At 41.8% G+C, this 71,388-nt stretch overlaps 1 long non-coding RNA gene across 4 annotated transcripts; it reads right to left on the bottom strand.

Moving 5' to 3' along the window:
- Nucleotides 1-25,940: 25,940 nt before the first annotated feature.
- On the bottom strand, nucleotides 25,941-53,423 carry LOC144322945 (uncharacterized). Of its 4 annotated transcripts, XR_013388526.1 has the most exons (6): nucleotides 52,612-52,784; nucleotides 49,808-49,942; nucleotides 45,095-45,220; nucleotides 37,588-37,686; nucleotides 35,243-35,310; nucleotides 25,941-27,123 (listed from the first exon to the last, which is right to left on the bottom strand). It is a non-coding gene; the product is annotated as an uncharacterized LOC144322945 (long non-coding RNA). The 4 variants fall into 4 exon arrangements; XR_013388528.1 differs by lacking the exons at nucleotides 45,095-45,220; nucleotides 52,612-52,784 and adding an exon at nucleotides 53,282-53,423; XR_013388527.1 differs by lacking the exons at nucleotides 45,095-45,220; nucleotides 52,612-52,784 and adding an exon at nucleotides 52,805-52,903.
- Between the last annotated feature and the right edge of the window lie 17,965 nt (nucleotides 53,424-71,388).

Below are 71,388 nucleotides of genomic sequence, written 5' to 3'. Positions count from 1 at the left end.
GAACATGAGAGACTCCTAACTCTGGGAAGCGAACTAGGGGTGGTGGAAGGGGAGGTGGGCAGGGGGTGGGGGTGACTGGGTGACAGGCACTGAGGAGGGCACTTGATGGGATGAGCACTGGGTGTTATTCTATATGTTGGCAAATTGAGCACCAATAAAAAATAAATTTATTAAAAAAAAAAAAGAGGCATGTAAAGCCTGAGCTGCCTACTAGACATCCAAGAGGAGATGCCAATAGGCTGTTGAATATATAAATCTGGAGTCCAGGAAGGAGGTCTCGGTAGGAGAAATAAATGTAAGTCATCAGAACATAAGTAATATTCGAAGCCATGAGACTAGATGAGGTCAGCAATGGAGGGACTGCAGAAGAGAGGAAGCCAATAGTTGGGCGTTAGATCACTCCAACATTAAGGGTTAGAAGGAAAGGAGGAACTTGCAAAGGAAACTGAGAAGCAGGTTGAATACACAGAGGATGAAGAGAGTACTGGGTCCTTGAAAACAAATGAAGAAAGTTTGTCAAGGGAAAGAAGAAGCTACCACGTGAAATGCTACTGAAAGTCAATGTTCAGATTATTATAATCTAAGCAAGACCCTTTGATATTATCCTATAGCTCTTGAATATCCCGTTCTATTTATTTGCTTTTTTTCTCTTTGTGTTCCAGTTCGAGCAATTTCTATCAGCTTACCTTAAAGTGCACTAATTTTTTCCTTAACTGTTTTGAGTTTATGGATGAGCCCATTGAAGGAATTCTTCGTCTCTATTACTGTTTTCCATTTATGTATTTACACCAATTCTTTTCCTATTGTTTCCATCGCTAAGCTGGATTTAGCCATCTTTTAATGCATGCTCTCCACCTTTTTCATTATAGCCTGTAATGTATTAATCACAATTATTTTAAATTCCCTGTTTCAGGCAGCCCAGGTGGCTCAGTGGTTTAGCGCGGCCTTCAGCCCAGGGCCTGATCCTGGAGACCCAGGATCGAGTCCCACATTGGGCTCCCTACATGGAGCCTGCTTCTCCCTCTCCCTCTGCCTGTGTCTCTGCTGTTCTCTGTCTCTCTGTGTGTCTCTTGTTAATAAATAAATAAAATCTTTTTTAAAAATTCCCTGTCTCATCATCCCAACTTCTGTGTCATATGTGAATCTGGTTCCATTAAACATTTTGACTCCTCACTATGGTGTGTGTGTGTGTGTGTGTGTGTGTGTTCTTGTTTCTTTGCCTTGCTATTTTTTGTTGAAAGCTAGACATCTAAGGCTGCCAGTTTTTATGCCCACGTAGGGACATGCATTTCTTTCTGCAAAGTGTTTAGTAAACCTAGTCAGGACTTGAGCTGAGTTTCTGATTTGTTGTTGTTACAGTTACCGTCAATGCACCACGAACTTTAAATTCCCCTGATACCACCAGTGTTTTGGTGGGTGCTGAACTGTAAGAGGTTTGTTCCTGAATGTGCCCACACAGCTTTACATCTTACCTTTTCACTGCATCTCAGTATTGTTACTGGTTAATTGCATAAGCACAGTCTTATTTAATTGTAAAATTGTTTGTTTGTTTTTTTCAGCCTGGTTTTGGAACCAGGGGAAGAATATCTCAGTTGTTCTGCTCAGTCTTCAATCTTAGGCAGATACCATGTCCCCTGGATTTCCAGGACAGGGACATTGCAGTGATCCTATCCCATCCTCAGCTTAGGGCTGGGACCAGCTCCTATTCCCACTTCTCCCCCAGGAATAGACATTTTTTGCAGCTGCCTGCCAAAGTTACAGTGGATCTCTCCAGTGCCCTAAAAGCATAGTATAGTGACTTACTGTTTTGTTTCATGTGAGATATAAGGGAGAAGAACTTTGTGCCTTTTTCAAGGGGACACCTGTTTCCCTCTACAGGTCTACACCATGATGGAGGTTTTCTTGGGATTCTCATCCTGCCCCCAATTTTTTTTTATGAGTACTTGGTGAAGTCTTTAGGGAAGAGCTCTGAAGTGAATTCCTCTTGTGCCTGTGGCCCCTGTGGCTATATATTCTCTAACCAGCCACATTCAGCCTTTAGCAATGTGTTAAAAAAAATATCTTAGCCAAATTTTACAACCAATGGGTATGCTGCATAAACAAGTGCTTGACTCTCATTACTTTCCACAGGCACTTGTCTTTCGTTAAGGTTAGTTGATGGCTCTGTGATCTTATTGCTCTGATGGGTTTTACATTGGTGTTTTTGTGGTTGTTAGAGTGAGAATGATGTTCTTTCCAGCTTCCTACATCCTACACAGAATACAAAAGTCCGGTGTCATTAGTCTTAAATTGTGTGACTTCAGGCAAGCCTTTTATTCTCTCTGGACCGCAGTTATAGGAACAGTGTGCTAAAATCTCTAATGTCCCTTCCAGCACACATATTCATGGCTTCAACAAAGGAAACAGCTTCTAGAGAAACTGCAGTTATATACTTACTTCATTATTCCCTATCACAGCTGCATCAGCTAACTGTATAGAAAGTAATAGAATATAAGAGAATTCAAACTCAAATTCCATATAATAATTTTTACCAGCAGTAGACCTAAAATCATAATATGGCCTGACTTCCTAGATCACCCCCTACTCATTAGCTCCAAGTCAACAAACCATTTTCAATTCAATGAGTAGCATAGGGATTCTGGAACTCATTTTCCCCTTAGTTAATTGTCATCTCTAATAATTATTCTCTTTCATGCTGAACTCTGTGGCTCCTTTAACACATTCTTGGATGGTCCACTAATCTCTCAAGTTCCCTTCTTCCCATGATCTTTGGCAATTCTGAAAAAGCCTAGAAGTTATTCCTGCCAGAAAGTATTTGTGTCTCCATAATTCTACTGGTCAGATTGTGGAGTACTTTATCTTGAGGGTAACTGTTGGAAAGGCATGAAGGGTGAAAGTCCCATGTACCATATCCACCAATTTCACAGCCTTTCTGAGTCTAAATCACAAGGGGAAGTCTAAAAGGTAGTCTTTTCCTTCTCAGATATTCCAATTTGAACAAAAAGAGTTTTTAAATCTACAAACTGGTCCAGGCAGAAAACAGCTTCACACAGTTCCCAAATCGTTGACTGTTGTGTGGCAATATACACATGGCATTGATGAATCCTTGGCCTGGCCTTGCCTCCAAGTCTCATACAATTGATTACTGGATTTTACAGACCAGAGTTGGCTACTACATAGAAGCCATCATCCTAGGCTCTGGAGAGTTTTGCCTCATGCCTGTCCAGCTGTTCCTTTTCTATTTATTTTTATGTCTTACTCAAGCCCCTTCTCTTTTGTAATTGATGACTTTCCAGCCTTAATGTTTAGCCAGGGGAATTAACAGATAACCCAAGGCAATGATTTCATTGCTATGGACTCAAAACACTACCATTACAGAATTTTATGGTTTCTCCTTTCTAGATTCCTTTCCAATGGAGTGTGAAATCCAATGGTTGTTAGATGGCAGGAAGCTGAACTGGGCTCAGGGCTCTGGACACAGTGACAGCTTATTGGCACAGCTTTGCTACCTAGAGAATGAGGGAGCCACACACTTTCCCTTTGGAGAGGCCTCAGTGAAGACAAGTTTTATAAAATGCCTTGACACTCAATTGGTTTGGCTTTTTCTTTCAAACAGTCCATTATGTGCTGAAACAATGTTTCCTTTCTCTTGATTTATATAACTTGTTTAAGATTTATAAATTTCCTGGACCAAAATATTGTGACCTATTTAAACTTTTTACATCTTTTCTATACTGTCTCTACCTCATGACTCCCAGGCTTCTCTTTTCCCAAATTTACATCCAACAAACTAAAGATGGTGACTCTCCCATAGTAGAAATCTCTCTACCATAGAAAGTAGACTAGTGAATCACTGAGAGACCAGTAAGTTTTATCTCAACCTAGGACTGACATAGTAAACATTTGGTTCAGTCTACTCTATAATGTCTAATGTAGAGCGACGGAATACATTCTTTCATGCGACCCTTCCACATGGTCCATAGAACATACACTCATGATACAGCCAAAGTGAATGGGAGGAAGAGGATCAGATCTCACACACATTTCCCAACAGAGGTATAGGAAGTAGGGATTCCAGAACTTGAAATGTGCAGAGCAGAGCCCTTGTAAGGGTGAGACTAGAAATACAAAGCAGAGAAAAAGGATTAAGAAGGAGCAAAAAAAAAAAAAAGGGTATTTTTAAATAACTACTATGTGACTGACAGTGGAATGCATTGACCTTCATCATTAAAAGACAGAGTGAAACTCAGAAGTCAGGCATATCGGTTCAAACCTTGGCTCTGCCTCCCATCGGCTGACAACCTGGACAAGCTACCTAACCACTTCATGTCTCAGTTTCCTTACCTTAGAGGGTTGATGTGAGGATTCAATGAGGTAATATCAGTTAAGAGCATAGAACAGTGCCTAGGAGAGTAAACAACCAACATATGCTGGCTATTATTGCCAATCATCATATTGAGTCAAATAATTTATCACAGAATCAAGAGAGAAAGTGTTTCCATCCAAGACATGAGCTGCTCATTTACTCACTTACTCAATAAATATTTATTGGACACACTTTCTATTAGAGAGTCTCTCTTCTAGGTGCTGGGGATATTGCAGTCATCAAAACAGATGAAGCCCCAGGTTATAAGCAGCTTTTGATCTAGTGCCCTGGGAAGCTGACTCCTTGGAAGGGAAACACTTATATATTCCTTTGAAATGAGAGAGTTTTGTGTGAAAGGGAGAGAGACTGAAGATCTAAGTTTGAGAATCAATGTAAAATTAAAGCATTCAGTCATTTATGAAACCATAGTTAAGTATCGCGACCAAGAACACACAGCTCGTAGGTTACTTTTTCAATTATAGCCCCTAATTTACAAAGACCCTTGGTTTACTGAGATATCTGAAAGGCCAATTTATCCAGACAAGACTGTCCTGTTGCTCTTTCTGATTCTGCCTTCTTTTTGAGTCCTTTGAGACCTGGTTCTTCTCCTTTCTTATTGATGGTGTGAGTCACCTCATATCCTTTCAGTCTTCTCCCTACCCTTTTAGGTTAACAAGAATTGGTTCTGTTACTTATGATCAAAAATATTAGCTGATAAATCTTTAACAACTCAAAAAGTATTGAGGGCTCTGCCCTCATGCCTTACAGGAGTGAGGAAGAGACCCAAGATGAAACTAGAGGCAGATGAAGTCTTTATAAGTATTAAAAAGAATGGGGGGATCCCTGGGTGGCGCAGCGGTTTGGCGCCTGCCTTTGGCCCAGGGCGCGATCCTGGAGACTCGGGATCGAATCCCACGTCGGGCTCCCTGCATGGAGCCTGCTTCTCCCTCTGCCTGTGTCTCTGCCTCTCTCTCTCTCTCTGTGACTATCATGAATAAATAAATAAAATCTTTAAAAAAAAAAAAAAAAAAAAAAAAAAAAAAAAAAAAAAAAAAAAAGAATGCTAAGCTTTACTGAAGAAAAACAGAAAACCACTAAATAATTTTAAGCATGTGTATATTATTAGTCAGGATTCTCTGGCAAAACAGAACCAACAGTAGGTAAATAAAAGATAGATAGATAGATAGATAGATAGATAGATAGATAGATAACTTATGAGGAATTGGCTTATGCAACGAAGGATGCTGAGAAGTCCCCAAATCTGACAATCTTCCCTCTGTGCAAACTAGAGACCCATAAAGCTTGTATCTAGCTCCAGTCTGAACCTAAAGGCCTCAGAACCTGGAGTGCCAATGGTCTGAGTCCTAATCCAAGAGCAAGAAAAGACTGATATCCCAGCTCAGCACTCAGGCAAAGACAGCAAATTAATTCTTACCCAGATTTCATTCTATTCAGGCTCTCCCACATTGGGGAAGGCACTCCATTTTACTCGGTCTACCAATTCAAACGCTAATCTCATCCAAAACATCCACACAGATACACCCAGAATATAATATTTTACCAAATATCTGGGTACTCTGTGTCCCTGTCAAGTTGATACATACAATGAACCATCACAGTAAGTGAAACACCAAAGATGATTTTAGCATTTCCCTTTGCAAGTACTTAGTGATGACAGCCTGATTCATAAGGAAGACCAGTCTTTGAGCTCAATCTGCAGAGCAAGCACTCTGCTTATTAAGATGTGTGTGTGTGTGTGTGTGTGTGTGCGTGTGTGTGTGTGAGAGAGAGAGAGAGAGGGAGGGAGAGAGAGAGAGAAAGAAAGATATAGCTCTGGGGATGATATTTGGAAGGAGCCAGAGGTCTCCAGAATAGACCCATGGTGGCTGTTATGAAAATGCAATTCTCAGAGTGCCTGCTGTGGGTGAGTAATTGGCACATAGCCTCAAGTGCTGTGCTCTGAATCTATTACCATGTTCAAACTAAGGCCATACTTCCCATGATTGCTCTCAGTCAATGACAGAGTATAGCAAAAACATTAATGCAGACCCATTCTCGCAAGACATAGGACATGATGGCAGTTTTGACTCACAGACTCCTTGTTAGCCTAGTAGAAACTTTCTTAGAATAGCAGATTGATAAGAAATGGGCAGAAGACATGAACAGACATTTCTCCAAAGAAGACCTACAAATGGCCAACAGACACATGAAAAAATGCTCCACATCACCTGGCATCAGGGAAACACAAATCAAAACCACAATGAGATACCACCTTACACCAGTCAGAATGGCTAAAATTAACAAGATAAGAAGCAACAAATGTTGGCAAGGGCACGGGAGAAAGAGAAACTCTCTTGCATGTTAGTGGAAATGCAAGCTGGTACAGCCACTCTGGAAAACGGTATGGAGGTTCCTCAAGAAGCTAAAAATAAAACTACCCTATGACCCAGCAATTGCACTACTACATATTTCCCCAAAAACACAAATGTAGTGATCCAAAGGGGCATCTACACTCTACTATTCACAGCAGCAGTGTCCACAATAGCCAAACTGTGGAAAGAGCTGAGATGTCCATTGAAAGATGAGTGGATAAAGAAGACGTGGTACATACATATACAATGGAAGATTACTCAGCCATCAGAAATGATGAATACTTAGCACTTACATCAACATGGACGGAACTGGAGGGCATTATGCTGAGTGAAATAAGTCAATCAGAGAAAGACAATTATCATATGGTTTCATTCATATGTGGAACATAAGAAACAGCACCGGGGTGCCTGGGTGGCTTAGTCGGTTAAGCATCTGTCTCTTTCTCTCAAATAAATAAATAATATCATTTTAAAAAGAAAGAAAAAGAAACAGTACAGAGGACCATAGGGTAAGAGAGGGAAAACTGAATGGGAAGTCATCAGAGAGGGAGAAAAACCATGAGAGACTCTAAACTATAGGAAACAAACTGACAGTTGCTGGAGGGGAGTGGGGGAAGTGATGGCATAATTTTTTTTTTTAAAGATAGAACTTATTATTTATTTATTTATTTATTTATTTATTTATTTATTTATTTATTTGCATATCTTAGATTTATTCTTTTTTTAATTTATTTTTTATTGGTGTTCAATTTACTAACATACAGAATAACCCCCAGTGCCCGTCACCCATTCACTCCCACCCCCCGCCCTCCTCCCCTTCTACCACCCCTAGTCATATGATCCTCTCATTAGATGCAGAGAAAGCATTTGACAAAATACAGCATCCATTTCTGATCAAAACTCTTCAGAGTGTAGGGATAGAGGGAACATTCCTCGACATCTTAAAAGCCATCTATGAAAAGCCCACAGCAAATATCATTCTCAATGGGGAAGCACTGGGAGCCTTTCCCCTAAGATCAGGAACAAGACAGGGATGTCTACTCTCACCACTGCTATTCAACATAGTACTGGAAGTCCTAGCCTCAGCAATCAGACAACAAAAAGACATTAAAGGCATTCAAATTGGCAAAGAAGAAGTCAAACTCTCCCTCTTCGCCGATGACATGATACTCTACATAGAAAACCCAAAAGTCTCCACCCCAAGATTGCTAGAACTCATACAGCAATTCGGTAGCATGGCAGGATACAAAATCAATGCCCAGAAATCAGTGGCATTTCTATACACTAACAATGAGACTGAAGAAAGAGAAATTAAGGAGTCAATCCCATTTACAATAGCACCCAAAAGTATAAGATACCTAGGAATAAACCTAACCAAAGAGGTAAAGGATCTATACCCTCAAAACTATAGAACACTTCTGAAAGAAATTGAGGAAGACACAAAGAGATGGAAAAATATTCCATGCTCATGGATTGGCAGAATTAATATTGTGAAAATGTCAATGTTACCCAGGGCAATATAGACGTTTAATGCAATCCCTATCAAAATACCATGGACTTTCTTCAGAGAGTTAGAACAAATTATTTTAAGATTTGTGTGGAATCAGAAAAGACCCCGAATAGCCAGGGGAATTTTAAAAAGAAAACCATATCTGGGGGCATCACAATGCCAGATTTCAGGTTGTACTACAAAGCTGTGGTCATCAAGACAGTGTGGTACTGGCACAAAGACACATAGATCAGTGGAACAGAATAGAGAACCCAGAAGTGGACCCTGAACTTTATGGGCAACTAATATTTGATAAAGGAGGAAAGACTATCCATTGGAAGAAAGACAGTCTCTTCAATAAATGGTGCTGGGAAAATTGGACATCCACATGCAGAAGAATGAAACTAGACCACTCTCTTTCACCATACACAAAGATAAACTCAAAATGGATGAAAGATCTAAATGTGAGACAAGAGTCCATCAAAATCCTAGAGAAGAACACAGGCAACACCCTTTTTGAACTCGGCCACAGTAACTTCTTGCAAGATACATCCACGAAGGCAAAAGAAACAAAAGCAAAAATGAACTATTGGGACTTCATCAAGATAAGAAGCTTTTGCACAGCAAAGGATACAGTCAACAAAACTCAAAGACAACCTACAGAATGGGAGAAGATATTTGCAAATGACATATCAGATAAAGGGCTAGTTTCCAAGATCTATAAAGAACTTCTTAAACTCAACAGCAAAGAAACAAACAATCCAATCATGAAATGGGCAAAAGACATGAACAGAAATCTCACAGAGGAAGACATAGACATGGCCAACATGCACATGAGAAAATGCTCTGCATCACTTGCCATCAGGGAAATACAAATCAAAACCACAATGAGATACCACCTCACACCAGTGAGAATGGGGCAAATTAACAAGGCAGGAAACAACAAATGTTGGAGAGGATGCGGAGAAAAGGGAACCCTCTTACACTGTTGGTGGGAATGTGAACTGGTGCAGCCACTCTGGAAAACTGCATGGAGGTTCCTCAAAAGAGTTAAAAATAGACCTGCCCTACGACCCAGCAATTGCACTGGTGGGGATTTACCCCAAAGATTCAGATGGAATGAAACGCTGGGACACCTGCCCCCCGATGTTTATAGCAGCAATGGCCACGATAGCCAAACTGTGGAAGGAGCCTCGGTGTCCAACGAAAGATGAATGGATAAAGAAGATGTGGTTTATGTATACAATGGAATATTACTCAGCCATTAGAAACGACAAATACCCACCATTTGCTTCAACGTGGATGGAACTGGAGGGTATTATGCTGAGTGAAGTCAGTCGGAGAAGGACAAACATTATATGTTCTCATTCATTTGGGGAATATAAATAAGAGTGAAAGGGAATATAAGGGAAGGGAGAAGAAATGTGTGGGAAATATCAGAAAGGGAGATGGCATAATTTGTGATGAGCATTAAGCAGGGCACATGATGTGATGAGCACTGGGTGTTATACGCAACTGATAAATCACTAAACACTACACTTAAAACTAAGTATGTACTTTATGTTGGCTCATTGAATTTAAATAAAATAAAATAAAATAAAGAACCGCAGACTCTTCCTAACCAACCTTCTTCCTTCCCTCTCCTTCAGGGGTATCAGGTCAGTATCTCTGGCTAAAGGTTCTCCCCACCTCCTTCAATTTCCTTCCCTTTGCCCCCAGTAAATTCCTTGCACATCTCACTCATGCCTTGGCATATGCTTCTCAGAGGACGTAAACTAATACAACTCAGAGACATATCAGATTACCATTTTGGAAGGAGCACTGTGGAGGCTATGAGAAAATGGATTGGAGGAGTGTCAGAGGATCTGGGAGGACTAGATTAAAGGTAATATCAATAAGCTAGGCAAGAGGGGATCCCTGGGTGGCTCAGCAGTTTAGCGCCGCCTTGGACCCAGGGCGTGATCCTAGAGACCCGAGATCGGGTCCCACATCCGGCTCCCTGCATGGAGCCTGCTTCTCCCTCTGCCTGTGTCCCTGCCTCTCTCTCTCCCTATGTCTCTCATGAATAAATGAATAAATTTTTTTTAAAAATAAAAAAAAAAACTAGGCAAGAGTTAGCAGTGACTTGTACTAAGGTGATGCCAGCCCAGGTTCACCTTAAACACAACAGATGTCAGATTTTATGAGGGATTTCAAGTTTCAGTTCCTACCTGCTTATTTCTGGAGATAGGGCTGCTTATATCCTACCAGAGTATCTCAAGATCTATCTAGAAGAAGGATAAAGTGTATTTGGAGGGCTTCTGTACCCACAGCTAAACCAGCTTAGTGAAAAGAGGCACTAGCTCATGGAATGTGGGATGGTTTCCGTCACTAGTTTTAGAATATTCTACAATTCAGGTCATGTTCAAGTTTCTAGCATTATGAGATTTTTCATAGGAATAATAGCATTGATATTTGGGCCACTATAATCAAAGAGGGGCTAGCACTTCCACTGCTAGCACTATTTTTCCAGAGCCATAACATTTACAACTTTCTGAAATATGGTACACAAAGTTAGCCACAAAAATTTTCTAAATTTCCCATAAAGACTCTATTCCTCCATTCTTAAAAAGAATGGAAATATAAATAAAATCTAGTTTAGAATGATTGAAAATCTTCATATGAAGAAGTAAGAATTTCCTAGAGGTATTCCATCAGAGAGTCACTAAAAAATGTACATTTGTTGAACTTTTAGAAAACCCAATTGTTGCTCAATTCAAGGGTTTCCTTGAGATTATAAGAAGACCTTTTTTTGTATATTTTTTTTATTGGAGTTCGATTTGCCAACATACAGTATAACACCCAGTGCTCATATACAGGCCTTTATGTTCTTTCTGGGGAAAAAATCCTTTGAGAAGCCAACACTACCTCTGATCCTTAAAGATTATGGAAATGCTGAATTGAATCTCAAAGAAAAATAGAGAGCCAATAAATGGGAAATGAAGGCAAAAATCTTGACACCCAATGTCTCACACTGATGCCATTGAGTTATTTCTTATTCCTATTGGAGAGTGGACTTTAAAAAAAAAAAAAAAGAAAATGAGTCTGCTATTTCATTCTCTCAGATTTATGTGGAGTTACCATCTAGACTGATATTGCTGTAGCTGAAGGAGCAGCACATATATTTTAAACCCCCCTTAGAGCACCCCCCCTTGGGGTGACTCAGTTGGTTAAGCATCTGACCACTGATTTCAGCTTAGTATAGTGAGATTGAGCCCGATGTCAGGATCATGCTGAGTGTGGAGTCTGCTTAAGATTCTCTCTCTCCCTCTCCCTCTCCCTCCCTCTCTCTCTCTCTCTCCCTCTGGGGGGGGGGGGGGAAACTCACTTCTCTGAATGGGAAGCCATTTGACTAAAAGTTTCAGAAGTGCCACAATGACACAACAAGGGAACACTCACACTGAGCACAGGAGCAAGGGCTCTGGAGGAAGTTGGAGGGCAGGGTGGGGGCTCTCACCTGCAGGTAAAATAGGTGTTTGTCAGTGTCTCAAATTCCTTGAGACCACCCACAGGCATGGAGGATGGTGAACAAAGCCCAAGGAATGGAGGCTATCTTCAAAAAGTGCTTCCTGGGAGATTTAGAGGACAATAAGAAAATAATTTGCTGGTTTCTACATCAGCTGACATGGCTTTTGATCATTCAGATGGGACAGTTCTGCCTGGAAGGGATCAAACTTTTTTTTCTTCCAAAGACTAACACAGATACAAATCAAAGGAGGTGTTCTTTCAATAAAGGAAATTCCAGAGGGGATGCCTAGGCTTAATTAAAATATAACCCTTTGCTTCAAGGACTCTTCTTTCCCTTGCAAAAGGAAAGGCACTCTCTGAAGAGGCATGTGCCGGGACTGGTGAGTTCGGATTCTTCAACAAGTAAGGATTTGTCTAGTTCGGGGCAGGATCTTAGGGAAGCCTTCGAGGGAATCGTGCCTGGAGTCCCGGCTGACTTAACTCATCATCACAGTCCTTCATCACAACATAATGAGTGTTATTACTTCCTCATGTGGCCTGTGGGCTTCGTTAATTAAAGAATGGAAAGGTAAGTAGTTCCAACCTTTTGCTTTTAATTAATCAAAAGATGTGTTTTTCCATCTTCAAGTTGCTGGGCAGCAAGTAAAGTATTTAGTCTGCCTTCCAATGCCCAAAAGCGTTCAGTGAACAAACTCAGCTGCTGGTTGGAGAATGTGGGGACAACACAGTAGATGACAGGCTGTCCTTTCCTTTCTATAATTTAAGCCAATCATATTGGCCAGACTACTGCCTATAACATAATAGTATCTGAAGAAATTGAAAAGTCCCATATCATCTCATCGATACAAATAAAACCTTCCTAAAGAAAAGATCCATATCTTAAACTTGGTGGGTATTTGTCACAGTACTAGGTGATCAAGGGGCACTCAACACAAGAAAATAACTGGAGCAAACATTATTGAGTGCCTATTTAATGCCAAAAACTCATGCTCTTTTTATTATACTATGCTGCCTTCCTGTTCACTTGATTTACTGAAACTTCTAGCATTTGGGTCATTCTTCCACATTAAAACATCCTCTAGTCTTTAAATAGAAATATATTACCTGGAAAGAAAACATGTCAACATTAACAAGCAACACACATTAGCAAAGGCAGTACTTCAGAGAATGAGCAGGGCACTAGCATATTTCCTTTTGGAAGAAAGTTAGGAAAAGCCTGGGACGTGGTGGCAAGTAGGTTCTATCCAGTGTGCCAGCCCTCCACAATTAATGTTGGCTGCTGCCCAGAGCTCTGCTTTGAGGAGTCTGGAGGCAAAGAGTCTAAGCTCCATAGGAAAAAGAATTGTGGTCGCTTAGTGATACCTGCTTTGCTGGAGGCTTGGTAATGAAGAGTAAAGAGCTGCAGAGTCCCGCTAAGAAAATCTGCCCTGCGAAGCCACTAAGAACGAAGTAGAGATATAAAGTGAAAATTGTCCCATCTCTTATTAGAAACCCAAATCTTTTAAGTTTACTTCTGCAAGAGAATCTCTCAACAGGGAGGGAGGGAACAGAAGACCCGAAAGCCTCTACCATTTCCTCTCTCCAGGTTCAGTTTGTCCCTAGAGATATCTCGTAGCATGGGGGCCAATGAGAAGTCAGGCCATGCTCCTGTACACTTAATACTCTGGCTCATGGGTAGCCCGTAGTCTGGCTGAAACAGTTGGTTTATTCAAAGAAGGCATCTCTGAGAGGAGCTAGATGCTAATAAGTATAGAGAACAGAGACTTCTTAAACCTTTTTAAGTCATGGAAACCTTTGGCAATTTGGTGAAGCCTGTGGAATCTCTTGTCAGAATAATGTTTTCTGGTTTGGGAGGTTTTTCAATTAATTAATTACTTTTTTGAGTATAGCTGATGCACAATGTTACATTAGTTTTAGATGTACAACAAAGCAGTTCAACATCTCTAGATGTTATGCTGTGCTCACCACAAGGGTAGCTACCATCTGTCACCTTTTATTCCCATGACTTATTCATCCCATGGGTGTAGGCTGTATCCCCTACGCCCTTTCATCCATTTCACCCACCCACCCCCACTCCCCTTCTCTCTGGCAACCATCAGTTTGTTGTCTGTATTTATAGGTCTGATTCTGCTTTTTATTTATTTGTTTACTCATTTGTTTTGCTTTTTAGATTCCATATATGAGTGAAATCATATGGTATTAGTCTTTCTCAGTCTGATTTATTTCACTCAGCGTACTACCCTCTAGGTCCATCCATGTTCAGAATAATGTTTTTAATTTTTTTTTTTAATTTATTTATTTATGATAGTCATACAGGGAGAGAGAGAGAGAGGCAGAGACACAGGCAGAGGGAGAAGCAGGCTCCATGCACCTGGAGCCCAACGTGGGATTCGATCCCGGGTCTCCAGGATCGTGCCCTGGGCCAAAGGCAGGCGCCAAACCGCTGCGCCACCCAGGGATCCCATGTTTTTAATTTTTTTAATTTATTTATGATAGTCACAGAGAGAGAGAGAGGCATAGACATAGGCAGAGGGAGAAGCAGGCTCCATGCACCGGGAGCCCGATGTGGGATTCGATCCCGGGTCTCCAGGATCGTGCCCTGGGCCAAAGGCAGGCACCAAACCGCTGCGCCACCCAGGGATCCCCAGAATAATTTTTTTAAATGTATGAAAGAAAGGATTAAAAAGGAAAGTTGTAATATTTAAATATAGTCGGCAAAATATTAAAATAAAATGTGATCTAGTAACAAATGGACTTCTTTATTAATATATTAAATAACAAGACACTACATTTAAAATACAGGCAAGTTAAAGTTAAATTTTGTTTTTTAATGACATTGCAGTGTGAAGGCTATTGGTCTTAATTTGACTTGGAACATTAAACTTTGAGGTGGCCATTATCTTACCTCCTTCCTCATATTGATAAGAAATATGAGAAAGCAACATAGATGTCTAGATCACCAGGATGAGTACACCACCCTCAGTATTTGGTGGTTGAATGACCATTAGGCAGAGAGCTACCCAGTTCTTGGCCAAGTATATAAACTGAACATCTATAGATCCTGTGCAGTCTACCAACAAATGTAATAACAATCACGACTTCAAAGTGGTGATGAGCATAAAGAATATTTAGAGATGTCTGAAATTATAATGTGATATCAAAATATTTTACTGATGGAAAAAAAAAGTCATTGATAGAGACTAACCTTTTGAAACTTGTTGCTGGTGGAGTGAATTAGTAGACCTAATTTTCATCCTTTCTGTATTCACATTTTTTCTTTGTGACCTTGCAATTACTCTTACAAAATGCAGAATGGGGCACCCTGGGTGGTTCAGTGGTTTAGCGCCACCTTCAGCCCAGGGCCTGATCTTGGGGACCCGGGATCGAGTCCCACATTGGGCTCCCTGCATGGAACCTGCTTCTCCTTCTGCCTGTGTCTGCCTCTCTTATTCTCTCATTCTCTCAATCTCTCTCTCTCTCTCTCTCTCTCTCTCTGAGTGTGTGTGTGTGTGTGTGTTTCTCATGAATCAATAAATAAAATCTTTACCAAAAAATGCAGAATGTACTTTCTCACTCTAGGCTTTGGACTCAGTCATGTGACTTACTTTGTTCAAAGCAATATAGGCAGAAGTGACTACATGCCAATTCTGAAATTCTGAGCCTAAGCCTTAAGAAGCTTCATGTGTTTTCATTACTCTTAGTGCATTCTCCAAAACCATGGGAAGGCCCAGACTATCCCAGTGTCTAATGAAAATAAAAAACACTTGGCATATAATTGCCTAGCCAATCTACAAAACTACAGTAAAATGCATAATCAACCAGTTGAGCCCACTCTAGATTAGACAACCTGCTAAACATGAGTAAGATCTAACTAAGAACAGAAGAGCTATACGAGAGGGCCTACCAATGCATGAAAAATAAATGTTTGTTGATGTATGCCATTGAGATTTTTGTGATTGTTGTTATGCAGCAATAGCTGACTGATACACTATATTCACAATCTAAGGAAAAGTGAAATTTCAGTTAGATCTTGTATGATTTAGAGTTAAACAAACATTAATGTGCAGTGTTTTCTAATTCAGGTTCACAAACCCTTCTAAAGCAGACAGGGTAAGTGCCTAAGGGGCTCAGTGGGTTAAGTGTCTGCCTTCAGCTCCGGTCATGATCCCAGGATCCTGGGATCAAGTTCCAAGTCAGGCTCCTGGCTCAGCAGGCAGATTGCTTTTCCCTCTACCCCTGCTCATGACATCTCTCTGTCTCTCTCTCTCTCCCTTCCTGTCTCTCTCTCATACTCTCTCTCAAATATGTAAATAAAATCTTTTAAATTTTAAAAATTAAATTAAAAAAATAAAGCAGACAGGGCACCAACAGCTTAACTTTCAGGTTCTGTTAAGATAACTAAGAGTCCAGAATGGTGTCAAAATAATATTATTGAAGCCTAAAGAAGATATACAAATAAGAATAAGAATAACAATACCTCTAAAAAAGATAAAATAACAGTATGACAGCAACAACAAAAAACTAATTAAAACTATGTTGTTAATATTGTAGTATATATAAATTTATTTATAAAAATTTAAAAACTATCATATATGTTTTCACATTTTTGTCAGACGTGTAAGTTAAATAAATTGAGCATTAAACAAACTACAAATAATTGTGGCTATTGCTGTCCACATTAAAAACAAAAGCAAACGCAAAAACTCTGAGCATTAAAAATCTGCTGCTACTTTTCTCTGTGTTTAAGCCCAATTATTCTCAGTCCTCCTTCTTCTGAATACTAATGGGGTGGAATTGGGGGACACCTTCCCCTTTCAAGTCAAACATTCACTTCTTTTTCTGGTCTAGGAGGAATGAGCAGGAACTATCATCCCTTTTAGTTAAATTGTCCCAAAACACAAGGATATCATCTCATTATTACATCCAGGAAAGGACTTTTACAATAAACCATGGCACAGATTATAGTCTCGGCTACCTGTTTTAAACATCGCCATGTGTGATGGTTAAATTTATGTGTCACCTTGGCTGGCCAGAGGGTGCCCAAATTAAATTAAATATTATTTCTGTGTGTGTCTGTGAGAGTGTTTCAGAAAGAGATTAGCATTTGAATCAGTAGACTCAAAAAGGCAGATTGCCCTACATAAGGTTGGGCATTACACAATACATAAGGACCTGAATAGAACAAAATGTGGGAGAAGGAAGAATTTGCCTCATTTTCCCCCTTTTTCCTGCCCCACTGATTGAGTTGGGATGTCTTGTTATATCTTTGCTATCAGACTAGGATCTACACCACAGGCTACTCTGGGTTTTAAGGCTTCAGTCTAAATTATACCACTGACTTCCTGGGTCTCCAGCTCACAGACAACAGATCATGGGATTTCTTAGCCTCCATAATTGTGTGAGCCAATTTCTCATAATATATACATATATACATATCTTACTGGTTCTATTTCTCTGGAGAGCCCTGATTAATATGCTAAGTACACAGCACCAACAAAATGGTGTAGTCAGTTCTATACTAAGATCAACTAAGATCTTTTCATTTGTCAGTTTAATTTGGTGCAAAGATCAGGCCTCAACATGAGTAAATGCTTGAACCAAAAGACATGCATGTCCTAAGTGAAATTAATAATTTTCACAAGTTAGGGGAGCTTAAATCCAAGGTTATGGGTAAATCTAACTCTTCTGGGTCCCTCTATAAGCACATTGAGAAAAAATATATAAGCACATTGAAATAACATTACTAACATAAATTTGACATCTTGCCCAAACTTCCATTGCTCTTACTCAAATAAGAACTGGGAAAAGACTAAAACATCTTCTTAAAAGTATCCATGAACTAGCAAGAAAGTAAGTTCATAGTTAGGCCAAAACAAAGTGAAAGTAGGAACCCAAAAGTTAAGGAGAGTAAAATAAATACCTTTTACCTTGAAAACATTTACCAAATCAGCTGATTTGAGCATTAGTAGTCAAACCTCATAGGGCTTAGAAGACAGGAAACAGAGGCACCTGGGTGGCTCAGTGATTGAGTGTCTGCCTTTGGCTCAGGCCATGATCCTGGGGTACCTACAGGGAGCGTGCTTCTCCCTCTGCCTGTGTCTCTGCCTCTCTCTTTGTCTCTCATGAATAAATAAATAAAATCTTTTTTAAAAAGAAGATGAAGACAGGAAACAAGTTCTAGAGCCGTTCCAAAGTAGGTCATATAAAGGGAGACCTTATTTACAAAGTGAGGACTCAAAGGCCTGTTCTCTCAGTGTAAGGATAAAATATAAACAATAAGCCACATTTCAAAAGCAATGAGGAGAAAATACCTCCTAACAATGGTGCTAAAGAGAGAGGGAAAAAAGAAAAAAAATTCTCCCTGAGAAGTCATCCCCATAAACCAGCACTTGGGTATAATTGAGCCTAAATTTATACCAACTGAATGGTCAAAAGAACCTCAAAGTAAGAATTTAGTTGACAGGGGACCAGACTCTTCGTGCCCTCAAGTATGTGACAGAAACAAATGCAAATTCGCTTTGGAAGAGCCTCAGAGAATTCCAGTTTAGAAAAATGGGCAGCTCTTAGGCGAAAAAACCCAACAAAACAAAGCACAAAAAAAGGAACTATTAGTAAGAGCCAAATGAAACCACAAATAGCAGAATCAGATCCTCAATGATTTCGGATACTGGAATCATAACAATTACAATATGAAACACGTATGTTTGATATATTTCATTTAATAGAAGAGTCTGGATAGTGAGATTAAACAGCAAATAGATTTTTAAAAGAATAAAGTAGAAGTTCTGGAGGTGAAAAATGCACTAACTGAAATTAGAAATACAATAAATGGTTTCAACAGGATATAAGACATAGCCACAGAAGGAATTAATACATTGGAAAACAGAACGGCAGAAATTGTCTAAAATTCAGCCTAAAAGAAAAGAGATAAAAAAGATGAAAAACAGATTAAAATACATAGATGTTAGAATGAGAAAACTTTTTTTAAATATTGAAAAAAAATCATAGCACTTACTGTTATTCAGACATGGGGCAAGATAAATATCCTGAGCCATTCAAGGTCTCAGAAGAATGGTCATATTAAGATTCACATTGAAGAAAAGTTACCAATGAAATATTTAAAAAGAGAAAAAAATTCAAGAGATGTTTTATAAGATATATGCAGTAAAGTTATTTTAAAATCTTAGTTAAGAATAAAAGATATTCTACAGTGAAGTTCAAAGCCTACACAAATGTTTTATTTGAATTCCAAAAATTCTAAAAGGAATTTAAAATTTGCAATGAAATAACCATCATACACTCAGAAATTTCAATATACTGGAGACCTCTTACACTGTTAGTGGGAATACAAACTGGTACAGCCACTCTGGAAATCAATATGGAGGTTTCTCAAAAAGGGAAAAATAGAACTACCCTACGATCCAGCAGTGGCATTACTAGTATTTACCCAAAGGATATAAACATACTGATTTGAAGGGACACATGTACCCACCCTGATGATTATAGCAGCATTGTCAACAATGGCCAAATTATGGAAAGAGCCCAAATGTTCACTGACTGATGAATGGATAAAGAAGATGTGGTATATATATAATATATTATTCAGCCATAAAAAGAAGGAAATCTCACCATCTGCAATGACGTGGATGAAGCTACAGTGTATGATGCTAAGCATAGTAAGTCAGAGAAAGACAAATAACATGATTTCATCCATATGTGGAACTTAAGAAACAAAACAGATGAACACGATGTGGGGGGAGAGGCAAACCATAAAACAGACTCTTAACTATAGAGAACAAACAAAAAGGGTTGCTGAAAGGGAGGCAGGAAGGGATGGGCTAAGTGGGTGATGTGTATTAAGGAGGGCACTAGTTGGGATGAGCACTGGGTGTTGTATTTAAGTGATGAATCACTAAATTCCACCCCTGAAACTAATGTTACACTATATGTTAACTAACTGGAATGTAAATAAAAACTTGAAACAAACTAGTAATAGAATTGTCTCCAAGTAATTGAACCCCATCCCCAAAGAGGACTTAATGATGAGAATGTTTATAATCATGCACAAAAGCCCAAATAGGAGGCACATTAGCGTGTCTACTTTGCCCCCAAGCTAGCTCCCCTTAGGATCACAGGATAGCTCCCACACTCTCAGTCCTGTGCAGACACAACCACATACCGCAGCAGAAGCCACCTCTGCGTCTCCTCTGGGATCTCTTTTAAAGAATAAAAAAATTTTTCCCAGAATCTTCCCAGCAGCCTCTCATCACCTTTCATTGACTAGAATTTTAGCTCTTGTTCATGTCTAAACAATCTCTATCAAAAAAAAAAAAATCACTATCAAGGAAAATGGGAAAACAATGACTTACCAGGATTACCGCAGTTGCTGAGAGATGGGGACCTGTGAAGGACCTACCTCATATGGGAAAGGTAAACAAAGAGAAACTGAAGCTCTATCAGCAAGAAGAGAGAGAAAAATAGTTGTTATGTATGCAACCAACGATGTCTGTTACAAATGGGGATAAGAATCTTTCCCACAGGACTCATACAAGAATAAAATATGAAAGTCCCTAGAAAGTGACCCAAGGAAGGCATTTCATGAATATTATTCTTCCTTCCATTTTCCCTTTATTTCTTCATTCCCTCCAGCTACAGTCTTGGCTTCTCTTTCTCTCCCCCATGTATTGGTTTAGGGTATTAAAACTGGCATATGTTAACCAACAGCCTGGGAAAAGTCCCATGGTGCTCACTCCACCCCTGTGCTGACAAACTGTAGGTTACCCTCAAAAGCCACAGGGCTAATCTCCAACTGCCTTCTGGGCATTCCAACTGAGAGAAGATTGAAATAGTGTAGAAGATCCAATTAGCAGTAGTCTGGTCCTCGTGAGCATCTACTCACGACTGTCTGGTTATCATCCTGTACAATCAATTTATGTGAAGGTTTTTGTAACTGCAGATTTTCCCTGTTTAGTCATCATGATAATTTATGCTTAAACATTTTGTAGGTTTGTTGTACAATTAAAGTGACTACACATGCAGTTAGTTTAGAGTTTCAAATTAGAGCCCTGTAATTCATATGCACACACATAATTTTATGGAGAGAACAGCATAGTTAACACTGTGAATATAATGACTTAAAATACTAAGTATATCAACTACAGCAAAGTAAAGAATCTTATTATTTCCTTTTGCCTGATGGACTTCTGTAAACTGACTTTATAGGTTTGGGAGGTTGGTTTTACCAACATAATAATAACAAATAATAGTTAACCACTTATTGAGAGATTGCCAGAAGCCCAGTGCTCTTCTGTGTGCTTTTTACATTTATTAAATTTAATTTAAATGGATTTATTTCATTGAACCGAAGAAACCGAGACACCGGGATTAAGCAATTTACTCAAGATCACAAGTAAGGCCAGAATTCAAACCAAACCAGTCTTCCTCCAAAGCCAACTCTTTCAACCATGTTCTAATGAAAACCCTATTGCCTCTTCCAATCCATGAGCATGGAATGTTTTTTCATCTCTTTGTGTCTTCCTCAATTTCTTTCCTAAGTGCTCTGTAGTTTTTAGAGTACCGATCCTTTACCCCTTTGGTTAGATTTATTCTTAGGTATCTTACAGCTTTCAATGCAATTGTGAATGGGATCGATTCCTTAATTTCTCTTTCTTCTGTCTCATTGTTAGTGTATAGAAATGCAACTGATTTCTGTGTATTGATTTTATATCCTGCCCTGTTGCTGAATTCCTATATGAGTTCCAACAATTCTAGGGTGGAGTATTTTGGGTTTTCCACTTACAGTATCATGTCATCTGCAAAGAGTGGGAGTTCGATTTCTTGTTTGCGAATTTGAGTGCCTATTATTTCTTTTTGTTGTCTGATTACTGAGGCACATGATGTGATGAGCCTGAGTGTTATGCGCAACTGATAAGTTATTTTTTAAAGATTTCATTTAACCATTCATGAGAGACACACAGAGAGAGGCAGAGACACAGGCAGAGGGAGAAGCAGCTCGCTGTGGGGAGCCTGATACGGGACTCAATCCCAGGACCCCGGGATCATGCCCTGAGCCAAAGGCAGACACAACCACCAATAAATTATTGAACACTATATCTGAAATGAATGATGTACTGTATGTTGACTAATTGAATTTAAATTTTTTAATGGAAAAAAAAGAAAGAAAACCCCATTGCTTAAGAAAGCTTGAGTTACTAATACGTGCAACACTAATGAAATAAGTGATGGTGATCTACTAAGAACATACCCAATCTTTCTTTCCCTTTTCCACTCAGCACACCTGGAGAATTATTTGATATTTATTACCTCTGTCATAACCTGCTTTCACCATCCTTCCTTCTCTTTCCTTGACTCCGGTTCACTTATCATTTTTGAATTCACACACACATACACCAAATGTTACCCCCCTTTGACCCAATAGCTCCTGCTCAAAGCTCACCTCTCATCTGTTGTACCCTTTGATCTGACCATCCTCTCTTAGCATGCATCCTAGAAGGGATGAAACCTCTGAGGTGACTGCTGGGTTAGATGTATGAAAGGAGATTCACCTTTCAAGAGATAGCTGTTAAGAAGGCATACTCACCCTACCATTTGTAACCAGAAATGAGCCAAATTAACGCTCAGCTATATTAACTTTAGGGAGCTGGAAGCATGCTATGAGAAGAAGACATACTGGATTCTATTCCCACTTCTATCACCATCTCAATGTTCCAGCATTATTTTTGCCATTTTTCCAATCTAGAATGTTTTCCTGACTCCTCTCTATTTATGCCCTTCCTCTATTTCCAAATCATATATGTATTCAATTTCTCCGGGAAAACTGAAAAGATGCAACTAAAAAGTACATTGGATTAAGGAATAGGTAATAAACAGAATTTTATGAGTCCCTTTGGAGACCTATGTCACTCCGAGTCACTGATCTATACAAGGGCAGGCAATCACAACTAACAAAGTCATTGAAATGAGCCACCTTATCACCCATCCCTACTCCCCCCACACGATGTCACTACAGCTTGCTTCACTTGCCTAACTAAAACAAGTGAGATTCTAAACAGTTCTGGATGTAGCCATAAATAGTTAAAAATTAATCATCTTAGGGGTATCTGGGTGGTTCAGTCAGGTTCAGTATCTGATTCTTGATCTTAGCTCAGGTGTTGATTTGAGGGTCGTGGGTTCAAGCCCCGTGTTGGGCTCCACACTGGGCTTAGAGCCTACTTTTTAAAAAACTGTAAAAATTAATCATCATAACACAATGTGAAAGAATGGCCTTTTTCTATACTTAAAGGAAACTACTGAACTGTGAATATAAGTAAGCAGATCTGTAGCCGTTAGTTAGAACTAAGATGCTCTGCAGAAGGAAGGACAGTTGTCAGGCAGGGAGAGGAGGCTATAAATTCCAGTGTGAGGGAAACCAGAGCAGAAACAGTAGATGATGCCAGGAAGAGAGCAGAGAAAAAAAACTCTACTTGACCTCAGCATTTAAGAGACTGAGAGAGAGAAAGGTCTAAAGGGACATTTTGAAGTAAAATAATATTAAAGTGAAATACTTTGAAGTGAAATCACATTAAACTGTGCAATGTCAATTACCCTCATCCCTTACAAAATATTCAGGAAAATTAAATTGCTGGCTGGTCCTCTGATAGTAGAAAATTCCTTAAGAGGATTGCAAAGAAATGTCAACAGCAGCTCCCAAGTCAAAAAAGGGTGAAAAGAGATATATAACCCAGGGACAGATGATTTACTGGTTATATGTGTAATAAAGCAATAACTTCCATTTCTTTGAAGATTAATCTTCCATTCCTTACTCGACATTCATTTCCTTATATCTTCTTTCTATACCCATGACACCTTTACTCTCCCTTTATTTTAGCAACAGTCACACTTAAAGATGCTCTATTTACGTGGGCCATTCATTCTCTTCCCCACACACATACACATGCATGCACGCATACCCACACTGAGCTTCTTGAGGATGAGAAAACCGTCTTATCAATTTTGATGTACCCAGTCCTCTGCTTGCCTATAACAGAGTAAGCATTCAACGTGTATGTTTACTCAAAAATATGAAAAAGAAAAAAAAACAGGACTTAAATAAAACTTTTAACTCTATACAAAGGACTTCCGTAACCAGATGGATTGACCTTGAGTATGCTTTTGTCATTCATGTTGAATGTAATGACCTGCATTTGTTAGGCTCTTTTCATTTATTAATTTGGGGGCAAGAAAAAGCATATTCCGTCTTCACAATGCTTTTCTAGCCCACAAACATGGTGGTCAGTCTGAAAAATCTTGTACATTTTTTGTGAAACTGTCTATAACATGATCTGAAGTTTTAGGAGAAAGGCAGTATAGACGCTCCAAATATGATTATAAATGTGCTCAACACCCCCCTCCACACACACACACACACATACACACACACACACACACACAGATGAAGAGAAATCAAATATTTTACTAAAGCATTGATGAAACAAATTTCAGAATCCCAGCAGAATTATGTAGGAGTGGTCGAGACTATTAGCTATCATCCTGTGTATATTCTCCTCCTCCTCCTCCTTTTGGTGCGAGGGCGCCCACCATCACCACTGCATTGAGCAGGGCTCTTGGCCCATAGACAGACAGTACAATCTCAGCATTTCCTGCAGCTAGCTGTGGTCATTTGACCATATTATCATTACCATAGTGTGAGAAGAAGTGATGTTTGCAACTTTGGGGACATCTTCATATAGGGAAAACATTTGGCCCCACATCCTCTTTCTCCTTTTCTTCTAACTAGAATGGAACAATGTGGATGGAGCAGAGAAGCAAGAGTCTATCATGAGGACAAGGGAAACATCTCCAAATAGAGATTTTAACCTGTTTTGTGTCATAAACCTCATAGGAAGTCTGGTAAGCCTATGTAGCACTCCTCAGAATCATGTTTATAAATGCATAAGATAAAATACATAAAGCTAAAAAGGAAAATACACTAAAACACAGTTTTTGAAATTATGCTTAAAAGTTTTAATATTTGTGTTTATTAACCCATCAAATAGCAAGCTCTGGGGGCAATCTACTGTTAGTAGTGATATAGTGTAATATTATAAGATATTTGCAACAAATCAATATGATATAAAATTATCTGTAATTTAGGGGCACCTGGGTTCAGCCTTTGTGTGAGTCCCACATCTGGCTCCCCGCAGGGAGCCTGCTTTTCCCTCTGCCTGTGTCTTGGCCTTTCTCTCTGTGTCTCTCATGAATAAATAAATAAAATATTTTTAAAAAATTATCTGTAATCTCTGCTAGTGGCAAAGTCATAGGTACTGCTGATACCATTGTTGTTTGTTACGTGCATTCAAAAGGGAAAGAAAAAAATCCTATCCATGGCCTACCAAGGATCTATGGACCTAAGATCAAGACCCTAGCTCTGGGAAATAGTCAAGAAATAAGATAAAGTATGACCCCATGGAGTAGAGCCACCTACTTGCCATGGATTGCCAACTTACTTCTTGACTGTTACAGGAGAGAAAAATCAACTTCTATCTTATTAAAGCTACTATATTTTAGAGTCTCTCTGCTACAGCAGCTTGGTCTGTACTGTAATATAATGAAGTATCATAGTCCATCAAAAAACTGTCCCTTGCTGAGGCCAGATATCCTGAAATCTAAAACATGCAGTTTTCAGCTGCTGTAGTAAACAAACCAGGATGGTGGGGAGAAGAAGTATCCGGAGTGCAGGGCCCTCAGACCTTAGTTGGCTCTGAATGCTCAATCACTCAGAAACCCTCACCATGACTTCTCTCCAGTTCATACTACCAGGTTCCGCAGGCTTCTGAAAAATGCAAGCTCAGTCATTCCAACTCAGAGAAATGTGGCTGTCTCCTGTGTTTGATGTGGCTGGAACTACATCAAACAACAGTGAGAAAGAAGACTTCTGAAGGATTGAGTCTAACTGGCCCTTAGTATCTCTGAAGAAGGACAGGAAAAAGGAAAGCCTCCCCTGGTCATTACTGCGATTGCCCACAACCTTTCAATTTGCTGTACAAATTCTTATCTTGGCCAGTTACATGAAGCCAAATTAAAGCAGGAAACACTTGATCTGAACAATTATTTGTCAGTCTCCAGAAAGGGCTTATACAAAAGAATTGAAGAAACAAGTAAGTAAAACTTTAGTTGTTATTAAAAGATCACCAAAGGATGCCTGGGTGGCTCAGTGGTTGAGTGTCTGCCTTTGGCTCAGGGCATGATCCCGGGGTCCTGGGATCAAATTTCGCATTGGGCTCCTCAGAGGGAGCCTGCTTCTCCCTCTGCCTGTGTCTCTGCCTCTCTCTCTCTCTCTCTGTGTCTCTCATGAATAAATAAATAAAATCTTTTTAAAAAATCACCAAAAAACCAGGTGTGATAGAATCCTGAAGATTTCTTGATCATACTTGGCAGACCTTCTTCTCAAGTCTCAGAGGAACAGTTGGTTTTGTGTAAAAGGTTTAAAAACGACTTAGGTCAAAAAAAAAAAAAAAAAACACGACTTAGGTCAGAGACAACAGCAATGTAGAGAGCGTTGTGCAAACACCACATACCATTCTGAATCAAACAGACACAGCTAGGAGAGGAAAGATCTACAAACTAACCTCCTATGGAATCATGACTTTTTCTAGCAGACTATGAAAAGTTCTGTCCTCTTCGTTTTAAGATAGATGCCAGAAAAGGAGGCAGGAGACTTATGGAAACCATACTGATGTTAATCATAATAACAACAGCTAATGGTGACCAAGTTTCTGTAAAGTCAGCATTATTTCTTCCTTCAGTGTTTGGGAGAATTCACCAGTGAAGTCATCTGGGCCTGGGATTTTCTTTGTGGGAGGTTTTTCATTTTGAATACAATTTCCTTAAGAAATAGAGGGGTTAGAAATGTTCTCTCTCCTTTTTTTTGTCAGATTTATTATAATGTGTGTTTTTCAAGGAGTTTGTTCACATCATCTGAGTCCTTGAATTTATTGGCAGATGCATTGACCATCATATTCCCTTGTCATTTAATGTCTGTAGGACCTCTAATAGTGCCTCCTTTTCACTCCTAACACGGTTATTTGTGTGTTCTCTTTTTTCTTGATCAGTATTGTTAAAGGTTTATAAATTTTATCAACTATTTCCACAAACTGATTTTGGCTTTGTTGACATTCTTCATTTTTCTATTTCACAGAGCATGTAGAAGTCATGTGATCTGACACGTTTTCATAGGATTCACTCTGGCTGCTATTTGGAGAATACACTGGAAGAAGCAAGGACAGAAGCCCAGAAGCCAGTTAGGAAGTTAGTGCAGTGGTCCAGACAGGTGGCTTGCATCAGGGTGGTAACGGGGGAGATCGTGAGCATTAGTCATATCGGGACACCTCCTGAAGAAGAAACAACAGGATTGAATGGATGTACCATGTGAGAGGAGAAGGGTTGCAGATGACCCCAAGGATTTGGGACCAAGCAAATGGATGAATTTGGTAGCCATTAACTTAGATGGAGAATACCTTGTTGCTGTTATAATTAACGAATGTTCTATTCACTAATAGCATATGAAGGAAAAATAATCAATAGACTAATGCTAATTTATACAAAGTATTAGTGACTAAGTTTTTTCTTCTATCTCTCAACAAGCATTTGTGTGTGTGATGCGCTAGGCTTTACGCAGGTATGCAGAATCTAAAGAGGTAGTGACTTGACCCATGAGATCTAAAGAGACAGAATGAAACCTGAATGGAGACTTGTTGGCATGAGAGTAAGACTGCTTTTGGGGAGATTTGCTGTGAGGCAAGGAATCCTGCTCTAATTTTCCAGAACTAATTAAGTAACCACTCTTTTACTAGCTGTGTGGTCTTGTGCACATTCTGGATGGTAGTTTTCTAATTAATCTATCAAGGATAATGGATATTCAGTAATTATTAATTTCTTCCGTCTCTAATACTTCTGTAAACCTCCCCAAGTATAAAATTGAGGGCTAGTCCTGCCTGGTCTGTCTTTGAAGGAAATAATGATGAAAACATTCCTTTGGCTTCCTAGATACTCTATGTGGATTTGATACTTCCCGAGAAGTCTCTTCTGAGATGGGGACTCAATTTCTGTCCACCAAGTTGGATCCCAGTCTGGGTCCTGCCCTGAGCCAAAGGCAGAGGCTCAACTGCTGAGCCACCCAGGCACCCCTCTTTCCTCCACTTAAACAGTATTATGCATCTACTGTGCATCTGTTGCTGTTTTAGGTCCTGGACATTCTGTAGTGAACAATGTAAAACCTCTGTCCTCACGGAGCTTGTTTTCTCCTAGAGGAACAGACAACAGATAACATCCATTTTTAAATGCCAGAAAGGTTGGGCAGTTATAAACGCTAAGTGATAAGTGTCTATCACATAATATTCCTATTGCCTGATTACTTATCTGCCTCTTCCACAAGAACAGGGCAGAAATGAAGCTTGTTCCTACCTCAGGGCCTTTGCACTTACTGGCCTCTCAGCCAGAACACTTGTTCCCACACTTCACATAGCTCTTTCAGTCACTTTGTCAAAACCTCTGCTAAAATGGAGCTTCCACAAACCAGCCTTCTCCGACCAGTCTACCTAAAGGCACCTTCCAGCCCAGGTCACTAGGCCCCTTCCTCAGCCTTGTCCTTATGACCCTTTGCCCTGCTCGACATGACAGCCTATATGTATTTGCTTACTGTCTATCTCCCCAGGGGAAAGTCTGCTCCGAGGGGCGCAGGCCCTTTCCCATCTGACTTCTTGGGTTCCCAGCACCTAGAGTAATGCCTGACCCTAAGCAGAGGGCAATTTGCTGGGGGGCTGAACACAGGCCTGCCATGCCTGGCCCTGTGCTAGCAGAGTACCAATAAATGCTCCGGGGAGCACATGCATCCATGTGCACGCGTGTGCACAACACACAAAATGATGACCCATGGGGGATGGTTGCAGCACCCCCAGTGTGATCACATGAGAAAGATGAGAGGTCACAGGTGGGGTGTGGACGGTGGGCCGGAGGTGCAAGAGCAGAGCGTGGGGAGGCGTCTGCCCTCACCCCCTCGGGAAGGGGGACAGTGTGAGGGGAAGGCACAGCCTTCTTGCTTGCTCTGCCCCCCATGCCAGGGCTCAGGAGGGAAAGGGGGTGACGGAGGACACCCAGAGTGTGCGAGGACTATGGAGAGAAGACAGTGGGGTCTCAGACACATCGAATGCCTGCAGGCCAAGAGGAGTGGAGCTCAGGGGACAACAGTTGCTCCGGATCTTGACCTCCCCTCGTTCAAACCTGATGTCGACTCATATTCAGAACTATGCTTCACCTGCTTTTCCTGTCCTGCTCTCGTCCCGCACATGGGCTCAGGGTCCCCTAAGAGGCTCTGGGGGCACAAGACCCAGGCTGGTAGAGCTCTCCAAAGACTCTGGAGAAAGGACTACCGTTCATTTCTTGGTCACTTACAAAATAACACAAAGTTGTTTGTACACATTTTTCAAAGCACAGGGAACAGAATTCTTTCAGATCAATCCACCAGCCAGGAACCCCGACGTTACCATGTGGGTGTGATTCCTCCAAGTCGTTTTCGACCATGGGGAGCGTACTGCATATATCATTTTCAATCCTGCTCTGCTCATTTAAGATCCTCCCGAGCTCTTCTCACACCACTGTAAATTCTTAGAAATCGTCATCATACTTGCTGCACAGGGGCCCGGCATGTGTGGACTCCCCCTGTTGTTGGACGATGACACCCCTGAGGTTCTGAGTGGTCTCAGGTTCCGTGCTGACCGGGCTGAGGGCCTGGGTGGAAGGGCAGACCTGGGTGCCAGCAGCGCCACCCTCCCAGCTGGGAGTCCTGGCAACCACGGAAAAGGCCCAGATGGTGAGGGCACAGGGAAATGGAGAAGCCGGCTGGGGTCTCACCACACAGAGCCTCCAGATGCACTAGTTGGTCTTGATCTGTATTTGAAGACTCCACTTGGATCCAGCAGTGAACCAGGTACCAAGAATGGTATAAAAAGTGCCATATGGGGCAGCCCAGGTGGCTCAGGGGTTTAGCGCCTGCCTTCGGCCCAGGGCCTGATCCTGGAGTCCTGGGATCGAGTCCCACTTTGGGCTCCCTGCATGGAGCCTGCTTCTCCCTCTGCCTGTGTCTCTGCCTCTCTCTCTCTCTCATAAATAAATAAAATCCTTTTTTTAAAAAAGTGCCATATGCTTGGGACACCTGGGTGGCTCAGTCAGTTAAGCATCTGCCTTCAGCTCTGGTTCTGATGTCAAGGTCCTGGGATCGACCCCCTCATCGGGCTCCCCGCTCAGCAGGGAGTCCGTTTTTCCCTCTCTCACTCCCCCTGCTTGTGTTCGCTCTCACTCATGCTGTGTCTCCCTCATAAATAAATAAATAAATAAATAAATAAATAAATAAATAAAGTGCCATATGCAGACGAAGCAAGAAGGTGGGAAGCGGAAGCCACAACATGGTCATAACCTGATGAATGCCAGTAGGAGCTGCACAAGTTTAACTTTTTTAGTAGCTTGATGCTTTGGAAGTATTCATTGCATTTATGAGAACCAGTTTGGATTTTGTGTGCCTTGGGGGCACTTGGGAGCCACACCAGGAGAGCCACATGCAGCTATCCTCAGGGTGCAATGGTGACTCCAGGCGGCCCTATGGTTTTCTTTAGCCTTCATCGCTTGCTTACTGGCAGATACTGGTAATATCTCAAGCACCGTTCACACTGTTTTGTTGTACAGGGTTTTTGTCGTTTTGCTTTGTATTAGAAGGTTGTGTGTTTGTTAAGTCTGCAGCCGTTTTTGTATAGTCTGTGAACTAAGAATGATTTTTCCATCTTTGAAGGACAGCAAAAAAAAAGAAAAAAAAAGATACACGTATATCAAATCGTCATGTTGTATACTTTAAATATTTTAGCATTTTATCTGTCAATTGTACCTCAATAAAGCTGGAAAAAATAAATAACATTTTTGGCAAATACAAAAAAAAATAAAAATAAAAATAGGAAGAACATGAGATGGAACCATGTGTGTCCCACAAAGCCTAAAATATTTCCTATCTGGCTCTTTACAGAAAAAGTTTCCTGACCCTTAAGTGAGGGAATAAATAAACTGCAAATCCCAGAGCGTTTGCACAAGATTTTTTTTCCCTTGCTAGGTAAATAGCCCAATGTAGGTGTCCCTAGTTGACAGGAGGCTTCTCTCCACATAGCGATTCAGGAAGCCAGCCTCTGAAGCCTTAGTGTACTCGGCATCCAATGGAATCCTGGAGAAAGGTACACTGGAAAATGCACATCTGCTTCTTAAAACCCCAGCCCAGAAGTGATACATACTGGCTCCTGTGTGTGTGTGTGTGTGTGTGTGTGTGTGTGTGTGTAAATACCAATTTTTTATTTACTTATTTATTTAATTGAGGTATAGTGGACACACCATATTACATTAGTTTCAGGTGTACATCACAGTGACTTGAGAGCTCTCCATTATGCTGTGCTCACCACAAGTGTAGCTCCATCTGTCACCATCACAATGCTATTATAATACCATTGACGTATTCCCTACGCTGTACTTTTCATCCCAATGACTTATTGCTTCTATCTGGGTGCCACCCCCCTGAACACTTTCCCTTCTACGCTGCATGTCAGAGAACAAGCGTCCCCTTATAAAAGGGCCGAACATATGTTTGGTGGACAGAGAGATTTCTCTGTCAAGGTTCAGGTACATATATACATAGACTTTGTAAATTTTTAAAGTACGCATTAATAAGTTCAATGGACATTCCATTCTTTTACCTACAAGCAGTATTACTGCAAGGAGTTTTTCGGAAACACATTACTATTGTGAAATTATAATAATTCAATAATTCCCATTATTGAAATTATGGGAAAGTTAGACAAATGTGAACTTGTGCCCATGCTGAAAGAAATCACAGAGAGAGAAGATGCCTCAACAATTTCCGTGATCTTCCCCACTGCTCCAAATAAGGTCACATCCACTGTTCTCCCAAATGAGAGTCTCCTACACTTTCAAAACTCGAAATTAAGACAGTAGAAAATGAAAAAGAAATACCCAAAATTGTTTGATGTAAGTCTAATATCACTGCAGCTCTGTACGATTCTTCTCTTACACAAACCACAATTCTCCAAAGCATTTCACTAATGTTTAGGTAAAACCCTGGTGCCCTGCTCGCTCAGTATCTTCTAGACTAAACAAGGTATGTTGTTCCAAAAGCAGATGATAGTTGCAAAAACCTACGCTCTCCAACAGCTATAGATCATGATACCTTCATCCCTGTAGTGCAAACCCTCTTCCCCTATGTGTAATTATGACTTAAACAGCCCGTCATTATAGGAGGGGAATGTAACAGGAAAGTCCTTCTCTCTGCTGCAGTAGGGAGCTTGAAAATCTATCCAGTGTGTTCTCAATGTAAGGAAGTAATTCAGATTTCATGTAAGTGCAGAAGGTATGTTAGAAACGTTCAGGTTGAAAATATCAGGTACATCTGCACATGCTCTCAGGTGATTACATTTTATGGTGAAGATACACGGGTAGTAAAGCAGCCTGGGAAACCATTCCTACCCTGACTACTGCACAGTGACGGTCAATTTTCTTGTGGGATTTGAAACCCTCAAAGAGGCAGCAGTCTCTATGGGTAATGAGAGAGGGAGAGAAAAAGAATCAGACCACAAGGAGAGTAGAGTAGAACAGGGGGCAGTATATGAGAGAAGCTTAAGTCTGAGGGTCTGCCTTCTAGAACCATTGCTGGGTCTGCTTCTAGAGCTGCTTATATGTCTTCAGAGGGCTGACAATATTCTACAGAGAAGAATGGAAAATGGACAATGAATAATGGACATGAATAATGTTAATAATGTTTTGCAAATGCAAGGTTTTTCTTTTTATATTAGTGTACAGCTCTTCCTCAATTTACAATGGGGTTTGGTCCTAATAAACTCCTCCTAAGTTGAAAATATCACTAAGTTGTTAAGTCAAAAATGCATTTAATACAACGAGCCTACCAAACACAGCTTAAGCCTAGCCTACCTTAAACGTGCTCAAAACACTGACATTAGCCTACAACTGGGCAAAATCATCTAACACAAAGCGTATTTTGTAACAAAGTGTTGAATATCTTATGTAATTATTGAATACTCAAAGTGAAAGAATGGCTTTATGGACATTGGTTGTTTTCTCTCATGATTCCTGGCCACTGGGAGTCTCAGCTGGCTGTGCTGCCCAGCATCACAGGGTGCTGTCATCCTACATCTCACTAGCCCAGGAAAAAATCAAAATTCAAAATTTGAAGTATAGTTCCTACTGAATACTTACGGCTTTCGCACTATCATAAATCAAAATATCCTAAGTAGAGCCATTGTATGTTGGAGACCATCTGAATTAATTTGAATCCTGTTGTGACATTTCCCTACTATTCTTATAATTGCTGTGATATTATTCATTTTTATTCAGCTAGCTTTTTAATTGGTAAAAATATTTTTCTTTTTTCCCTTTTAAAATTCTTTTTTATAAATATTTTTAAATTTTATTTAAATTCAATTAATTAACGTAATGTATTATTAGTTTCAGAGATAGAGGCCAGTGACTCATCAGTCTTCTTTGGTGACTCTCAGTTTATTTCCTATGATTAGGAGTTCTTATGGTTTGTCTCCTTCTCTGATTTCATCTTGTTTTATTTTTTCCTCTCTTCCCCTATGATCTTCTGTTTTGTTTCTTAAATTCCACATATGGGGATCCCTGGGTGGCGCAGCAGTTTAGCGCCTGCCTTTGGCCCAGGGCGCCATCCTGGAGACCCGGGATCGAATCCCACGTCGGGCTCCCGGTGCATGGAGCCTGCTTCTCCCTCTGCCTGTGTCTCTGCCTCTCTCTCTCTCTCTCTCTCTCTCTGTGTGACTATCATAAATAAATAAAAATTAAAAAAAATAAAATCTTTAAACTCAAGAGAAGAGAGAACTTAAAAAAAAATTCCACATATGAGTGAGATCATAAGATAATTGTATTTCACTGATTGACTTTATTTCACTTAGCGTAATATCCTCTAGTGCCATCCATGTCATTGCAAATGGAAAGATTTCATTTTTTGATGGCTGAGTAGTATTCCATTGTGTATATATATGTGGATAAATACCCAGTAGTGCAATTGCTAGGCCGTAGGGTATTTTCAACTTTTTGAGAAACCTCCATACTACTTTCCAGAGAGGCTGCACCAGCTTGCATTTCCACAAAAAGTATATGAGGGCTGTCCTTTTTCCGTATCTTCATCAACATCTGTCGTTTCCTGACTTGTTAATTTTATCAATATGTAAACTCTTTAAAAGCGAGTGATTTTTTAAATTCTATAATTGTGAAGCCAGTACATTGTCATGGAAAAAATCAAAACTTGACAATAGGTTATAAAGAGGAGAGCAAAACTCTATAGACCCATCCACTACCCTGCCGCCCCTCATTTCCATTCCCGAGTCAGTAGGTGCTATCCGTTTCCTGGGAAGCCTTCAGAAATGTCATCTGTGTACTGATGTTCATTTTAACCTGACTTCCTCTAAATAAAACTGTAGTTTGGTCAGTCCTAGGATAGACCTTCGCTATGCATTTAGCCAATAGGGCATAATCTGAAAGCACCAATTCTTCCAAAACAGCATCCCTCACCATATAGGCCTTAGGCAAAATTGTGATGCAAATCAGTTGTCTTGAAACTCTTCATTCCTCTGTCCTCTCCAAATGTCCCATCACTCCTCAGGACAGCCTTTTGTGACCTTTTGCTGCCCATTACCATCCCTCACTCAGAGGCTCTCCTGCCCAAATAATGACCCACAGTCAAAAAACCCTATACCGCATCAAGTCTTTCAATGAGATACACAAATTAATACTGGATTGTGAATGGAATAGTTTTCTTTTATAGGTTACCTCTTCTAAAGGATGTCTTCATTTTAGAAAAAAAAAGAGTAACATAATTGACTCAGAAGAATAAATCTGTAATAGTGGGATTTACCTTTGAGAGTCAATAAATACTTGTTGCATGGCTTCTAGGTGCCAGGCACAGAGCTATGAGGCAGAAGCATTTAGATTGGAAGAAACCAATGTCTGCTATGAATAAGAGTCCTGGGCCTGTTCCAAAAAGGCATAGCATGACTAAAGTGGTTACTGAGGATCAGGGAAGAGAGGAGACAATCCAAAATAATAGTAACAGCCTCTCCATGAGTTGAAACTCATGGCTTCCCTTTTGTTTTTAGTTCCTATCTTGTGGAAAATTTTGCTGTTTTCACTCTGTCACAGAGCAGATGGAACCATGATTTATGATTCACAGTTTATGAGGCTAATTCAACATTATACCACACTTCATGTTCTATCATGTTTCCCACATTTGCAATACTTTTTCTTCTGGGACAGTTGTCACAAAAAAAGAACCCTGGGATGTTGGGATGGAAGAGTGTGGAAGGGTGGAAGCATTACAAAGTAGAGGAACTGGTGATATTGCAGGGGGCATTCATGCCTCCAACACATACTTACTGAGTCCCTTAATATGCCAGGCACTGCTCCAGAGATTAAGGTTTTATGAAGTCAGAGAGGTTTTTGCTCTGTGAAGGAGAAAAAAAAATGAACAAGTCAATACGTAAACAAATAACAAGGTCATTTCATAGATGTGCTTTGAAGAAAATAAAATCAAGTGATGTTATTAAGAGTGACTAGAGATGGGCATTGTTAAACTGGGTGGTCAAGGAGTGCCCCCTCCCAAAGGAGATGCCATTGAAGGGAATATTAAATGATAAGAAGGACGGAGTTTCTCAAAAATCACAGGGAAGTGTGTTCCAGGAGGAGGGGACAGAGAGTACAAAGGTCATAGCCTGGGGAGAAGTTTGGAGTGTACAAGATACAGAATCAAGGCCAATGTGGTTTTATATTCACACCCATCCTTAACATCCCTCCTGCCCCTGTTTTCCACCCAGCCATCCATGCTAATGCCACTGGGACCATCGGACAGGATGTTGGCTTTATGATGTATGATGCATCAAATAAAATACTTCCTGGCTCTAATTCAGAAGCCTTAGTGTGGCTCGGATGAAATTCTGTTTCTGACTTCACATTACAGTTCACAAGAGGTCAACTAGCAGAGTGATTCCAATAGAATGAGCCTTGCAGCCTGGGGTTGAAAATCCAAACATGAATAGCAAAAGATCTTCAGTGGGTGGTAGTGTTTTTCCTACAATTAAACTTGTTTGTAGAGAAAAGTCAAAATTGTTTCCTAGGTAAATCTGATGAAATCGTCACAGCAAAGGCACAGTATATTCATGGCAACAAACTTTGTCAACTTTTATTCCAGGGTCTGTATGAAGAAATAAACTATTTGGGTCATAGTGAATGATCCACATCAATACCATAAGTGACATTTTTTAAAAAGTCTTTGAAAACTGCATCTTTCTCAAAGCTTACTTGGCAGCCATCTGACACAAATATCTGGCACAAGGGCACCTGGGTGGCTCAGTTGGTTAAGTGTCCTAGTCTTGATTGTGGCTCAGGTCATGATCTCAGGGTTGTGAGGTCGAGCCCCACATCAGGCTCCACACTCAGTAAGGAGTCTGCTTGTCCCTCTTCCTCCCACACTGCTCCCTCTCTAAAATAAATAAATAAAATATTTAAAAATATATCTTGCACAAAGTTTGCAAGAACAAACTTGCCCTCGTGAATCTCAAACTATTTTCCTAACTTTTATAATCACACAACCTGCCAAGGTTTTAGAGAGTAAATGGTCAAGAGAAAAACTGACTAGCTATCTAGTTCACACGCAGGATAGTGAACTGGGGTTAGCCTCCTCTACTGGTCTGTATTACATGCATTGCAATTACCCACCGAATTCTAAGCTGCACAAGAAAGGACCCCAGTAAAGGCACAGTACATTCATGACAACGCACAAGGAACTTTCATCCTAGCCTCTGTGTGATGTAAGGAACCATCTGGGTCTTAGGATGTCCTCGTAACTATGTATCCCCAGCACATAGCACAGCAAATGGCATGAGTAAACACTTGTTGAATAGTTGCTCCGTTCTTAATATTCGGCCACACTGCTTGGCCACACTGCTACCCAACACACTTGCTACCTTGAATGAAAACTGCACATCAAACCCCAATGCTGCTTCTTTTGCATCCCTTGCCACACCAAGGTCGGATGTCCTTCAAACACATGTTTGCCATTCCTGAGACTTGCATGACTCTCTAATTGCAAAAAGAAGTGGGTTTTCTGCCAAAATCCAATTTACATTTTTTGGGAATCTGCTAACTGCCCCCCACACACCCTTTCTCTTTTACAAAGAAACACTCGATTTAAAAGAGCCCCGTGACTAATTCAGAGAAACACTTGGAATCATGAATAGTCTCTATCAGCAACCCTAATGGACTTGAAATCAGTTTTCAAGCTCTTCCTACATCTTTTTTTTTAAGATTTTATTTATTTATTCATGACAGACACACAGAGAGAGGCAGAGACACAGGCAGAGGGAGAAGCAGGCTCCATGCAGGGAGCCCGACGTGGGACTGGATCCCTGGTCTCCAGGATCACACCCTGGGCTGAAGGCGGCGCTAAACTGCTGGGCCACCGAGGCTGCCCATCTTCCTACATCTTTATCCCCTTTCCCTTGCTTCCCACAGCCTCCAAGACTCTTCTCAATACATATCAGTCAAGAGCATCTATTTGATGATCATGTTTGTTCTTCTAGTGACTGAGCCAAATGACGGTCAGCAGAACCCACAATCTTTTGTTGCAGCCACTTCCCCTCCTACCCTGTTGCACAGCAGATCCAGGAGAGCCCTGCCCTGCCAGCAAAGTCACCCAGAGGTGGGATGTGAACCACAACTGTCACCTGCTCCTTCCAACTGAGAGAGACTGAGAGCAACGTCTTCTGTAGCTTAGCTTGACAAAGAACTTGAGTTCAGCTCCAAAATCCAGAGGCTAAGGCACCCTGTGGGATACAGAGAATGAAAGGAGCACATTTGATACATCTTATGATCTGTAAAATAGCACATCTGGGTGTTTATTTAAGCAGTAACCAAAAGGGAAAATTGTAAGACACGTTAGGGCCTTGGAAAACATGACTCTCACTATACAGATTCTTAATCGAGAAAAGTGACAGTAAGTGGGATTGAGAAATGTTTTCAGGTTTAACAGTAAACATCTGCTGGGTTCTTGGAATCTTAGTTCGTCCTTGGTTTTTAAGTGTAGAAAACACGGATCATTAAACAAAAAATTCCTGCCTCTCAAATGTAACTACAGCTAATATCTTTATTTTTCAGAAAATGCAATAATTCTGAATCTAGCCTAGAAAAAAATCTGCATGTGCCCCAATAGATCTTCATGTGAATGAAAATACTGCTGATGGGAGTTTTATAAACATGTGTGGGCACATGGAGTGCCCAGGAAGACCACCAAGGAAAGTTCCTACTGTACAGGGCCCCCAGGTCCCAGAGAATTAAGGAAAAGCAAACTCTGGGGCTGTCGATCAGGGCCCAAGGCCCAGACACTTGAGCAATCCTGCTCATTTCCTGAACCTGAACTATTCTGTATTTGCAGTCTTCCTCTAGGTCTCTAGCAAGCTAGTTATAAAACTGAATTATCAAGGTAATTCTTCAGCTCTAAGGTTGGTTGAATGAGCTGTCACTTTGGGAGATATTGTGATGTCTGCTTTACCTTGGAAAGAACTCTCAGTCTTGGCCAAGCTTGGTAGGAGGGGCATGGTGCTTTCCAGAGACATCTAGCATGGCTGGAACCCTATGGAACCAGCAGTCCCATCACAGAGAAGAGGCTTAGAGCTGGAGCACGGCTGAGTGGAAGCATTAGCCGTGTAGAGACTACGGGAAAGAGGGAAAGCAGAGGGAAGGAGCATAGCTTTTCCTGGCACAAGATGGGTGGGTTTCAATAGTCCAAGAAGTGGGTGGGGTCACAATTCCTAGTGACAGGTTGGGTTCTATATGTGACAGTGGCTGCCGTGACCTGCGCAGAAAAGTTACTTGAATGGAAAATTATTCTAAATTACTTTGCTTCTCATAAAATTTATTCCAGAGCAGGAAGGCCACTTGCACCAAAGGTAAGTACTGATGTTTTCCACATCTTTAATTCCTACCAATTCAACTGGGACTTCTGTGATTCCCTACTGGCTGACCAGTGTGACATTCAGCAGAGGCTCAGTCAAACCCATACCTGGAAAGTTGGAACCAGCTCTGAAATGTGTTAGAATATTCATATCCAATAGCAATTAACGGGGGATAAGTTGAGAGTAAGAAAGAGGAGTTCTCCAAACATGGACCATTATCTTCATGTCCCTTAGATATTGTTATTAAACTAAGAAGAACTGAGCCCAAGAAAATAACCCACCATTTTCCCTGGGTGCTTGATTGTTATATCCACAAATGGGGGATTCTTTAAGTATCGAGAGGGTGCGAAGTACCCGTGTGTGTGCGCATTCGTGTGTGTGTGTGTAGAACTGGGCCGGAGACCAGGGATCAGGTCACATATGCAGAGGATAAAGACCAAAATTTGCCACTGACTCAAGCAGATTGGAGAGGTAAGAAGGTCAATGCAGTTTGTACTGGAAATGTGGGCAGAAGCGGTTAGAGATCCAGAATATTTCCTTCCAGCTTATTCCAAATTTAGTGATAGCAACAAGTATAGGATCTCTCTTCATATAACAAGATAAATAAAATATTAAACACTGGCAGGCCAGGGGAGATGAACAGAATGCCCTATTTCATGGTGCTGCACTTTGTGTGAGAAGCCACTAGAATGGAAGCTAGACTGGACTGGGGGCTGAATGATGAGAGGCAGCAGGACAGTGGAAGGTCATGCTGTGTGCGGAAAGGAATGAGCATAAGGAAAAGAGACACTGAGGAGAACACCGAATGATATCTTTGATTCCAGACTTTTCCAGAAACCCCAGGCCTATTGGTAGGTCTGGTGTATCCCTACAGGACATCAATCGATGGGTCTGGGATCTGTGGCATAGGCTTCCATAAATCAGAGTATGATGGCTAAAAAAAAAAAAAAAAAAAAAAAAAAAAAAAAAAAAAAACCTACCAACAATGAACACACCCATACACACACATAGCACAGGACCTCACCATCTCCAGCATTTTACCGTCACCAAAACAATACCAGATTGGGCAATCTTTGACATGCTTTTCTTTTCCAAAGGTGTCCTGACAATTTAGGCCATTTTAAAGCAACTACCTGCAATTGACTGTAACTTGCTAAACAATACAGAGGTAATCATGGCCTCAGCTCCAGGAAGGGAAATGATCGGTGTCAGGGAGAGTCACTGCCACCACCTGGGTGCCTCCCCCAGAAGGATACCTGCATCGAAAGGAAGAAGGCTGTATCCCCCTCTAACTTAAGAGTTCAGATTTAGAATAAAGGCCATGCTTTCTTCTGGAAAGGAGAATTCTGATGTCCTGATCCATCCTGCAGAACAAGCATGTCCCTTCCTTTCTTTTCAAAAGTCAGATGGGCTTAGAGGGTCGAATGCTAAGTGAAATAAGAGAAATAAGTCAGAGAAAGACAAATACCATATGATGTCATTTCTATGTGGAATTTAGGAGAATATAAAAAACAAACAAAAAAGAACAAAAAAAATGAACAAAGGAAAAAAGAGATCAACAAACAAACAAAAATAGACTCTTAAAATACAGAGAACAAACTGATGATTGCCAGAGGGGAGGTAAATGGGAAGATGGGTGAAATAAAGGGGATTAAGAGCACACTTATGAGGAGCACAGAGCAATGTATAGAATTGTTAAATCATTATATCGTATGCCTGAAACTAATACAACACTGTATATTGATTATACTTCAATAATAATAATAATTAATAGTTTTAAAAAGAAAAAAAAAAGAATTAGAAGACCAAAGGTTGTTGGGTCTCCACCAGTTCCATTTGGGATTATAAAAGTTCAGGTACCACGTCCTGGCATTCCTGGGAAATCTACTCAGCCTATCTTCATAATTCCATGCCAACCTACCCCCAGTTCTGGAGAGAGACAGCAACCCCCACCCCCCCCCACCCCAGAGGCTGTACATTGACTGAGACCCTGAGACAGGCATCTGCTTTCGCTGTTCCTACTGCCACAGGAATAGGCTGGATTGGACGTCTCAAGAGATGCTTTCCATGCCTGTGATGCCAGAGGTCACTGGACTAAAACACTGGACTTGGCTTTCTGGTTAGACACTTGGCCAGTTAGTCACTGCCTTGACGCCTCAGCCCATACCCAAGCCCCAGATGCAATCAGCATTGACCAGGGAGGGCCCCGAGTCACCAGGGCCCTGGTGACTACTTAATATTTTATTATGTAGAATAAAGCATGTAACACACTCTCACTACTGGGGGAGGAGGTGCTCCCCAGAAAATCAGTGCAGAAGGGCATTCTGATAGAACTGCTTTTTAATCATTCATTCAACAGAGTTTTCTCAGACACTGTGCTGGGCCACAGAGATGAAGTGAACCTGACCGATGGTCCGTGCCTTCACCTAGCTTACCATGTAAGCACAGGTTTGAGACTCTATATAATCCGACTTCAAATCCAATTGCTTATCTCTGCACAGCCTCTTTGGGTATAAAATGAGGACAGTGTAACCATCTCAGAGGGTCATCATGAGGCTTAAATGAGATAATCCACATGAAGTATTTGGCCAGCTGCCTCGCTTGGAGTCAGTGGTGGTTATCATTAAAATTATTATGCCGTGGGGGCCTGAACTGGCCAGCCTCCAGGTCACAGGAGGTACCCTGGGAACCGAACACTGGACACAAGAATACCCTTATCTATGTATGAAGGGCCTGGCGCAGATAACCAGGCCCAGCATCTCTAAAGACCTGGTTCCAGGCGGCACAGCCCTAGAGCTCTCAGTTGAGGCTCAGCAGCCACAACACAGAGCCAGGAAGAAGCGAGCCACCAGCCCTGCTGGCAGGCCCTGGCTCCAGGCAGCGGTAAAGGTTCCCAGAGGCCTTTTGTCCATTGTCCCTTGAACAGAACATAAACATCTCCACGGCTGCCATTCAGTGGACATCCTGTTTACATGCTGAGTGGGGATCTTGGTTGCTTTCCCTCTTTGCTTTTTAAAAGCTGTAATTATGTTTACCCAAGTCCAGCAGTAGGTGCCAGGAGGGCTGTGAGTTGACTCCGCTGGCGAACACTGCAGACGGCTGGCGGCAGCCCCACTGACCCCTGCATCCAGGCAGAGAGCCAGCTCCACGCGCACCGACACTCCCTACAAGGACAGTCGCTCTGGCCAAGCTGTTTTCTTTCCTCGTGCACTGGGACACTCTGGATAATAATGGCCTGCAAGTGCCAAGCTACGTCAACCCCATGAACTTTCTGGATAACTGAAGTATGAAGGGAGGAGCACGGTGAGAAGCTCCGTGGAAGGCTGCCTGCGTACCGGGCCATTTCACGTAGATTGTTTCAGATAACCCTGTACAATCCCGAGTTAGGTGTCGTTACCTACTTTTATAGATAAAGGAACTAAAAAGCACAGATTAATTCATTTGTATGAAATGACTCACTAGTAAGTGTTAGCAGCTCTATAGGCCATTTTCTTTCTAGTCCAGGAGGAAATAAAACCTGAATTTCAGTAATCCTTAGGCTTTCCTGGAAATCCAGATGAGTGGTTCTGACCCAGCAGGTCCTGGGCTTTTTAATTTTCCTTCCCACTCTAACTGGGGTAACATATTGTCCCACTTTGATCGGATGGGTTCTAAAGAAGGCAGGGAGCCCCTTCTAGCTCGCAGCGCTCGCTGCTTGCAGGGCACCCTTCCCGCTCTGAACTGCGATGCGCTCCGGACAAAATAGAAGAAATGACTGCTGTGGATTTCAGAAAGCAAACTGCAGGAGGCAGGTTGTGGAGGGAGAGTTTGACATTTGGAGAAGTGATCGGCATGGGAGTTAGCTTCTTGGCTTTTGTTCGGTTAGTTTGGCTAATGAAACAGAACCTGGAGAGGAGGCTGGGGGAAAGGAAGAGAAAGGCCTCAGAAAGGGAGAACCTGAGTTGTGGGGTTAAGCCAATGTTAACTCAGATAGAACCCTGTTCCTCTAACTCCTCTTACGGGGTTTGAAGCAATCTCTAGGATGGCCTCTAGCGAGCCCTGCTTCCTGGTACCCACTCCTTGTGTGATCCCTTCTCCTTGACTGTGGGCTGGATTCAGTGACTCCCTTCTTGATATAGAATAGAGAAGTGATGGATGTTATTTCCAAGATTAGATTATGAGAATACCATGGCTTCTGTCTTGGCATCTCTCTCTTTCTCCATCTCTGTCATCCCTCACTCTGGGGGAAATAAGCCAACATGCCCTCTGGAGCCCATAGGTCAAGGAACTGAAGTCTCTGGCCATTGAAGCCTGCCAACAGCTGGGGGCATAAGCTTAAAGTGGATCCTGTCCCAGCTGAGGCTTGAGTCCGCTTCACCTCTGGCCAGTGCTGTGATTGTCACTTTCCAAGAGATGGGAGGTCAGAGGCACCCAGATAAGCCTCACTTTGCAGATTCTGAACCCACAAGTGCTATGAGATAATAAATATTTATTTTTTTTTAGAAGATTTTATTTATTTATTTTATTTTATTTATTTTTTCATGAGAGACACACAGAGAAAGGCAGATATACAGGCAGAGGGAGAAGCAGGCTCCATGCAGGGAACCAGACGTGGGACTCAATCCTGGGACTCCAGGATCACACCCTGGGCAGAAGGCAGGAGCTCAACTGCTGAGCCACCCAGGCATCCCATGAATATTTATTGTTTTAAGCTGCTGAGTTTGGGGGTGATTGGTACCCAGCAAAAGATAGCTAGTATACAGCATAAGCATGGATTCTAAAGAGAGAGGAGATGGTACAGAAGAGCACAGTGCGCAGTTCACCAAGGCAGCCTCCTGCTACTGTGAACAAATCCTTGTGGACCCCTGGGCCACTGACAGTAACCTCATGTCACAGCTCTAGAAATCTATAAAGAAAACATTAAAAAGTTCGGCTTCATTCGGAGATATTTCCCAAGGGAGGAGCATTCACAATGTGGTTGCAAGCTGCCATAACTCAGATGGATCTGGCCCCGGAAAAGATGAGACTTTGATGGTCCGGTGAGGAAGAGGTGGAATAGAGGCTGGGACAAAGCAAGACTGGGTGTGCTGTGGCCTTCATCCTCAAGAAGGAGGAACCAGGAGGTAATGATACGTAGCGTAATGTGATCAAGGACAGGTAAGGAGAACTCGGGCTGGATAACAGGTGGCGTCCACATGTAGACCAGTGACTGAAGCAGTGTCACTGTGACTCTGCAAGTCATATCAGTGGGAGATCTTCTCTCCCCTATGGCTGATAGTGAGAGGACATATAGTCTGCTAGAGGGTAGGAGGCTGCCAAAAGCTTGTCCAAATGTCAACCTGGGGTCATAAGCAAGAAAAGAAACCATGGAAGAACATGAACTCTACAGACTGGGTCAAAGATGGGCTGTAATGAAGCCTATAGTTGGTAGGGGCACCAGAAGCTCAGCTGTCAACCCAGGCATACCAGGTAAGTGTTGTGGCAACAGGCAGATTTGAGGCCCCATAGCACTATGGGCTGGAAGGAGGCTCTGAGTGTGCTCCTTGCCATGGTAGGCTGAATAGCGGACCCCAAATATGTCTACATCCTAATCCCTGGGACTTGGGATTGTGACGTCGTTACGTAGCAAAAAGGACATCTCCCAAGATGGGGAGAAAAAGCCTGCAGCATCCAGATGGGCCCAATGCAATCACAAAGGTAAGAGGGAGGCAGGGAGACTCAAGTCCGTTGGACAAGGCAATGTGATGACAGAGCAGGGTTTGGAGTGAGGAACTTTGAGAGTGGAGAAGGGGTCACCAGCCAAGGAGCATAGACAGCCGCAAGCAGCTAAAAAAGGTAAGAAAACCCATTCTCTTCTCTCCTCAGAAGATCCAGAAGGAGCCAGCCCTGCCAACGCCTTCACTTTAGCCCAGGGAAAATGATTTGGGGGCTCTGGCTTCCAGAGCTACAGCACAATAGTAAATCTGTGTTGCTTTAAGCCACTAAATGTAAAGCCATTTGTTACAGCAGCCACAGGAAACCAGGGCAGAGACCACCAGAAAATGGTCAGAGGACAGCAAGGAGTAAAGAGGGTGGGTTCCTAGAGCCAAACAGCCCTGCAAGAAATAACAGCAGCAAACCAGCAGGAATTCACGCCCTAGGGAGCCACACTTGGATTATCTCCATAGTTGAAGCTGAAGACCATCCCTGCCTGTCTCCCTGGTCATTATCTTGTCAACATCCAGAGCATTTCCCAGAGAAGCTTCTCCAGTTGGCCTTTTAGTAAAGGCTGTGAATCAGGGAAGAGAGAAGTGAGACGTACCAAATGGAACGCGCAGCATCGATGCCAACTGCTCCTTGGGGCTCCTACTTGTCACAGAAGTTGTACTAGGGACGATTTCAGATCAAGACCAAGCACTTCCTTCTCTGCTGAATCGCTTTTCTGCGACTTATAGGTCAAAGACACACAAGTACATCAATGTGTATAGAAAGTGGGATTCACTGAGGCTCACTTTATGATACAAATAAATGTATAAATCTCTGTTACAGATTTGACTACGTAAAAAAATCCCAAACTTCTTTAGATCAAAAAATACACCAAATTCAAAAGTTAGGCAACAGATTTAAAAGCATCTACGGATTTAAAAGCTGATACATCTCATACAACATACATTTACAGCTAATCCATTTGCTAAAATGTTTGTAACTAATATATTTTATGTAATATAAAAAAGAGAGCTCTTCCAAATTATTGTGAAAAACAATTAAACCTTATCGATAAATATACAGCCCATGACCAGATAATTCTTTAAAAGTAAAAACCCCAGGGGTGCCTGGGTGGCTCAGTTGGTTAAGCGTCTGCTTTCAACTCAGGTCATGATCTCAGGGTCCTGGGATGGAGCCCCACATCCTGCTCCCTGCTCAGCAGGGGGTCTGCTTCTCCCTCTCCCTGTGCTGCTCCCCCTGCTCCCGGCTCATGTTCGTTCTCAAATAAAAAAATTAAGTCTCTTAAAAAATAAATAATAAATAATAATAAAAGTAAAAATCCCAACTGGAAAAGAGAGACAATATGTCATCCTTCTAGATTGCAAAGGATATGCTGGTAAGTTGAAGCAGGAAAGTACATTTTTAAACCCTTGGGTGCAGGGAATCCGCCTCTGCTTGTGTTGTGACATATTGTCTCGTCAGTGTGTGCAAGACACATCTCTTATTTTATTGTCTCAATGTTTCCCTCCGTATTTGTCTGCCCCACACTCATAACCTCCCATTTGTGGAGACATCGACTCTGACATGTGCAAATCCGTGCTCTTGGATAGGTATTAGTTTCCTGTAGCTGTCGTAACAAATTCTCTCTCCAACATGGTAGCTTAAAACAATAATAGTTTTATTCTGATGTCTGCCTGTCTTCACATGGCCGTCTTTACTTCTCTGTTTGTCTCTACTCTGTATGTCTCTTATTAAGATCACTTGTCATTGGCTTCAAAGCCCGCTCAGATAACCTGGGGTGAGCTCATCTTAATATATCTTAATATCTTTACTTAATCACATCTGCTAAGACTTTTTTTCAAAAAAAAAAAATTCACAAATTTCAGGATGTGGACCTATCTTGTGGGAGGCCACCATTCAACCCACTACAGTATCCTTAAAAAAAAAAAGCTATGGAGAGACGTGTGTGTGTGTGTGTATAATTTTTCATAAGTAATATCTTTCTATATATCTTATTCTGTATCCTATAATTTTCACTGAACACTTTTGGTCTATCCATAATGTTCTTATGTACCTAGGTCATATTCCAGAGTACACATCCCCATGTTTTCCTTACTCAATCTCCTCGTTATAGATACCTAAGTTCTCACCCCCTGTCTGCTACCACACACAAGGCAGCAATGGACAGCATTGCTCATATCGATATGTTGCAAGTGATTCTCTGGAGCATATTCCTGGGAATAAGTTGGCTGGTTCCTCCGATTTCCTAAGTATTGCCAGACTGTGGCTGTACCAGTTTGCTCTCACGTGCACGAGGGTTCCTTTTTTACCATATTCTTCCCAATATTGGAGTCATTCAATTTTATTTTTGCTCTTCTCGTGTCTGTGAAGTGCTATCTCACTGTTGCCTTTGTTACAACATCTCCGATGACTAGTGAGACAGAACTTTTCTTACGTGTCTTACATTTTCCAGTATCTATGACTTTACCCAGAACAGAGAGGCACCTGAGCACACTGTCACGTCCTTGAAATATTGGTGTTGTTCGTTTTTGTTCTAGATTAATATAGATGCGCCTTTCTTATCTTCTCTCTGTTCTCCTTATTTAGACAGGAACTAACTTTTCTAGTTTATTTCCACACCCGTAGTTCCCAGGCCAAATATTTGTCTTTGGTTCTTAGCCCACACTCACTGTTCTATTCTGTGGAGAAAGGCAGCGAGCAGGAAGCCTGAAAACTGCCTGAGTTCCTTGCCAGCTAAATTCTCATTAGCCGTTGAGAGGCACCTGCCCCTGATCAGCAGCTGGAAAAAAGGGCCAGAGCCAACCTGTTTCTCTCTGATAGCACCCCGACTGCAGCAGCAGTGGCAGCCCCGTGGTTCCAGGAGCGTCGGTGACTCTGCGGTTGCAGCAGCACTGGCCGTGTTGGTCCAACATAGGCCACAGCAAGTGTGGGCTCACCGCCTCCAGCCCAGGTGTGGGAGCAACTCCCTGAACTCTCAGGAGAACCATCCTTTCCCTTTTGCTTCTCCAGATCTTTCAGTATCTTTGTAAATTGCCTCACTGCCTCAAATACCTCTCAACTTGAACAATCTAAAATGATTTGTTTTCCTGACTGGGCACTGACTAAGACACTTTCTCTACTCTTAGCATCCTCCTGGAATGATTCTTTATCCTCCACCACCATTTTTTAAAGATTATTTATTTATTTATGAGAGAGAAAGAGAGAGAGAGAGAGAGAGGCAGAGGGAGAAGTGGGCTCCATGCAGGGAGCCCGACATGGGACTCGATCGATCCCAGGACCCCAGGATCACACCCTGGGCTGAAGGCAGGCGCCAAACCACTGAGCCACCCAGGGATCCCCTCCACCACCATTTTGAAGCATGTCTTTGGGAGGCAAACATTCCCAAATTTTGTATGTATATCTTTGTTTCACCTCTTGCATCTCAGTGATAGTTCATCAGGGTATAAAATCCCAGGAGTATCATCCTGTACTTTGAGTGTGTTACCCCACTGTCTTCTTGCATCCAGTGTTGCTGTTGAGAAGTGTGACAACAGCTTAGTCTTGTTCTTTTTGAGGTCATCTGCTCTGTCAAGAATCATCTAGAATTTTTAAAAAATTATCTAGAAATTTTTCTTTGTCTTCTAGGTTCTTAAAAATCTTTATAATATGGCTGGTGTTGATTTTTTAATCTCAACTGTAGGATTCTCTAAAAGCCCTTTTGATCCAAAGCTTTTTATGTATATTTTATACAAATAATCATAATTCTTGAAATATTTCTTCACCTACTTTCCATTCTAGGATCCCTATTATATTGGCACTTCTCTTTTTATATTCCATATCTCTTAACTTTTCTTTTATCTATTCAGGCTCTGTATTATATCTCTCTGATACCTAAGGGCTTAGTCTTCCAACCCATTCATTACTTTATTCAAGGTTTCCATTCTGCTGTTCAATCCATCTACTGGGATTTTCAGTTCATCATCTATTTCCTTCCTCTTACCTAATATCTCTGGTTGGATCTTCTTTATCCTGTTCATTTCTGTTTGGTTTTTTTTTTTAAGATTTTATTTATTTATTTGAGATTGACAGCACACAAGTGAGAGAGAGAGAGAGAGCACAAGCAGGGAGGGGTCAGAGGAAGAGGGAGAAGCAGACTCCCCACTGAGCAGGGAACCTGACGAGAGGCTCCATCCCAGGATCTTGAGATCATGGGCTGAGCTGAAGGTAGATGCTTAATCAACTGAGCCACCCAGGCACCCCTCTGTTTCTACTTCTGATATTTTTTCCTTTGAGGATATATATTATATTTATTTTATATTCTTGTGCTCTCTGAGCTATTAACTCCAACTTCCTTTATTATAGATTGTTTAGTTTATTGTCTTTTACAGCAATTAAACTCCTCTAATCTATTTTCCTCAATAAGTTCATCATATTAATTGGTTAGCAATGTGGCACCAGATGGAAGGGCTAACCAAAGTCTCCCAGGCCTTCACATTGACACTTTCCTGAGAGTTTAGAAAGGTGTCTGGAGGAATGAGATCACTTCTTCTTGACCATTTCAAACTCCACTACCACTACCACACACAGCTATCCACACTCCCAGTCAGGTAGCCCTGTTCTCCAAGCACCTCCTTCTCCTTCCATCTACAATGCTTAGAGAGCAGCATCCCTCACTGGAAATCATCTAGTCCACCAGGGACAGCGGGAGGGAGGAAGAGAAAATCCTTGGGAACTAGACCTTCCACCCACCCTTGGTATTAGTAGCTGGGTTCTAGCTCTCCCATAGTTTCACACTAAGGAAAAGTGATCATCACTTTATTCTTGTCTCACAGTGTCTTTAGGGCAGGCAGTGACCAAACTCCCTATTTATCTCCCTTTCAATTTTCCCAAAATACTACTTTCATTATGTCACTTTCACACTCAAACATCTTCAATGGCTCTTCATTATCCATTGGATTAAAAAAAAAAAATTCCAAAAAAAAAAAAAAAAAAAATTCCAGCATACAAAGCCTCCTCTATTCTTCTTTTTTCTCAATACTTTCCTCTGGCATCTTTGTAATAACTTTGCTGTCCTATCTTTAATCTTACATATCCATCACAGCATAGTTTCTTATCCATAGCAGAGACATAAAAATATACCCCTTAATTAATTGTGCCAACTGGTAAGCTAATGGTACTAAAGAAGTGGCAAAATAATTGTCCTTGGTTTAGAAAAAGAAAAATCCCTCTTGTTGGGTACAGAGAGGTCACAATCTACCATCACTAAGACATGTGTTAAACATTTTCACAATGTTGGAAAAAGGTTTGCAAAAGAGTGAGCCAAACTCACTTATCTGACCTCTCTTCTGATCAACGTTTCATGTTTTCAAGATGTCTTCGTAGTTTGCAGCTATGGAATAGGGTTATAGAAATTAACTTCATGATGTTGATCTCATTAGCAGCATTTTAACAAACAGGAGCTAACCTGTAAGGAAAGCAAAGGCACCAAAATATGATGTAGCCTGCCCAAGTGCTCTGATCTAATAGCTTAGGTTATTGGCCCCAGGACCAATGCGACAGTTTGCAGTTACAATTCCTTCCCCTCAATCGTAAAAATGTGTCAGTTCAGTGGGAAGTAAAATGGGTGTTTCGATAAAGACTGCAAGATAAACTCATGCATCACAAACAAAATACGTGCCTGATTCCAATAGGAAAAATAATTTTTTAAAAATGTCCAGCAGTTGGATGAGATTTCTTTTGATGGTTCCACCATTTATCTTTGGAAGCCAGTCATTTCTATGTCAGCTTGCCCAAGTAGCTTAGGGAACATAAGAGTTGCCAATAAGGACTCTGACTTTTTAAAGGTCTGTTTGTGACTGCATGACTAATGGTGCCTATGTGTACTTAGCAGGAAATACCAAGCTAACAAGGAAGACCACGAATCCACAAAATTTTAATTCTAGTCTTGGTAGAAGTTAACCTCCACATTCATGTTTTTGTGTTATGAATTTTCATGACGACTTTAAAGTTTGCCATGGTATTTATGGTAATTTCATTACAAACCACATCTTCATCTTTTAATTTCTTTCCTATTTATAATTATATGACTGTAATTAAAAGGTATTACCAGTACACGCTATCCTAGCTAAAAGCTAGGTCTGCCAGACTTATAATATTTAAGACATTTCTCTGGCTTCGTTTCTTTTCTCCATTTTGGAAGAAGGGTGGGGGAGGAAAGGGAGGCAGTGGAGACTTCGGTCATTATAACCTCAAATCCTTTCATCAACTTCTCTTTGTTCCTTAAAAAAATTAAAATTTTTCCAAACAGCACCCCCCCACACACACACCAAATGAAATGTTTTGATGTAATAGTTTCCATTTCAGCTTCTCACCACATCTGAAGTGACACTCATTCAGACTCACTAAGAACATGCAAAGGACTCCAAGGTTTGTTAAGACTTGGATTGAATTCTGTCTTCCAGTGGTGGTGCCAACAGCCTCTGTCCCCATTGTTCAGAGTCCCAGAGGCTGAACACCATGGCTGAGATACTTCTAACCTTTCTCATTTAGCACATAGTAGGTACTTGTGGGAAAGACTTCCTCATTCCAATGAGGTATCACTCACAAGTCCAAGAAAACTATTTAGAGGCAAAGGAAACTGAGCATCTGAGGCTAAGCGTCAGCTGAAAAAAAAAAGAGGGTGGAGAGCTAGCTGATAATTAACCATACTTTTAATATCTTCAAAGAAGGCTGAAGCTGATGTGCACAACTGCTGTCTTCAAGGGGTTCACAAACCAGCTGGAGCGAGGATGCACATCTGCTGGTTTTTTGCTAATCTACTATCCATCTTTCCATGAGAGAAGTGACACTCTCCCAACCCTGATCGGACTGTCAATTGCTGCATGACATTTACTTTAGGCCAAACGCATTGAACCAGGTCAAAAAAATCATTTTGGGTGAAAGAGTGCCAAAACAATCTGTCACTGTCTTGCTCGTTAGTGCTATAAATGTGGCCTCGTATTGAGCACTGACTCCTCCCTCCTCTCGTGAAAAGCTTTTTGGGATACTTTGGGATCTTTTCCTCCCTAATACAACTTCACTAAAGCAATCTTGATTCACTAGAAGGTTGAATCTCAAAAAAGTAAGAGTCCAAATCTTGATTGCCTCTCTCCTGAAAGGATGCTGGGTACCTCTTTGTCCAACCTGCCCTCTTTGTCAAGCCACAAGGAAAAGTCCTTCCTCCTGAAGCACTTCCTCCCTGGAGCAAGGGGTAACGCCTTAGATTTACAGTGATTCCTCACAAAACTAACAGAATCTGCTCCAGAATGACTTGTCATCTGCATTTCGATCAGTGACTTACAACCTTAGCTCCATATTGGTATCACTTGGCTTGTTCTTGGGACCTCCTAATGCCCCGGCCACACTCGACCAATTAAGTCAGAATGTCAGGAGGTGAGACCTAGGTCTCGGAGTTTGTGCAAGCTCTGAAGATAATCCCAGCATGCAGCCATATTAGACACAAGGAAGCCACTAGTGACTTTGACATAGCCAGATTCTCTCTCTTTTAATTTTAACCTATAGTCCCCACTGTACAATAAGGGTATTAATATGTCATCATATGTACTGCATATATTTGTCCCAGCTTGATGATTGTCTTTATGATTTTGCCAGAGACCCAGATACACACACATATGTATGTATATACATATGTGTACATGTGTGCATATGCATATATACCTGTGTGTGTATATTCTATATTTTCCTTTAATAGTTTCAGGGAATGAGCAGAATTGTAAGTTGACAGGGCTAATAGTAGCAGGTGGACTTACTGACCCAGTGGACATCATGGTGTCTCTTAAATGGATATGTTCATCCCCAGAAGTTCTGGTTTATTAGCTTAGTGTTAACTTTGTGCCAGGTACTATACTAGGTTCTAGGGACTCAGCAGTGACTAAGGACATAGCTGATCCCTTATTGGTAGAGCCTAGTGGAGGATGGTAGACAGTAATCAATCACATGGATAAATGTTACACACCACGACCTGTGTTCTGGAGGAAAGGAATGTGAACCCTAAGAGGATGCAACAAGGCACTTAAGAGCTTGGGGTCATTCCTGGCCTCCCTGAGAATTATTCCAGGGTCATCCCTTACTCACATGGATTCCTTAATAAGAATGTTCACTTCCTCAGTGCAAAGCAGTTTAGGGTCCGTTATATGAAGGGAGGCTTTTTTCTGGAAGAACTCTAGGCTCTAAGATGGACTTCTAGAACACCATGTTTTCAGCACAGTGCTTGCCATGTGAATTATTTTGGAACATTCCTAATCACCAATAAGCCTTAGATACACACACATTCCACGTTGGTCCCTAAGGAACTCATCTGCGGTTTGGTCAACCACAGAGCCATCCATTTTATAAATGGTCTACAAAGCCAAGGACTAGAATCTCTCCAGCCTGACAATCTTCTCTTTGTTCCCCAGAACTCCAGGAATTCTAAGAATTCCTGGACTTTTTTAAAAAAGCTATATACACTAGAGAGAATTGGTGATATTTAAAGAAACTTGTCAAACTTAAGTGTACCCTGAAAGTCAGATCTTCTCCAGTTTAACATTACTGATCACTGCTGGGGACCAGCCATGCTCTATGTGCAGAGAACATCTATAGATCTGAAGCTTTTCAGGATTTATATTGCTCCTTCCTATAGGAAAATGGGGAACACATTTTTACTTTTTAATCCCTACTCCTACCCACCCTGGAACCCACAAAGGGACCAACATCCTATAGCATTCAGTAATACATGTTGAATAAATGGGAACCATTAGGGTACCTGGGTTCCCAGACATGCTCTAACGGGGTTTAGATCAGGATGAGGTTGCTACTGGGCCCAGGGCCTTGGGATTCTTTGGTGGTGCGGTGGCAGTGGCAATTACGTACGCAGCCACTCGTTTTACCCCACAGGAATTTTTAGGTCTCCAAGCCCACAAAATGTTCACCAGGGAACACTGAAATCTCTTGGTCTAGTCACAGGGGGTGGGCCTTTGGAACAATTAGGAACAGAACTCAGAGATCCTAAAAGTTCTCAGTAATTTTCAATGAACTCCATAACTCTGCCCCCAAAGACCTCCTTTGAAGGGTTATGATTTCATAATCTGACCAGCAAACATTGTAAATGAGGTTGTGTCTTGACGCACAAATCCAACCAGGAGAGATGAGACAAGGGTTGTTGGTAAATATGTGTGAGATGAACACCCAAATGCTTACAGAGAAATCTTGTGGAATTTGTATTTAGTCGTGGTGGCAGAAAAGAAAGATCTTACACACACACACACACACACACACACACACACACACTCCCCCAGGACTGGTTGGTCTCTCAGATCTTGTGGAGACCAGGAAGCCAGGTGATACTGAATTTTAAGGCCTAGGAGTCACATGTTTCCCCCAACTGGTCCACAGGCACCAGGAAAGCAACTATCAGAATGAAAAGACGTTCACCCCCAAATTACTCAGATTTTTTTTTTTAATATTACAAGGTTGGATCGACACTAAGAAAATAACTGTAGACACTATAGGCCAATAGTCTCATCTTGGCCATCACAGTTGAATTCTTCACCAAATCAGAGGAACGCCCTGGTTTTCCCATCTATTACTGTTTAGTTGTACTTTGACAGATAGGTAATGGATTTCAAAGTTGCCTTCTTTCCTTCCCCTTTTTACATCCTTTGTAGAATGTGATAAATTTCATTCTCTTTCCTTAAAAATTGCTTTGGACTTGACTTTGGTAGGTAAGAGGAAGGAAGAGAGAAAAAACACTGACTCTCTGAAGATACTCTACCTAGGACTCCCTGGGCCTCAGGGGATCCCTCCTGGGACTACCTGGGTGACTCCAAGGACGGAAAGCACCTATGTTGGGGCAGAGGGAAGCATGTACTCTCAAGGAGTCTGCTGTGTCCTGGGACTCCTAAGAAGGAACAGCACAGGAGTGGATGGGTTTGGGAGGTCCTTTATGACTTCCACTTATCCCTGAAGAAAATTCCACCAGTGCAACTCAGTAGTTTTTTTTCTTAATTTTTTTGAAATCAGAGAACTTCAATGATATTTTCTTTAAAGGGGGGGGGGCAGTGTTGAGCATCAGACTTTGGCTCAGGTTGTGATCTCGGGCTCCCGGGATCGAGTCCCACATCGGGCTCCCCACATGGAGCCTGCTTCTCTCTCTGCCTCTCTCTCTGTGTCTCTCACAAATAAATTTTTTAAAGTTTTTAAAAATTTCTTTAAAAAAGTTTTTCTCCACCCTGTTCCCATCCACACACACAAACCTAACACAAAAACTAAGGCATACACGTACACACACCTTAATAACTTATCTTGATAAAGCAAAGGGCTCTGATATGTAGTTTCTATCAGCCATCTTTCTACTCCAGCAGCTAACAGGATTCCAAATATAGAACAACAGTCCAATCAATGTCTGTTGAATTAAACTGGCAACATATTCCACCCGTGTAAGAGTTATCAGAAAAAAAACAATGAAGCAGAGAACTTTATATCTGCTCACTTTTCTCAATAAAAGATCATTGGACATATCACGATGTTGTGTTTTGCTTCCAAATATGTCTTAGGAATTAAAGCCATGGTACAATTTGACAGACTCTCCAAGCAAATAGTTCATAAGAAATCAATTGCCTCTAAAAAAATTTAAAAATTAAAAAAAAAGTTTTTAAATTAAAAAAATTTAAAAAAAGAAATCAATTGCCTCATATATGTGAGTCCAAGACTTAGACATAAATGTAGATGTTGGAAGTGCCATTCTCTTCTTTGTATTCTTGAAAAAATGAGTGTGTTTATTTGTTTATTTACATGGTTCTGATTTCCATTGTTTATTCAGTTCTATTAAAAAAGAGAAGTGGTATCTTACTTTACTTGTTTCAGGTCATGTAAACTGTCCCTATGGTAATTGCTGGCATAGTGCATGGGGCATGGAACTAGCTTTACAGCGATGGTCAAGAAAGCAGTGCATGAACACAACGGGCAAGTGCCTGGGTGGGCCTGGACTGGATTCCTCTCCTCCCAGGGTCTGCTGATCTGATTCTGTTCCACGTAAAATCAATCTGTGCTAAAAGTGACCTTGAGTCAAGGCTCTTTCAATTATTTTCAGATATTCTTAGTCTCTTCATATGCAATGCAACTGATTGAATTTCAACTTAAGAATCATCTTTGCCAACTGATTTCTATTGAAAATGACTCTTCTCTAATATGCCCCATAAAATGCTGGCTGCCTGCCTTGCATCTTAGCCAGGGAAAGGATTCTCTCTCTAAACTGAGTGCTCTGGGTCTACCTTCTTTGCTCTGCTGCCTGTGACCTGGAAGTAGGAGAAAAGAACTGGGGGAGCATGCAGAGCAGGAAGAGTTTTGATTGTACTCTGAGCTAAAACCAGATTTTCCTTTTGCACCTCTCATGGCCTGTGTCACACCACGGGACATTTTCTGAGTCTAGTAGCTGAAGTACAATCACCATGCGACCCATTGTCACCAGCCCAATATCAAACAAAAATACAGTGTTGGCATAATTTCCAGAAATCATGCCATGTCATCACCCCGCTGGTCTTGCAAAATGTAGAAATAAGAATTGCTTTAGTGGTTTCTATTACAGTTATCTGTGGTAACTTCTACGACAATCTGTGTGATATTCAAAACCTTTAGCAACAGGTAAGCTACAGGAGCTCACCATTTAGAACTGACACTCGCAGTCATGAACTGCATACGGGAAATTGTTTCTAGTTAGAAAAACATTTTCATTATTTTCCCAAATATCTGTGGCCCAACTAAAACTTATCCTTAGAACACTTGTGTTGACAAAAGAGTGAGACTGAGTCTGCTCCAAGGCAGGAAGCAGTGACCTACGGTGCATATGATAAAAATAGCATGAAGACCACCACCTCTTCAGACCACTACCCACAGGCCCCCGCTACATCCCTGACTGCTATTTGCAGACATCTCCGTGGGGAAGTCACCACTGCCCTCAGGAATGCCAACTAGCAGGAGTCGGCAATTTGCCACGCATCTTTGGATGACTGCCATTCCGCAGCCCTGCCCTAAGCCTCTGTTTGCAGCCATGCCACCCTGGTAGTCCATCCCTGTGGCCTTCCTTGTTCAGAGCAATTTTCTATCCTGATTTGTTGGAGGTTTTTATGGAAGAAGCAAGGGATTGTGGAGTAAGTGACTAAAAAAAAAAAAAAAAGTTTGAGAACTCTCTCTCTCTCTAGGGCACAAGATTTAAGTATCAAAGGATTCAGGTAAACTTAGCAGAGTAGAACTGAAACTTTACCTGTCAGTATTCAAATCGGGTCCTGCCATGGCAGTGGTAGTGGATTTGCTGTTTCAAATTATTCTGGTAAATCAAACCATGAGCACAAATTATCCAGGGAAGGGAAGTTAGTAACAACCGCTTATCATGCTCATCAAAGGCTCCAGATCCAGGACCTAAGAGAAGATTCAATTGTTTGGGTATCAGCATCAATTGGCTATGTATGACTGAGCCACACTGATCATTATTTAAGGAGGAAGCCCGGTAATTTTTCAGGCAGGTGAGGTTGCCACTCGACCTGAGCCTTTAATTCATTCGCTAATTCCACAAACATTTGCTGAGCTTCTCCATGCACAATGGTGGGATGAATAAGATAGGGTCTGGCTTAAAAGGTACGCAAAAAAATCCTACCCCTTTCACTCACGTTCTCAGGATAATTGCTCAATTCTCTCAGGTATGTTACCTATATAGATAGCTGCACCTTGTGGGTGAGTAATTAGGACCTAATAATCTTGGCAACCTCTGCCCATAGAGAATCGTGGGAACCACTCTAACCCAGAAGTCAAGAGGCTGGTGTGGAGGAGGCCGGTGTGAGTTTGTATGCAAGCTACTTATTCTCATTTGTTAAAGGTAAATATTTCCAGTGTTATACATAATGTAAAAATCATCACACACTGTGCCGTTCACATCGTAAATGTTTAGTCATAGTGAAGTTCTCAGGATATATAAATACCTGGTATTGTGAAATTAATATAGCAGAAACCCAGCTCACGCGGACCTAAAGCCACAGACACAAAAAAGAGTTAGAGCAGAAGGTCTCAATCATCGGAGTAGACCGGCCACCTTACTCTCTTGGTTTTATTTTGTCCTCACTACAGGCCTGTGCAGTGGATATTGTCACCATTTTGCAAATGAGGAAACTGAGGCTAAGCAAAGTTGACCTGACTTTGGGTCACACAGCAAGTAAGACAGGAGTCTAGCTTCATCTGGCTTCAATGTGAGGGCTTTTTTCTCTAAGCCATTGGCTCTCCAAGTTTCATCTCGGGAGAATGGTATCAGCATCACCTGGGAACTTGTCCAAAATGCACATTCTCGGGGATCCCTGGGTGGCTCAGCAGTTTGGCGCCTGCCTTTGGCCCAGGGCACGATCCTGGAGACCTGGGATCGAGTCCCACATCGGGGTCCCGGCATGGAGCCTGCTTCTCCCTCTGCCTATGTCTCTGCCTCTCTATCATAAATAAATCTTTTTTAAAAAGTATAAAAAATATGTACTTTAAAAAAATGCGCATTCTCGGCCTCTCCCCAAATGTACTGAGTCAGAAAACTCCAGAAGCAGGGCCCAGCCATCTATGTTTCAACAAGCCCTCCAGGTGACGCCAGATGCATGCTCAAGTTCAAGAACCCCTGCTCTAAGCCATGCATCTCCTCTCCGGTTAAGATCCTACTCCTTATTCTGTATTTAACAAAGAGCATAGATAGAAGAAAGCCCTTGGGCTCTGGAATTGAGTTTACGCCAACTCTTCAACAATGATGAGCCAAGTAACTCAAGTAACAAGCTACCTCTTGCCCCCTTCCAGCCCATAGTATACATGGGTAAGAAAGTCAAAAGTAATGGTGGGAACCATTTTTCATTTCTTAAGCATTTCTTAAGATGCCTGAGCATCTCTCCTCATAGAAAACTAATGCTTTCTTTCTTGCTGTTGTCAAAACTGGTGGTTTCGCTCCCCACTATGCCCCCTGGTCTCAGGCAACGTGATATTCTTAGTAAGATCCTACTGTGTGCCAGACACTGCGAGAACAGTGGAGAACAGAACCAGCAAAGTCTTCCCTCAAGGAGTATACACGCTGATTTCTCCCAACATTGGACACCATTGACCTTTCCTAGAGTCCCTGAACTCCCAAGGCAAATGGACACGTTAGGGGTTCCCTGCTTCTCCTCCATCAACCCACCACCAACACCCGGCTGTATTCAGAATAGGAATGACTATATAAGTCCTAAGCAAAGATGTTACTCAGAGAGACAAGACAATTTACCCAAACTCTCCTAGACCTTAAGCAAGGGAGTGTAGCTAAACGAATGAACAAGGATCAAAAAAGCCACACAAGTCCAGTGAAGCCATTTTCCAAACAATCACTGTACCAGCAGGAATCACTGTTCCAGGACTTTGGAATTATTCTGGCCATTAGGCTGTGCACCTATGGACCTCAGTATGGGTCTGAAGAATCAGGTCTGCCAAAGCCAGGACCCACATCTTTCAGTATTTCAGTCCAGTGTTTTCTGAGCTCCATGGGTGATAGTCTGATGCTGGAGTCATCACAAATCATCAGCCACTCTGGCTAAAGGGCAAACACCCTGAATTTGCTCTTTATTGACTATATAAGAACCATATTGTCTCCCACTGAAAATAAGTACTATTTGAAGAATAAAAGGACCCTAATGCTTATTCCACCTGCTGCTAGCCAGGTCTTTAAAAGGCATTGCCTTCCCTGAATGGTTCCAGCTGGTGCTCTCCTTTGTGCTAGCTTTTATGGGCTGTAAGGACAGATACATAAGGTGTAGGTCAATTTTTTAGAGAATATAGAAGTCCCCTCAATCCGACACATGCTCGTCTTTTCTCCCCCCAACCCTGGAATTAATAGGGATAAAGTTTGCTAAAGCAGCTAATTATGTGCTTTTTAGATAATTTTAGCCTGTATACAGACTGCCTAGAAAACTAGAAATGACCTCATCTGAAAGAGGAGAACCAATATACAGGGGGGGCGGGGAAGGAGGGGAGTGATGTGTTTATAATACTTATGTTTTCCTGCCCCTTGTCTAACTCACAGGCAATTTCCAGAATAAAATCCTGACATGTTTTTTCCATCAATTGGAGATCTTGAATCAATATTATAGGCAGGGATTTTCCTTGTTTAAATTTCCCTCCCACCTCACTGTGTGCCTGCTACAAGTTTGTGTCATAAATCCCAGCATAAAATTCCCTGTTGTTTAACTTGCCCATAAATGTGGAGCAGGGAGTCATGTTATACGATTCCTGACCTGAACATAAGTTTCCTGTGGTCTAGTGGTGCCTTAAGGAGGACCTAATATGTTCACCTGCTTGTTTTCCAGGCAATAAACCCAGAACAGGTGAAATGAGGAGGAAATTTAAATAAGATCAAAAGGTAGGTTCAAAAGAATAGACAAAGCCATCTGGAATGCCTCAGTGCTGCCAATCTCAAATACAAGACCCAGTGGAATTTTAAGTGGAATTCCCAGTTTTTCTTTCTCTCTAACCTCACCTCTTCTTTGGGAGAAAGCTCCTTGTCCCAGAGGTTGGGTCAGACCCTGGCAAGTCAAAAAATATTCATTTCTTCTGAGTCCACTGCTGACAGCCTCTTTCTCCTCTGCATTCCCCCGGCCCCCAATCTTGTTGCTGCAATAAGAGTGCAGCTGTCCCAGCATTTTACCTTGCAGAATGAGCTTGGGGAGTTTGGAAGTTATTTGCTGAGAGAGGAAGGAAGAGTTTCACTTTAGATTTTAAATTACTCTACTGTTGAAAAGAATTTGCTGAACAGGAAACAACTGGGCTGGTAGGAGTACAAACTGATACAGGCTTCAATACAATCTGCCAATATGTAGCAAAACCCTTAAAATCATGAAGACTATTTGACCCAATTCTACTTCTATGAATTTATCTTAAGGAAATAATTGTAGACAAGAGGATATTCATTACAGCATAGGAAAAATTGAAAACAATCTGAATGTCCAAGTGAGATTGGGTAAGTAAATTCTGATATATGAATAATTCGGAATATTATGCATTCATTAAAATAATAATGACTGTGGCTGGGTGGCTCAGTCAGTTAAGTGTCTGCCTTCAGCTCGGGTCATGATCCCAGGGTCCTGGGATGGCAGAGAGCCTGCTTCTCCCTCTCCATCTCCTGTTCCCCGGCTTGTGCTCTTTCTCTCTCTCTCTGTCAAATAAATGAATAAAATCTTTAAAAATAAATTAATTAAATAAAATAATAATGGGAAATCAAAGATTCTGACAAGAATGTCTACTTACATTAAGTTAAAATGCACGTTACAAAATAATGTGTATAAAAAAACAAAATAATTTGTATAGTTATCTCCCTAGAATTATACATATACATATGATTTATGACATTTTTTCTATGAAATTATTTTTAACAGACCACACATACTGAAGTTCAATAAGTACACATTAAGAAATTATCATGCTAAGATGCCATCATATTTTTTCCTCCAATTATAGTGAAGTAAAATCAACAAGTATTTCTCATGAAGATTTGAGACTTTAAAGCCTCTTCCATGTTGGGCTCATTATGCTCATGCTATTTTGGGTCAACATGACATACATCCTTCTTCCATTTTGAAATGTTTTTCATTGAAAAAAAAAAAACAGGTTTTATTTGTGGGATTTGTTAGGAACCCTGACATAAATAAAGACACACACATCAAGGACAGCTATTTCCACATAGTGTCAGAAAATATTTCATTGTAGTGGCTTCTCTTGAATGAAAGCCAAAGCCTGAATTGGAACCGAGTGAAAAGAAAAAAAAAAAAGTCTTACAAGTAAGTTTCTCTAAAACAGATTTAGTATGCATTGCTATGAAAGAGCTTTACACACATTTCCATTCTAATTAAAAACATAATTGGTAACATACGTCTTTATGCTATGAATATTCTGGTAAAGGAAACTCAAAGACTAGTAATCACCTACATCTCTAAGAAGCCTAATTCTTCACTTTGAGGAGAAAAACAAGTTTTAAAACAAACAACAACAAAAGCAATCTGTGATATTATCTTTTGACATCTAATTCTCCTTTGGAGGCCATAGCTGGAAATGACAGACAAGACCCTCAGTCCCAGCTGCCCCATAACACCACTACCTTGCCAGTGATTCTGATTTTATTTTTTTTTAAACTATTTATTCATGAAAGACACACAGAGAGAGAGGCAGTAACACAGGCAGAGGGAGAAGCAGGCTCCCTGCAGGGAGCCCGATGTAGGACTCGATCCCGGGAAAGGCAGATGCTCAACGCTGAGCCCCCCAGGTGCCCCTGATTCATATTTTACATGTCTGTATGGGACCTGGACATCAGGAGTCATTCAAAGCTTCCCAGGGTCTCGAATATACAACCATCGTTTAGAAGACCTGAACCTTTATAATTATGAAAGTATTACTACATATTATTAGTGTTATTGTTATTTTCATGCAATTATTCTGGAAACTGAAATGAATGAAGTGTTATGGTTTGAAAGAGATTTATATTTATCATCTTCGTCCGACCCTTATTTTGCAGAGGTGGACATCGAGGCCCGGTAACTTTCTTGTAACAGCCTCATTTTTTTTTTCTTATTTAGCAGATTTCCTTCATTCCTTCTCACATTTACTCAGTTCTCAACCATTTTTTTTCCATATAGGCACCAAGTTCTATGGCCACCATCTCCCTCTTTGGTGATTGGGATTTTAGGTTATAATGTGAATTAAGACAAAGGCGACCATTTGTTGAATGCTTCTGCTACACCAAGCATTACCTCACATCCCCACAACTCTACGATGTCGATATTTTTCCATTCCCTTTTACAGAGAAGGAAGCTGAGACTCAAAGGGCTTCCGTAATTTGCCCAGTGTCACCCAGCCGGAAATGACAGAACCAGAATATGGACCTGGCTCCCCCCAACTTCAAATGATCAGAAAAGAGAATGATAAAGAGGAGCTCTCCCGTCGGTACACCCACAATCCGGGATCCTGATTTTCATGAACTTTGGGATCAACTCTGAGAAGAGCCTCCTCAGATATCTCCATTTCCTTATGTGCCGCCAAGATAACAGGAAGGGGAAGAAGAGCGATTCAATGGAAAAATGAGAAAAATAAAGCTCTTGATGATACCAGGGGTAAAGGCCTCACTGAACCAATGCCACAAGCAAGCCACATGGATAAAAGTCCACGGAGAGGCACTGAGCACTCAAGGAAGAGCCCCTGCCACAACCCCCCGCAGGCCACGCTTGCACAACCTGGACTGATCTTCTTTGAACTGCACTTCAGGTCCCACTCCATCCATTCGCACACATTCCTCAATCTACTTGGAACTCCTTTACCTGGCTGACTCCTGCTCATCTTTCAAGATTTGTTCATCATTCCATCTACCTGGTCCAGCCTGATCTCCGAAGACCCATCCTCTTTCATGTATCCACAACATCCAATGACATGATGTCAAAGCCCATGAGGCCGACTTGCCTGGTCACTTTTCTTCCTGTGACCAAAATGCTAGTTCCTTGAGGTAAGGGCTGCATGTTCCGGTGCTTATCCACCCCTAGCACAGGGCAGGCACTCAGGACACAAATACATGATAAACGGGGACTCCTTCCACATTAGAAGGTGGAATAAAGCATACAAACATATTAGAACAGAGAAAATAACATCCTAATGTTCATAGCTGACATGAGAATGTCTTAGAAAAGGACATAATTTGATCTGAAAAAGAATGTTAACTAAGACTGGAGGGTGCTGTGAGGCTGGCTTCTTTCTCCCCATCCTACCTCTCTCTCCTGGAGCAATGGACTGAATGTTTATGTTCCCCCAAAATCCATGTGTTGAAATCCCATCCCCTCAATGCAATGCTATTTGGAGGTGAGGCATTAGGTCATGAGGGTGGAACCATCGTGACCAGGATTAGAGTCCTTTTAAAAGAGACCCACAAGAGGTCCCTCAACCCTTCTGCCAAATGTGGTTATAGCAAAAAGAGTTCTCTCTGAACCAGGAAGTGGATTCTCAAACACGGAATCTGCTGGCACTTGATCTTGGACTTCCCAGCTTCCAGGACTATGAGAAATAACTGTTTGGGTCTTTTTTTTTTTTTAAGACTTATTTATTTGAGAGAGAGAGAGCACAAGCAAGGGGGGGGGGGGTTTGCTGAGGGCAAAGCACACTCCCCCTGAGTGAGGAACCAGGACAAGACTCAATCCCAGGACCCTGAGATCATGACCTGAGCCCTGAGATCATGACCTGAGCCAAAGGCAGATGCTTAAGCGACTGAGCCACCCAGTAAATGTTTGTTGTTTATAAGCCACCTGGTCTAGGATAGTTACAGCAGCTCAAGCTAGCTGGTTAGGTCCTCCACATTGCCCAGGACCTAAGTTTCAGAAATGAAAATTAAAGTATCCTGCATCAAAAAAGAATACAGTATTGAGGGGCACCTAGGTGGCTCAGCCGGTTAAGCATCTGCCTTCAGCTCAGGTCCTGGTCCCGGGGTCCTGGGATTGAGTCCCCTGTGGGACTCCCCACTCAGTGGGGAGTGTGCTTCTCCCTCTGCCCCTCCCTCTTGCTGTGTTCTCTCTCTCTCTCTCTCAAATAAATAAATAAAATCTTTAAAAAAGAATGCAGTTTGAAGGTTCCACAGGCAACCTAGGAAGGAAAAGTAGATCAGAGAGAAATAAGTCAGGGACATGGTGAAAGTCTCCATGCTGCCAATGTGGTCATTCTGAGCAACACTCGAAACTTTCAAAACTCCCGAATTCTTAATGTAAGTGGTTTTAAGATTCTGTAGATTTAAATACAAGACGGAGTTTCACATTGGAGCTGATGTGGAGTGAGATGGAGGTAGCCCATTAGGAATAAAAGAGCAAAGTCTAACGGTTCCAACGGCTCCCGTGCCTCCCATAGAGGCCTCATCTGCAAGCAGAGCACTGCACAAAGTGCTGACTTGTGGCACTGGTGACATCAACACTTGGAAGGTGATAGAAGCAACTGGGAGCCTGCTACAATGAAACGGCACAGGAGATGGAGCTGCACTCCACAGCCCTAGGAGAACTGTTAGGTTTATGGCTTATTGTATGGGTCACATACAGTCAAATCTGGCCATTCGGATGCTTCAATGTGCTGTGATGCCCGGAGAGGGGGCCCGGCACTCACAACCAGGTCTTATTTTCTAAGTCACTATGACATCAAGATGGCCTTGGCTGCCACACAGAACACAACGGTCTAAGTCATTCTACAGGGTGGCTGCGAATGCCCCCTGGCTGGGGGTGAGGAGAGGAAGGGCACGTTCAGACACGTCCTGCTATGGAGGATGGCTGTAGGAGCAGGGTGGGGCCCAGACACAGGAAAATGAGGACAGAGGCAGGGCTCCTGAAGGAGGTGGTTGGCAGGGCAGGTAGGTCAGGAATGGTTGAGGGAACTGGAGATGCTTGGCCAGAGATGACCTACCCAGGAGAAGAGTAGATGCTGAGGGAGGGGAGAGAAAGAAACCCTTCCTACTGTTTAGAAGCTGTCCCATGAAGGCAACATCGAATGTGATGTGTGGAACTACAGGGCAGAGCTAAGACAGGTGAGAGGAAAGTTGGAGGAAGCAACACAGGATTCGTATGAATCAGAAGCCTCAGGCAATGTGGCTTTCAATGGTGCCCATCCTGCCCCCGAGGGAACATTCTGGAAATGTACAACGGCTTTTTCGACCTCTAATACAGTCATAGCTGAACATTTACGTGCTCAAATGCACATTTTTATCATGCTTCCTTCCTGTTTTCTCCCCTATGTATTACACTTAAGGCAAAATATTCACTTTCTCAAATCACGCCTGTGAGTTATGCCACCTGCAGATTTCACTTTTTAATAGAAAAGAAGTTGATGTCAAATGTATGCTATGAAAATGGGGTGTTGAGGTTACTCTTGATGTCAAGCACTGCTCTGCCAGAAAGGTGACAAACCAAAGAATATGGCCAAACCTGTCCTTGCAAGCATTTTTATGGGGCTTCTTCAATATCCTTCAAAATGTTGAATTAGCTGCTGACATTTAAATATATAAAGATCTAGGGGTGCCTGGCTGGCTCAGTCAGTAGAGCATGTGACTGTTGACCTTGGAGTCAGGAAATCGAGCCCCACGTTGGGCATAGATAGTACTTCACACACACACACACACGTATCCAGCAGCACTGAGCCGCATGCATGGTGGCCCCACCAAAGCTTACTCTGGAGACGGTGAAAGGACCCCCTCTCCAAAGGGGGTGTGCCTCCCTGGTCACCACCAGGCCCTCCACCCCACCTCCTACTCCAGGTCCTGCTTTACTCACCTCCACCCACCCTGTGGGATCCAAGTGTGGCTCCAAGGAGCTCTCCTCACTCCAGCTCTCAGTAAATCAGAGCAGTTCTCATAGGGGCTGGTGTTCCCCTGTGGCAAGGACGCTACGTGGGAGGCTGTAGGGGTCAGTCCACAGCGCAGGAGCCTGAGCAAGCCATCAGGAAAGAGTCCTCAGCCTTTCAGGGTGTGGCTCTTTGGGGGAAATCTCATAAAACCTATTCTCTCTCCCTCCAGGAAAATGCACAGCCATACACACTTACAATTTTAACACATATAGGACCCTTGCATCTTATCATTCTTCTCAAAATTTAGACTCCAATTCCAATGATGTCAACCCGGCTGGCTAGACAAATCCCACTTCCTACCAACTCCATCTTGAAGATTTTTCCACGAGTGCCTGGCTAGGTTTTTTTGATGAACTCCCCATAAGGGATAATGGCATTCAGTGTGCTACCCTTGCGGACAGTCGGGCAGCTTCCAAGCTCTGGTTAAGTACCCGGTCCTTTGAATAGGGCAACTAAGTAACATCTAAAATCTACTATTCTTGGAAACTTCCTGTTTCCCAGAGGTCTCCAACCTGACCACAACCAATAAATAAAACAACTGCAAGACCAAATGGTGTCTCTCTCCAATGACTCCTTAGGCTCATAATTAAATAACAAAGACAGACATATCAACTATGTGAGGCAACAGACTTAAGGAATGAAATGTGGCAGTTCTTTTCTAGAAAACAAATGTCTTAAAGCAAGCGTCTGAACGTATTCATCTTTCATTTTTATGTTTCTTTTGCCAACAATTCCCCAACCCCATCTTACACAGCAGCACTGCCCTCAGAAGTCATGCATCAAAAAATATTTTTAAATACACATTCTTAGAAAAATCTATTTCCCCTTGGTAAGAGAGGAGGGTTAAAAATACCCAGCATCAAAAAAAAAAAAAAAAATTTACCAACAAGCCTTTAATTTGGCACTTGTCCTTCCTATGATTTAAACTCATCAAACCACAGCCGTCTCTGGATAAATTTAGAATCAGACAAAACAAAAACAAGATATATAGAAAACTACTGGGGAAAATCTTTAAAGACGATAAAAAATGATATAATAATAAACGTATATAGAAACCATGCTTAAAAACCATGAAATTCCAGATATACCTACAGGAATATTAATGCAAGAACCGGGAAAAGACATAGCATAAAAGTTGAATAATATTTTCTTAAAACAAGGCAGTTTTTCACAAAGCACCTTTCATCAAGCCATCACATAACTTCAGAAAGCCCTGGATAGAAAACGGGAAATATTCCCCAAATCCAGTAAAGCTCCATTGTGCCACTGAAAATCACTGATAAAAAATGGGACATTCTGGGATGGAATTTTGGATCAAACTACTATGGCATTTATTATATCACTATTTAGAAATGGGAAACTCAAATCATGCCACTGAATGGCCTGCCTGTTTGTGAATTATGGCAAGGTTTTGAAAGAAGAGATGAACACTTTGCCTCCCGGACTCACTCACGAGAGGATGTGGTGCTCTCCCCACTTGGCACTCGGATCCGTGCCCTTCAGATGCAAATCGTGCTGCCCAGAAATGTCCCTGGCTCTCGGCAAGGCACAGAAATGCAGCTTTTACTTTCAGCTTAGCACAAGAGTGATTTTTGTACAGTGATAAGAACCCCCAGAAATGGGCCTTCATATTTTTGTTGTTGCTGACTTAAATTGCACAGGCTTTGTGTTTTCCTAAAGCCAAACTGTCATTCACCTGTATTGATAGCAGAAGTAAGGTGACATTTCAGTGAAATCACACCCCACCTCCTGCCGGATACCAACCAGTGTACACTCTGAACGGATCCCATAAAGAGAGAAGCTTGGACTGAGCAAATGAAGTGGTAGGAGATATGGGGGTGCAAGATATGGGGGCTATGGGAAGGCCCAAGACCCAAAACTATCTCTGACCCCCAGTAAGATTTTGAGAAGACAATGTTCACCTCCGTTCTGGAATTAAAAACTGGAAAACTCTCTTTGGGCCTGTAGGTTTCTATTCAACAGAGTTACGCATTTAGCCACGATCTGGTTCCCATCTGGGTGTACTGCTTCCAGGATCATGTTCTTCTATGTCGGGAAAAGCACATAAATGTCTGCAGCAAAACCACCCAAGCAGGTGGGAACCAGAAGGCACCCACCACCTGAACCCTACCGACATCTTCCTGTGTAGGCCTATCCCTCGGTTAGGACAATTTGGATAGATGTGGGTAGGCAGGAAGCCCTAGGGTACTGCAACGTATCCTCTTTGGAGCACCATTAATATCCATTTAGAATCTGCTGTCCCAAGTAGGCTTTGAAAACTCTGAACGAGCAGATTCCTCTCAAGTGAGATATCTACACCAGACCCCACATAGGTTTTGTTACCTCGGTCCCAGAACCCTCCTCCAATGTATGACCCTGCTTCAATCTACCCTCCAGTGGTGGCCTCCTCCAAAGTCCTGAGAACCTGGAAGGTCATTGTGGGAGGCCCTGCGGTACTGGGTGGGATCTTTGCATATCTAGGAATGAGGCCTTCTAGGAGTCCTCAAGAAGGAGGGAAACTCTAGAAAGGCACAGGATATAGGTATTTTGTCTTTCCTGTGAAGCAATTTTAATATGACCTCAGAGATTTTATTTAGAGTCAGAGTTAGAATATATTTCTAAATCTCACATCAAACTTGACACTTCAAGCCACCCTTTGGGTTGGTTACTACTCGGCTTTATTTTGTTAAGGGAGTCGCTTACCTTTCAGTAGAATTCACTGGTGCCTGCAATCAACTAAATATAAATCCAGGGGTGAGAATGTCCAAGAAAAATCTCTTCTGTGCCTTCCTCCTCCTCCCTTAGCTATAGGCTCACTAAAACTGAGCTTCTTTTATTATTACTATATTATTATTAGTAGTAGTAGTAGTAGTATTTGAGAGAGAGAGAGCACAAACAGGAGGAGTGGCAGGTAAAGGGAGAGGGAGAATCAAGCTCCCCACGGAGCAGGGGGCCTGGTGTGGGACCGTGTCCCAGGACCCTGGAATCATGACCTAAGCTGAAGGCAGACACTTAACTGACTGAACCACCCAAGCACCCTAAAGCTGACCTTCTATACTGCAGCATGCTACTTTTGATATTTCTTTTGAAAAGCAGGCAAATTAAAAATTTTGAGCACTGAGGTGCTTGAGTGGCTCCATCTGTTAAGCATCTGCCTTTGGGCCCAGGTCATGATCCTGGGGTCCTGGGATCGAGCCCCACATTGGGCTCCCTGCTCAGTGGGGAGTCTGTTTCTCCCTCTGCCTCTGCTGTTCCCCCTGGTGTGCTCTCTCTCCCTGTCAAATTAATCAAATCTTAAAAAAAAAAAAAAAAAAAACACGTTTTGAGTGCCAGTGGAACTTCCTGAGACAGAATCGCAGTGGTGCCCAGAAGGCTCAGGGCCACACACACCTCCAGGTCACTACGGGCCAGGAGCTAAAAGAAGTCCTAAGACTTCATCTCTCCTCATCTTTAAAGTCTGTTACAAGCCTAAGTCATTCATCCTTAACACGCTCCTGTTATCATGTGATTTGCCACAAGCAAAAGTCCTTTCACCTGGGATCTCAAAGCACTCTGTAAATGCCTATCAATCCTTGCACCTGCCCCACAAGGTGACCGAGTATCAGCTGGCCTACTCGGTAAACAGAAAAGGTAGGCGACTGATTCTAACCACACAGCAAACTGGTAGCAGAAGTTGAGAACTCGGTCTGGGGGTTCTATTCCCAGGCTTGGACATCTAGGGCTGAAAGCCAAACCTGCATTTCAAGCACCCACGTAGTAGCTGGCACAGAATAGGTGCTCAGGTAATAATTCTTGAATGAATCAACAAGTTGGGTATCCGTATTTCCAATTGCCTGCCAAAAGTGTCTGAGTTCTGCTAACCTCCCCACTCAGGTTCACATCTCTCCTCCCAACTGGCTTCGACTCTTGGGTTCCATTCATTCATTCTCCAACCAGAGCATCCACTCTGGCAGAGGCCGTCTTCTAAGCCCTGGAGATGGAGCAGTGAATAAGACGGGCAGTGTCCTTCTTTCAAGGAATTTACGTCCAGAGAAAATGAGGTAGGTAACAATCAAGGAGAAAAAATAACTAGCAAGAAGGGTGATCCACACAGTAAATAAAAGCCAATCACCAGAACCAAAGTTGCCGCTGTAGGTGCAAGGCAAGAGCTAGATGCCAGAGCCCAGGGCACTAAGGATTTTGTAATATTCTAGCAACTTCTAGAAAGAAATTCTCATTTGCTTCCATTCCCCTACAACTGACAGCAGAAACTCTTAAATTAAAAAGAAGTCGATCATTTGCCTTCAGGGATGATGAGAAAGAGGCAAACCGGTGATATTGTGTTTTAAGGAGTCTGGGAATGGAGTGGATGATGGCAGTTTCTGTGGGGGGGGACAAGTCTGGTCTCCACAGGCGGCCTGCACCCAAGCGTTGCCCCAGGGCATAACATGAAAAAGACTCCAGTTCCCAGCAAAAGCTAGTCACCTCATTTACTCACTTCCCCACCCATGCATTTTATACATATTGAAATATCTATTATGTGTCACGTTTCAAGCTCCTCTATGCTCTTGGTGACCCCAGTACGACCCGGGCCAGCAACAACCCATCCCTTTACTCTTTTGTTCATACAAGTTATTTTTTATTAATATTATGAAGTGATTTTCTACTCAGTAGCAACAACAACAAAAAAAGGGAGCAAATACAGATAAGTGATTGGTAGTTGTTAAAATGAACTAATCAGTACCAACTGCAGTTTTTCATTTGCTTTAATAGATTTTTTTTTTTTTAGGGAAGTTTCAGGTTTACAGACAAATGGAAAGTACAGAGTTCCCACATACTCACTCCCCTCCCCTGTCCCTGTACTGTTCGTCCTTCCTGGAAATGTGCCCGCCTGCTTACTTACGGGAGCTGGTAAGAGCACTGAGCGCATTAGCTTCCTGTTTTTCCGATCCTTCAAACTGTACAAAAACACTTAAAAGTTAGAAGAACTCAGGTTACAGAAAATCTAGCCTGCTTCTCTGCCTCACACTCTAGAACCAGCTATGTCCAGATAAAAATTCCATTCATGCTTCCTGGACCTACAGTGACATTATTTTAGGAGTGCACTTCAGAATCCCTCTTGGGACTCTTGATTTCATCATAAACCTCTTCTTCCCTCTCCTGAGTCTGACAGAGTGGGATTGAAGAAGAGGAGAGGAGGCCTGGCGATCAGAGCTGGCCATCCTGGCATCAGTCACAGCAATACCTTGAGGCCTGCAGTGCTGGGGAGCTCCCCTGTGGAAGTGTTTCCATTTTTCTCCAGGCACTTAAGATCACTCCAGGGCCCTTGAGCCTTGGTCTGGGGAGGCAGCTCTGTAAAGAGGAATTCCTTAGTCCCATGTTCTCTATCCTCCTCCTGCTTCTCCAGGCCACTGTAGTCCCTCCTGTGAATGTTCCCAGGACGGCTTAAATGCGGACAAACTCATCGTTCACTGTAACTGTAATGTACCCAAAGGCAGCAGAGAT

This window comes from Canis aureus, chromosome 11, assembly GCF_053574225.1.
Source record: "Canis aureus isolate CA01 chromosome 11, VMU_Caureus_v.1.0, whole genome shotgun sequence".
NCBI lineage: Eukaryota > Metazoa > Chordata > Mammalia > Carnivora > Canidae > Canis > Canis aureus.
Note: the sequence above shows the minus strand (reverse complement) of the source record. Positions and strands in the feature narration are given on the sequence as shown.